The 72,089-nt window shown below is 34.2% G+C and overlaps 2 protein-coding genes across 2 annotated transcripts; both read right to left on the bottom strand.

The window, feature by feature from the left end:
* Positions 1-33,807: 33,807 nt before the first annotated feature.
* Positions 33,808-70,112, bottom strand: LOC136847652 (uncharacterized). Its single transcript, XM_067119441.1, has 3 exons — positions 69,975-70,112; positions 47,307-47,376; positions 33,808-44,849 (listed from the first exon to the last, which is right to left on the bottom strand). The coding sequence occupies exon 3, from the start codon at positions 44,018-44,020 to the stop codon at positions 43,271-43,273; it is 750 nt and encodes a 249-aa protein (XP_066975542.1). The 5' UTR covers positions 44,021-44,849; positions 47,307-47,376; positions 69,975-70,112; the 3' UTR covers positions 33,808-43,270.
* On the bottom strand, positions 65,383-70,110 carry Treh (Trehalase). The gene has a single exon (XM_067119425.1). It carries the CDS (start codon positions 70,108-70,110, stop codon positions 68,257-68,259), a length of 1,854 nt encoding a protein of 617 aa, XP_066975526.1. The 3' UTR covers positions 65,383-68,256.
* Positions 70,113-72,089: the final 1,977 nt, after the last annotated feature.

The raw sequence follows: 72,089 nt of genomic DNA, 5'->3' as shown, positions 1-72,089 counted from the left end.
GACCTAAAAATAAAGAAATACTGGTGGTAAAAGGCAATCAGCCCTATACAACCGGAATTTTTCACAGCCGCACACCAACGTTCTATCATATGAATATATTATTTGATAGAATAACCTTCATTTTGACACAAATGGCGTTTAAGATGACACGACTGTTGTTTTGCGATCAGCGAAGTTAAGTTTTCATTGGGTGTGGCAGTACCTTTCATCTGGTGACCGCCACTGAATCACTGTCTTATGCTCTCTCTCTTTTTTAAAAGGGTTCTTTGTTTTATTACGAGGATCTACGGGCATATATGCATGTAAATATACACCTAAATTATCTATAATGTAAAAAAGTTAAAGAAAAAAACTACTCTTTGGTGGGAATCGAAGCTCTCCCTGCGATCATATCGGCAAGTGGTGAAGGCGATTATGTCCTTATGGATGAATTCACCGTTTGTAATTAAGGCAGAAACAATGATGACTCTAGGATAGGAAAACACTGCTTAATATCTCGGTCATATGAAGGTTCTTCCAATACAAATGAAATGCTTGTGTTACAATTAACAATTTTTTCACATATTGTGTAATAAATAACAGGCCCAAAATCTGCAAAGTTCTGTAGCAAAGACACTTATGATTTCGTTCTCCCTCTCCAGCAAATTCTCTCAAAGATTAAGGAAAGATAATTTTTGTTGATGATAGCCTACCATTAAAAAAACACACAGTAATGCAAATTTATACTTTTAAAAGGTTGGTACTACAAAGGATGATCACTTTAAGGATCTATACGAGATTATTTGTTCTGTGATTATCAGAAAACGAAACATTAAAAGGCGAAATTAACTTTTTAATCTGAAAAGATTAAAGACTTGCAGCCAAACTTTTAACTACCATAACGTCTAGTTAGACCAATTTGGTAACATAATGATACGAATGAGAAGAAGACACCGTACTGAAATAAACACATATCATATTATGTATGTATATATATATATATATATATATATATATATATATATACACAGTAAACATATTTAAATATAAAGTAAAACACGACTCGAAGCAGCAGTTATCAAAAGAGGAAGGAAAGGCGCTTGAGATGGTAAATTAAGTACAGGGTAGACAAAACATCTGCTTTCCGATCAGCCAAGTTAGTTCTTGGAGTGTGGTCAGTAACTGGATGGGTGACCTTCCAATGAATCGCTGTTTTATGCTCTCTCCCGATTTTTAAAATGGGTTATTTTGTTTCATTATGAGAAGCTATTGCATATATGTATGTATATACACAAATAATTTCTAAAATAAAGAATTAAAGAAAAAACTGACGTGCGTGGTGAGAATCGACCTTCACCTGCACTGAAGTCGGCCTTCATGAGCAGGATTCGAGTCCATGACAGACGTCATTTTTTTTTATTCTTCATTTTATAAACTGTTTACGTGTATATTTACATACATATATATAATAGATTATGATAATGAAACAAAAGAACCCTTTTAAAAGCCGAGAGAGAAAGTTAGACAGCGATTCGGTGGCGGTCACCCATCCAGTTACTGACCACACCCAAAGCAGCTTAACTTCGCTGATCGCAAAACAGCAGTCGTGTCATCTTAAAACGCCATTTGTGTCGCAAAATGAAGGTTATTCTATCAAATAATATATACATATGATAGAACGTTGGTGTGCGGCTGTGAAAAAATTCCGGTTGTATAGGGCTACGCCTTATACCACCAGTATTTCTTTATTTTTGGGTCTCTCGGGGTAGAGTGATATGACCACTCGGCTATGCCACTCTACGAAGGAATCTGTCTTGGAACTCCTACTGTATTTAAAAATTAACCCTAATCCGGGTAACAAGGGCACCAACGCCAAATCTAATCGCCTTAAATTCAAATTATATTACTTCCAGCCAACATTTACTACTTCCAAAACACTTCTGCCACCAACACATCTCTTCTCTAAATAAAATCACGCATGAAATCCACCTTGTATTATATTAATTGCATAGAAAGCATTTCATCAACGATCACCATCTCAAGCACCTTGCCATCGCCTTGGCGATGCGCTTTTGTTTTGAATGACGACGTCCAATGGAAACAAAGATGACTGCACATCGCTGTTGCGAGTCCTCTTTGCTTTTTTATTTCAATCAATTTGCACGACATACTATATTATTTTCAATTTCAGTCTCGTAGTGACCTCAATAAAAATAGCATGAATTATGTAGTTTCATAAAAACGTCTCTACATGCTGTAGATTTCTAAATTGGAGAGTGTAGAGGTAGTCTGGTGGTCACCCTCGGTATCATGTTACACCACTGTCAAAATAAAACAATGACTCTTCCGAGTAATTAGCCCATTTCTTTTATTTCATTCTCATATATCATATTACCCTCTAAACAAACTTCTTTATTCCTCCAGTTATAAGTTTTGATGAGCCTTTTTAGGATGCAAACAATATAGAAAACCATCGGGTATGTCTCCAAGCACATGTAGTTTGAGAAGCAACAAATATTAAGCCAGTTTAAAAGACACTTAACTATCTCGTCTGCCATTTTTCCCACATAATAAGACTAGATTAGGCTAGAAATACTGTACAATTTCTAGAAAGAAAGTTCCTTTTCTAAATTGTAGAATATTTTGGCTTGTACATGCAAGTCTTTATAGTTGAGACTAGTTCATATTGTGGACTCAGTGAATAATTATTCAAAACCTTGGTTTGTTGGACTATTTGCTTTAATATTTTTGTTTAGTTTTGTTTTAATTCTAATGAATAGTTGATGATACAAGATTCATTTATACGATAATCATTCTTCAGCAATTACATAAAATCTTGCGCGTTAAAAATCTCATTTAATCTTTTAGCTCACTATTGGTCTTTCCAGTTTAAAATTTACGTTTTATTTCCTAACATAAATAACTACAATCAGTGTGCAGTTTATGTGCACTGACTAAAGATACTTCAGCTTTGCCCCTTTCTTTTGTGGTCACCGATTCATTTCGGCCTGCTCCTCCTGTCCAATGCATCCTGGCTTCTCGAACCAAAGCAATTTATTTCTCTCCCAACCATTAAAACCCCTAACAAAAATGAAAGACAACAACCTACAATGAACAATTTACATATTACTTTTCAATTTATTACTAATTTTGCCATTAGGTAGTGTTTCCTAATGACGTCCTGAATAATATGTCGTGTAGTAAAGGTTTGTAGACAATGAGGTCTAAAGCTAACAGTAACTTATACAGAGTAAAGTTGTTTATATGTAAGAGCGTCACTGTATGAATGAAATAATGGTTTGTGAAGACCTGGAAACACTCTTGTACTAATTAGTTCTGTTTTCGGCAAGTCCACCATTGCGAGGATACGTACTAATGTTAAGAAACAAAACATATAATTCAGTAGCAAGCAAAGAATCAATGCCGACCTCAAAATTCAATCAAGATTTTATGTAACTGCTGAAAGATCATTATCATATAAATGAATATGGTATCATCAACTATTCATTAGAATTAAAACACAACTAAACAAAAATATTAAAGCAAATAGTCCCACAAAATAAGGTTTCGAATCATTATTCACTGAATCACAATATGAACTAGTCTCAGCTTCTATAAAAGACTTGCATGTACAGGCCAATATCTTGTACAATTTAGAAAATCATCCTTCTTCCTAGAAATGGTACAGTATTTCTAGTCTAATCATGCCTATATATGGGAAAAATGGCAGCCGAGATAGTCTTTAAACTGTCTTAATGTTTGTTGCTTCTCAAACTATAGGCTATGTGCTTGGCTTATACCCGATGGTTTTCTATCTCTTTTGTACATCCTAAATGCAGCCTAAGAAGGCCACCAAACCTTATAATTGGGTGGAATAGAGGTTTGTTTAGGGGTAATATGATATACGAAAATAAAATATAAAAAAAATGAGCTATTCACTGAGTCGTTGTTTTATTTTGACAACTTGGGTGTAACATGATAGCGAGGGTTGGCAATTGACTCACTCACCCTCCCCAATTTAGAAATCTACAGCATGTAAAGAGACGTTTTTATGAAACTACATAATTCATGCTATTTTACTAAGGTCACTGCATAGACTGAAATTGAAAATAATATAGTATGTCGTGCAAATTGATTGAAATGAAAAGCAAAGAGACTCGCAACAGCGATCACAAGCAGCCATCTTTGTTTCCATTGGACGTCGTCATTCAAGATGAGGAAGGAAAACAAAAACGCATCTTCAAGGCGGTGGAAAGGTGCTTGAGATGGTGATCGTTGATGAAATGCTTTCAGCAATTAATATAATACGAAGTGGATTTCATGCGTGATTTATCAAGAGAAGAGATGGGTTTGTGGCAGAAGTGTTTTTTGGGAGTAAATGTTGGCGGGAAGTAATATAATTTGAATTTAAGGCGATTTGATTTGGCGTTGGTGCCGGAATAGGCTTAATCTTTAGATACAATAGAAGTTCCAAGACATTATCCTTCGTGAGTGGCATAGCTGAGTGGTCATAATTACCCCGAGACCTAAAATAAAAATACTGGTGGTATAAGGCGTAGCCCTATACAACCGGAATTTTTCATATACACCAACGTTCTATATATGAATATATTATTTTATAGAATATCCTTCCTTTGCGACACAAATGGCGTTTAAGAGACACGACTGTGTTTTGCGATCAGCTGTTAAGCTGCATTGGGTGGTATATATATATATGGGTGACCGCCATAATCACTTGTCTTATGCCTTCTCTCGCTTTTTAAATATTCTTTTGTTTTATTACAATGATCTACAGCATATATGCATGTAAATATACACCTAAATTATATATAATATAAAAGATAAAGAAATTAAACTACGTCTGTGGTGGAACCGAAGTTCTCCTATACTCATATCGGCAAGTGGTGATAAGGAAGGCGGTTATGTCCTACATGAATACTGTTTGTAATTATAGAAACAATGATGACTCTAGGATAGGAAAAACACTGTTTATAATATCGGTCATAAGGAATTTCTTCCAATACAAATGAAATGCCTATATCTTACTATTAATTTTAAATTTTTTTCACATATTGTGTAATAAATAGCCTTCTTTTGCCTAACTTTAAGTTCTGCAGCAAAGACACTTATATTTCGTTCTCCTCTCCAGAAAAATGTGAACAGATTTGATGGCAGATAATAATTGTTGATGATAGCTCCCATTCTCCCTGCACACAGTAATGCAAATTTATACTTTTTAAAAGGTTGGTACTACAAGAGGTGATCACTTTTTGGAACTAGCTATACGAGATTATTTGCGTGATTATCAGAAAAACGAAACATTAAAAGGCGAAATTAACCTAAGTAATTGATTAGACTAAAGATTGCAGCCAAACTGGTAACTATCATAACGTCTAGTTAGACTAATTTGTTAACATAATGATACGAATGAGAAGACACCGCACTGCTGCTCTAACCAAGTTGGCATCATATATCTCTATATCTATATATATATCTACTGTATATACCTACATATCTCTCTTCTCTCTATATATATATATATATATATATATATATATATATATATATATATATATATATATATACTATAAAAAAAGGAAAGTTGCCATGGTGGTGAAGTGGTATGATTCTCGGCTACCAGTCGGGAGGACTGAGGTTCAAATCCGTCACTCACTGATGGCTCGGTATTGGATGCCACTGCAAAAAATCCGGCAGCCCGTCAACCCAACAGTCCGAAAACCCCATTTTGTTTCATTAGGAGAATAGGTACCAGCCCTTGGGCTGGGTAGTTAAACAGTGGGCCCAAAGACACACTGGCCACGTGTCATAGGCATTGGGACCTGCCCCCACTGGCTGTCAGCCTAAGGAACAGGAGATCAGGCCCTCCCTGAGCAGGATAGAGTCCATGACTTTAGACAAATAATTATTTAAATATTGTATATACATATAAACTATATATATATATATATATATATATATATATATATATATATATATATATATAAACAAAATATATATATATTATTTAAAGTGTGAATGGTTTTAGGATAGTGAAATTCGGTGGCTGTCACTTTTCCAGTTACTGAGTTCAGAGCCAAAAAGCATGCACAAAGATTGATCGCAAACATAATTATAAATACATAAATTTTGATTTGTGTAAATGGGAATATGAAGGTATGATTATCTATCAATAAATATAGGTGATTCTGTTACAAATAAGTAAAACCACTTGTGGGCTCAGATACAATCTGTTTCTTGCAAGTTTGGGTACGCTAATACGTTCAATTTTTTTTTTTTCGTTGATTATTGAATCCTTTCTGTTTTAGTATTTTGTTGACATCATATCCAAATTGCAACGTAGAATTTTTCTTTACTTTTTATTAAATAAAAGTACATTTTCCCCTAAGATTGAAATCTATATTTCTGAAAGGTAAGTTTTTAACTGGATTATATTGCTTCAGTGTAACATTTACTTTTATTTCATTGAATACGCTTTCTAAAATCTGTCTCTGTAATGTTCTGTGATAAATTCCTCACCACTGCTTTAGTTTTTGTAACAAAAACTATCAATGATCACCATCTCAAGCTTTGTCTGTCCGTCCACCGCTTTTCTTGTCCGGCCTCAGATCTTTGAATGACTGAACTGAGGGCAGCAAATTGGTGTTGATCATCCACCCACACCAATCATTAAACATAAGATTTGCACGACATATTTTAGTTTTCAATTTTATTTAGTGGTTGGGTTAGCCATAATCGTGTTCTGGCAAAAACGTCTAGGCCGCCATGCTGGTAGATTTCAAATTGGGGCTCATAGAGTTAGACGAGGAGAAAGGTGCCCTATTTCGGTGGTCTTGTTACACCAAGCTGCTCAAAATAAAACAACGACGCGCCGAAGAAAATATCCCATTTTCTTCCATTTTATGCATTAGTGTCAGATAACTTTGCCAAATCTTCTATTACCTCCAGTTATAAGGTTTGAACAGCAGCACCAATATGTCTTAGGCCTGCATCCTCACACGGTTAGAAATACAGTACCTGAGGGTCTACAAAGAAACAGTTCGTTTTCTAATGAAGGAAATGCAATGCATTGCAACCTGAAAAGAATTCACCTTGTATTTTTATCTATTTATTTATTGATTTATTAATAATTATTTCGAAACCTTGATAACTGATCTCTATTTGCTTTAATTTTATTATTTTGTAACTCCCATCATGAACGCTGATGACAAGAAGCTAGAATTTCAAGTCATAATCACCTGTGGGCTTATTCCATAAAACTTGGTTTATCTTAAAAATTCTGATTTAATAATTTAGTCAGTAATGGTAATTTGCGCAGCACTAATAATTTACGTTTTATTCCCTAAAATAATATAGTGCTGACAATTAGAAGCATTTAATGTCGACTGATAATAATAATAATACCAATAATGCCCCTAATAATAATTTGTAATAATAATAATAATTTGAGAAAGAGAGGAAAAAATTGTTACATCCTCACCTGAAAATCAAAGCAATTTAGTTTTTCCCGCTATGCCAGTGGAAATTGTGCCCACAATCATGGGAACACGAGGCACGATCCCAAGATCCCTGAAAGGGAATGAAAACTGAGTTCAACAGTAGCTTCATGTCAAGTGAAAATAAGAAGCATTTAAATATTGATTGATGGACTCCTAAAAGGATTCCAAAAATTCCCACACTATAAAACCTGAAACAGTAACTTGTACTGTGATAGACAACAAAGACACTTTAATAAGAACAATAATAATAATAATACAAAATGGTAATAATAAGACCTAAAAGTAGTACAGTATTGTACATATCAGATGTATTTAAGAAATGTTGAATCCACATTTGAGGCCACTGTACAAAATTAACTGTGAAATAAAAAATGTGATATTAATGTAGTGAGAAACAACAAGCCACTGTACAAAATTAATAAAGATTATTTTAAATGTTGAAAGATCATTATCATAAGAGGAGAAAGAATCGTGAATGTGGTCAACTATTCGGAGGATTAGAATTAAAACAAAATGAAAATAAAAATATTAAAGGGATCATAATTTTAAAAACAAGGTTTCCAAGCAATTTTGTTTGAAATCCACAATGAACCTGGATATAACTGACTATCCAGACAATGAGCATTTAAGACACTAGATGGATATCTTCTGAATATCGTAGAAAATCACCTTTCTTCCTAGAAATGGTATTTTTCTAGCACGCGTCATAACCTATATATGAGAAAAAATGGCAGCAAGATAGTGTCATTAAACTGGATTAACTGCTTGAGTTGCTTCTCAAACTAGCCTATATGGGATATTTTTATACCCCATGGGTTTCAGTCACTAGCAAAAGTCTGAATGGTACCTAAATGCAGCTCTAAGGCCGCAACACAAACATTTGGATAACTGGATCGAAATCATCTAGGTTATTTATTAGTAATTTATAGATATGATGAAGATTAAATTATCACAGAAGAAATGGGCTAGAGATTTACCTTCAGCTTTTTTGTTTTATTTTGACAGTTGGGTATAACATGGTAGAAGATGGGATCACTTCAGACTCAGCATTGTCACTGGAGGAATTTATATTATAAAAAGCATGAAAGATATCGTTTTTATGAAACTTGAGCACGATTCATGCTATTTTTATTGAGGTCTGGAAGTCTTAACAGAGAAAACTAATCTAGTATGAACTCAGTGCAAATTGAATTCGAAATGAACAATGCAAAGAGGATGCCCCAGGATGCTAGATCTAAAACTGCAGCCACGTCTTTTATTGCACGGTTCGCCATTTAAGAAGAAAAGTCAAAAAAAAGTGTTACCCAATCGATGAAACAAGGTGCTTGAGATCGTTACTGTTGATGAAATGACTTTATTAATAACAAATCTAACCACATAATAACAATGGATTCTTCATATAAAGTGAATTTTATTAAGACAAGACAATGGGTTGGTTTTTTTTATTTCAATTTTTTTTCAGAGTCCAGTAAATATTGAGGAGAGACTGTTTTTAATTGCAATTTGAGATGACTTTGAAATTGCCACTGGTCCCCTTGTTACTCGGAATCAGGCTTAATCTTTAGATACAAGGGAAGACCAAGACATTATCCTTGAGCTAGAGTTGCAAAATTGGTAACTTTCAGTTTCATTTGCACTTTCCCCTCCACCACCTTTATTTTAAAAAATAAAACAACGTAAGAGAAGTGGTGAGCTATACAAACGGGAATTCATTTTACAGCCTTAGCACACCAACGTTCTAAATATGTTAACAGTATTATTTGATGGAATAAACTCTCCTGATTTGTTCGACACAATTGGCCATTTAAGATGACGCGACCTTTTGCGATCAGTCATACAAAGAACTGCATTGCCTTCATTCATTTGCACGGGTGAACACGAACCTGAAGCACGTGAAAAATAAATATCATAATTATGCCGTCTCTATTTAAAAAGGGTTCTTTGTTTTATTACAATGATTACTGTTTTAGATATTCATGTAACTTACACCTAAATTATCTGATAATATAAAAGTGAAAGAATAAAACTACAGCCCTTATCTGGGATATGTTTGCCCTCCTGAAACTTGGATATTCTGCAAATGTGGTGAAGGCGATTATGTCCTTTGATTTTTTTTAATTTATCACAGTTTGTAATATTCATTACTTTTCAGAAACAATTTGATGAAGTAGCCCTAGGAAAACATTTGATTGTTTAGCTTATGAATAATCAATTAGGTAACGTATTTTTTTCTGGGTAATGAATTTCAGTGAGACCTTCACAGCTAACTATAAAAACTGTTTTATCTCCAGGAGTCGGCAAGATCCTCCATTGGGAAACCCCTGGAAGTCGCAGCACAAGGCGGAGTTGAATGAAAGGAGAACTGACCTGACAGACGACTGTCGGTTGCAGGAAAAGCATTCAGTTTGTTTTTCACAGGAACGCCAAGAAGACGAGTGGTAAGACATGATTTTGTTATGCTGAGTAAGGACTCTCAAGTTCAGTAAGACTATATTAATATCATGATATCCATGATTATGAAGCCCTAAAGTTTCTAAAGAAACATTATATATATATATATATATATATATATATATATATATATATATATATATATATATATATATATATATATATATATATATATAAAACACATATGTTTGTTTTATATATATATTATATATATATATATATATATATGTGTATATATATATATAAAACAAAAGAAAATTTAAACATGTGGTTAAATAAATATTCAAAAATAATACCAAGAGCTAGTGTTTTAAATATGTGTTTAAAAATTTAGTATAATCTACATGTTAGTTTGAAATACATAAAATAAGTTACAAGAATAAATATTTTACAGCATATTAAAGGTAAAGATTAAAATTTATGCCTATACACACACACACACACACAAAAAAATATATAAAGCATAATATATATATTATTATATATATATATACAAGTATACATATATATATATATATATATATCCAAATATATATGAAAGATATATACATACATATATAATATATATATACTAATATATATATTGTTGATAATATATATATATATATATATATATATATATATAGATAAAATAAACATATATATATGCATGCAGGTTAAAAAAGATGGTCAAAGATACAAAAAAAAACATGCAGCCAAATGCAGACTCAAAGTGCTATAACGTCTAGCTTAGACCAGCACTGTTAAAAGCAACTAATGATCAGGAATTGAAGAGACAACAACAGAACTAGCTCGATAGGTCATAAAAGCCTCTTTCTATCTCTGATTTACCCTAAAATAAATCATTCCTCCTTTTCTATGAAAGTGATCCTTTATTCTATTTTTAGCATCGTATAGTCGATAAAGCTTGATCGTCATTTTGCCTCTAGTAATATAATCTATTTAACAGTTTTCACTGCCTTGTTTAAAATAGATTATACAAGGCAATGACGCCCATCCTAGTGCTGTTAAACGCTACCTTGCTACACAACGTTAAAAGTAAAACGGTTCTCTATATGTTCATAGATACTATTCTTTGTTTTGTGAAAGGAATAAAGATATAGAGAAAGAGAGAGAGAGAAGAGAGAGAGAGAGAGAGAGAGAGAGAGAGAGAATGCCTTATTTTAACTCCTTTATTCCGTCTCCACTTGTGGCATTTCTTTAAATGTCAAGCCCACTAATCAGTCCATCAATCATTTCTTGCTCTTGTCTAGACAAAACTTGCACCTGTGGCAGGAGAGAGTAGATGGGGGACAAGGCCTGACAGATGACCCACTGTGACCGTTGTCCTGCCATCGAGCTTCACCCAATTAACGTCACGGAAAACCAGGTAATGATAGCTACGATGACTGGTTTGTATTTTTAGCGCTAGTTACAGACGATCACCTCGCAGTTAGTCTATGTAACTAGCGGTTCCAGAAAAATTTCATGGGGGGGCCACCACCTTTTATATACAACAAACACACACAACATAAACTGGTCCTTTGTTTCATATATGATATATATTATATATATATATATATATATATATATATATATATATTTTATTTGAGTTATATGTAACTTTTTCTGAATATATACTTTATTAGATTTTCATCCAGTTTGTATGAGGTCCCTGTTAGTAATTTACTAATGCACAGAACCATTGTGTATGTGATAAAGTTTTTATACATACATACATACACACACATATATATATATAAATAACATATATATATATATATATATATATATATATATATATATATATACAGTATATATTTTTTCATTTTTATACTGCATTTCATTTATGTTGCTACTTCTACGTTTAGTACCGCAACTGGTTTTGTTAGATTTTTTCAACATCATCGAAGAAGTGTGTTAGAGATCTTTGAAATGCATATCAATCTTTGATTGTTAGAAAGCATACATTACATAGTTTTCGAACAACTTTATTGATCACATGGTTACATTTATCACTAGAAAAATTATCTGAAATCAATTATGAATTAGTCATTACTTTAAATTCTAATTTTCCGCCTTTATGGTCTTAAACTACGACCTTACTTTTGATTGCAGATTTTATTATTGATGTCCTTATTTAGACGTGTGATTCAAGCTCGTTCTATTGTATGAAAATCAAACAGTATAAGAACTAACCAATACACTGCACTTAACTTAATTTTACCTGCAGTTCAGGGGTTTGAAACATCAGGAAGGAGAAACTGTTTCATTACTTAAAAAGAAGCATTGTCTGAAAAATTTTTTTCTGAAAAAATTTTTTGAGTCTCGCTGATTTTTTTTTTTCCAGTCTATACCACTTTCAGGGGCGGCGTCTAATTCAGCTGGTTTGTTTCTGGATTCTTCTCTCTCAGAAGCCCTGATGATGGCTACATCGTTGAGTCCGAACATAAATGAATTCCATTGGAGACGATTTACGTCGTCAAACACTTCTGCATTTGCCGAGAGAGAGAGAGAGAGAGAAAGAATAGAGAGAGGTAGAGAGAGAGAGAGAGAGAGAGAGAGAGAGAGAGAGAGAGGGGTGGGGTATATATATATATATAATATATAGCTATATATATATATATACTTAGTATATATATATTATATGCTATATGGAAATAATCACACCTGCGTTTCGGCAAAATGCCTCTTTACTATCTGGAAACCCAGGTCTCTCAAATGAAAGACCAAGGCTTGTCACTTGAGGACATGAGTTAAAACGAGTCAGAAAAAATATGTGTATATATAATATATATAAATATATAGATATTATATGTATATATATATATATATATATAGGTGCATATTTAAATGTGTATGCATGTATGTATACATATATGTACATGTACAGTACACACTCTAACACATATATATATATATATATATATATATATATATATAGATAATATATATATATATATATATATATAATATAATTGATATATATATATATAGGTATATATATATATAGAGAGATACTGAGTGTATACACACACAGAGAGAGACAGAGAGAGATAGATAGAGAGCATATAAATATATATATATATATATAAATTCAGAAGAACTTTCTTGAATGGCAGTTAACAAACCAAACCCCTTTATTTACTCCCTTCCTGCGACCTACCACATCTGGCTAACCACCGGATACCTAATTCACTCCTTAGGTCACCAGAGGTACAAAAGATTTTTCGAGCAACGGCCCCAAATATCTCCGGCTGAAGAAGCCAGTTCTTGAATCCCTGAGCTGAGGACAGATACTGAATAAATTATACTGATTTATCATACAGTGGAAAGAGACCACTTCATCACTTACCACAGGTTATTGGACGTTTTGCTCTCTGTTTGTTTTTAGAAACGTGATTCTAAATACTGAGTGGTCTTGCGGGATGTGTGACGTATACAGATTTTGTTTGATTGAATTAAGAATCATTAAAATTATTTTACTTTTTTTAAAGAAGTTAGTCAGCACAGTTACCATCAAACCTGTTTTACCTGCAGCCTTCTGGCAAAATAAATTTCATAGTAATTTTTCTCCAATGTTAAGAATCGTTTTACTAAACGCGAACATGGAATTTAAAAACTATGATATACTGTATATTGAAAGCAGGCTTAGAAACCTTGCTTGAGAGGGCTGAGTGTTCCCATCGAGAGAATGCTGATTCTTTCAAACTTCATATTTGCTCACCTCTCATGATATTTTTCTCCTGCCCTCTTATCTTTCACAAAATGACAGAAACTCGTTCTTTTTCATTTAGTTGAGAATTTGGTGCTCATCACGTTCTCCTGGTACATATCATATTTTCAGGACGGCGTATGTAGCTTATCGCTGAGTTGAGGTAAGATAAATTATCAGTACGGGAAATTGGTAGCCTAAGTGATTCTGGGAGTTTTCCTTTCTGGTAAAAGCAGACATTGACCTTCATATTTTCTTCAATCGTAGAGATTTACCAGCATTCTGATGTGTTGATCAACACTGACTCCCGTACACTGTTACTCTGATTTCTCTCTTGCAATTGATAACCCAGATTTCTCTCTCTGCCCCAAGTCACTGGCACCAATCCGGTACTGATAACTTATCTTGCTTCAACCGTGTGATGAGAAGTGTGTGCCATCTTTGAAAGCAATGTGTACTAGGAAAATGTGATGAATATTTAACTTTTAACTAAGCGAAGCATCAAGTCTCTTGTCGGCTCGTGTTAGATAAGAAGACAGAAGAAAAGTATCATAAGCGATGAGCAGATGAGAAATTTGAATAATCTGTGGTAAGCAATAAAGTGATCTCTGTATTGTATGATAAATCCGTATAATTTAGTCACTTTTGACCTAAGGGGTAAATTAGGTAACTGGTGATTAATTGCTTATGATTGGTTGGTTACACTAAACAAGTGCTTTGGGCTAATAAATTCATTCAAGGAAGATTTGTTTGAATATATATAAATGCATACATAGCCTATATATATATATATATATATATATATATATATATATATATATATATATATATATATATATATATATATATATATATATATTATATATATATATATATTCTACACACTGGAAATATGGAAATTATTTGGTAAGCAGGACATACACAACCTCTGGAACACATACTGCAATGCCGCATATACGCTCATCTGGACAATGACCCCTGACAACAAAACCATAATAAGTGCAGCGTTTGAGAAAGAGAATCCAACATCTTATGGAAGATAGCTGGCAAACACAATCTGGATCTTTCTCCCCTGCCCCCCACCATTGTCTAGTTATTTTACTGCATTGGTTCCTGAAGGAAAATCTTATATTGCAGCCATGATCGAAAAGAATACGTGCCTGGGATAGAAGGCATGCAAGAACTGGTATCCAAACTCACTGCTGAGGCTGAGAAAATCAACAATCCAGGCCTCAATCGAAAGCGAGAAGGGGCGGGTTTGGAGCATCATCACCAAGGGCGAGGTCATCAGCCCTCGAAAGCACGAGGAAGCAAAAAGGCTCACAAACAAGGTTAGGAAATTGTTTGCTCATTCCTGAAGGGTAAATGAAGTATATTTTAAATCTGTCTTTTCATTTGATTTTTACTTTGACTATACCAGAGGCTCCTCACAACCCATTCCAGTGGTTTTCCTCTATTACTTTTCTCAGTCCCAAGTTTTTCTCTATTCATTTTTATACCTGCAGTAGGCTCCTGTGTAATAGAAAACTGAGTGAGCAAGTCACACTTGTTAGCTCAAGTTTTCATTTGGTAATAGCTATGCTCCACCGCCTCTTTAGTTTTTGTAAAGAAAACTGCCAGCTGGCTTTGTCTGTCCATCCGCACTTTATTCTGCCAGCACTTTTTCTGTTCGCCCGGATCTTAAGGGCGCTGACTGCATAAGGCCCCATTGTGCTTATAATCACCTTATGAATGAAGAGATTCTCGTCAAATTTTTACCACTATTCTTCAATTAATAATGAAAATTGTCATCGGGAAATTTAGAAAATCGAATTTTGCATTTGATAAAAGATTTTAAACTTTTTAAAAATAATATGCAAAAAACAGTTTCACTCAAAAATTATATAATATCCCACTTACAAAATCAAGATATAAAGTTACATTACACTCTGTAAAACTTTCATCGAATTTGGTTTGAGAAAAAATGGCGAAGAAAAAATTGTTATTTTGCAAATAACTATGAACTATGACAGTTAGAAGGATGATTTCTGCACATAAACTATTTTTACATGTAAGAACATGCCCTAAAAATTTACATTATACCAAAATGAATAGAAATGTGCTCCTCTCTTTGATTTATGTGCTACCTAAAAATTTGCTTATATACAGTATATATATATATATATATATATATATATATATATATATATATATATATATATATATATATATATATATATATATATATATATATATATATATATATATATATATACTTACACACACATATATGTATATATATAATATATATATATATATATAATACACACACACACACACACACACACACATATATATATATATATATATATATATATATATATATATATATATATATATATATATATATATATATATATATATATATATATATATATATATATATATATATATATATATATATATATATAAATATATATGAAGATGACCTCTTTTCAGGACTAAATGTAGTTCAATTTTTGAATTGTTGCAACCATATATTTTGACCACTCGTATCTTGTAAATCCATGTTCTCTGACAGTGCAAAATGTGGACATATATAGTGGCAGTACAGGTATATACAGATTCTGTAACACATGTCTCCCCATATTTTACCAGTGAACAATCTGGCAACCAGAAGGGGAAGTGCTTGAAAACGCCATGGCCCACGTTCAAATAGCCTAGTTTTATGGGTCTGTTTTAATCTTCCCGCCAGACTTATACTGTTGTATTATGAGTAAAGATAATATTAGGTCAAGCAACTTATATATATATATATATATATATATATATATATACATATATATATATATATATATATATATATATATACATATTTATATTTTTTAGCATAGTATTTTTATCGTATATTTTTTATAACATAAAATTCATTAATAAATTATATGCTATCAATATGATGTTTTCATTTTTAATTATAAAAAATATTATGAGTGACCTATAAAAAATATTAATTATATACCATCAGTATGAAATTTTTTTTCATATTATAATTTACAAAAATAAATGCCCTAATGAGGTTAGGGACAGTATTTGGTATTCTAGAAAAGGTTTGTTCCCGCTCGTTTTGCACTCACCCTCGAATAACCTATAAAAATATTTGCTATCAATATAAAAATTCTTTATAGCCTCATAGCACCGCTACACATGTTTTCCGTTCAGATAGAGGAGAGGCTCAGATACTGGAGAGGCAATAAAACAAACAACTGCGAAAATAAAGTAAACAAACGCTGAACAACCACCTCACAAGTCACGAGTCAGACAACTCACTACAGTAAAATCAACCTTTGGGTCTTATACAATTATTATAATATTATGAAAAAATAATAACTGCACTAATTAGAATATCACTAATACAGGAAAACAACATTTACTTAGATATGGGCGTTCTGGTGTTGCTCTAATCCCATGGAGGCTTGACAGTTTGCTTCGTCCCTCTTGTAACAAAAATTACGAGACGCAATACGTTCAAATTTCTCCCTCATAAGGGCGGTGCTTTTGCTTATGGCAATGGAATTTGCTTGTGTTTGCACTAGACGGTAAGATAATCCGAAAAGGAATGCATCACAAAGCACTAACTAGGTGACCGTTCCTTTTTCAGGAACCAGAGCAGTTACCACACACAAGTCGGCAATAGGATTGGTAAAAAGACTCTGTTTGAAACCACGTACTTATATAATGTAGATTCCGACAATTCGCAGTAAATTGGTATGTCAAGAAATATAAAATTTTATGTATACTAGTTGTCATGGTACATCTATGATATGACTCTAGACGAATTCAAAATATCGATATACAAGATATATATTTACTTGATTATTTGATATTTTTTCTGAGAACGAACAAGCCTTATCGTAGAAAATGGATAGTTTTAGTAGGTAACTGAAGTAAATTATCTCGCTTTACAGTAGGCTACTACCAGAATTGGCAAATCATACGGACATTGTGGAACAATTTGTCGCTCAGTGTCGCTCATACAGATAAATATTTACTCTGATATTAATTTTTTTTGAGAGAGCCAGGCTAAATCATAGATAATGGATTTTAGTTGGAAAAGTAAAGTATATTTCACTTCCACCTATAAAGTCATAATAAATGTTTGGACAAATGTTTTGACATAGGAATGCCGGTAAATGCAGCTGAACAAAAATGTAAAAAAACACATTAAAAATTTTGTAGTGGAAAAACCCAACATGTAAATTTAGATGATGGCAAGTCCAAAACTGGAAAAACTAAAAGTCGATAATTCCAAGAAATGAGAATGAACAAACAGAGGCCAGAGGGCTGCAAACTGGTATTTTGATAGGACCCTCCAATCATCAAACAAACCTTTCAGCCATGGGCATTGTTTGTTTCTATTTTATTTAAGGATACAATTGTACTAAACACATATGGCAAAATATAGCAAAGACTGACCAGTTGGAATTAAAAGTTTCAAATGAGTAAAAGCTCATGCAGATTATATTGACTCACCGAAAGATAGATCTTTTTTCGGTCTTGATTATACGCTGAGAGGTTTGCTCGGACTAAATACCCATGAAACTTATCATATTCTTGTTTTCGTTTCATTTAGACATCAGAATATTTGGTGCGGTGATGTCTGCTAAGTTGTAGTCATCATGATGATAGCCCTGGATGACCTAAAAACAAGGAAATATAGTTCTATACAGAAGACTTTGCACCAGAAGGAAATTTTTAGCTCTTGTTCAATCCAACTGTACATCAGTATACAGCCTCCGAGGCACTTCCTAACAATTGATGAAACTTGTATTTAGAACACAAATAGGTTTCCGTCAGTACATCATTTGAAGGCAAGATTTTAATTCCTTTTGTATAAGTCTATCAACTTGCTGCCATATGTCCCTTCACTTTCAGCACTGTTGTATATTTTTCAAGATTCCCATCCAAGGACACTCCGGGCCATTTATCTTAAAGGAAAAGTATAACAGGCCCTTATAAACCAACTGAAAGTAGTATAGACCTGACAAAAAAACAAAAACACGTAACAATGACTATATACCAGCATAGAACTTGTTGTCAGTGGCTCCTGTTGTTTACTAATGCCTTACTGCACAACCGGATTTGTGTTTAGAAACGCAAGAATGACCTTTAGAGAGTAATGCATTATTTCTACATTTCAATTTCAAGATAAACTTTAAGTTTACTCCAAAAAGAGCGAGGATAAAATGAATATAACTCCTTCAGATTAAAACCAAGATAAAGCTTTTTCCCATTGTATAATTATTTTTGTTTCATTTCACGAAATCACAAAATGTTGATTTTTCTTACACGATAGCCAAAAAGAAGCCTGCAATACAGTACAAACTCTACAGTTTACTAAAGGATGTACAGCATAATTGACCAAAGGAAATGTTACACTGATACATAACAGCAAAATTCCAATATGGACAGTAAACCTTCTCTTTTGTCCTCTATACAGCTAGAGTAAATGAGGCAGACAGTGTTCTATAATAAAAGACAAACCCTCGATTACCTGTTCTTTTACATTTTGAAGGTGGGAACGATACAAATCTCTTTGAATCCTCAAAGAAAGAAATAGGAATGCTCAGTCAGAATTTAAAACAGTGATTTTGGTCAAAATCCGTACAAATTATTTAATCAAATTGAAACCAGTTTCATGTGCTTTAGAAAACCAAACTTCATTCATACAAGTCAGAAATTATATTGCCTTTAAACGATGCGCACCATGCCTGACATGTCCGTATGCCTTGGTGAGTTTTCGGTGTCAGTTAATAAACTCTCCAAGATCCATCAGTGCCAGCTGTTCCCAGAGCTGCAACCTGCCCAGTGGTATTGTTCATGTCTGATGCACTTAAAATTGCATATGTCATAATGATACAACACAGCCTAATATTTTCTTTGGGGAATATACTGATATGGTAAGTTTTATTTTTTAAAAATTCTTCAAACCAAGAGTAAAGGTAATTCAGTTGTTCTTGAAGGTAACTGGTAGGTACAAAATCAAATAATAATCAATTCTTTGAGGGTCGTACTGTGCATTTAACAAACTAAGGTCTCAATGTTTTTTTAATATTGGCAACTGAAAGTGAAAAAATCGTTAGGCAATGAAAATATTTCACTGTCAAACCTACAATTTTATTATTATTTTTGTCGTCATCTTAGGGGAACACTAAATGTCTGCCAAATTTAAAGGTCGATAATCTTCATAATAACACTACAGATGCAGCAGAACATCATTAACTGCCTGAAGAGGATGGAGGTAATATGCCCTAATAGGAGACGATTATATTATTATTATTATTATTATTATTATTATTATTATTATTAATTATTATTATTACAGATTTATTGACAGAAATTTTATTTTGAAATAAGGAGTCTCATCTTTTTCGCCCTTGATATTTACTAACAAATAACAATATAATCTATTCAATATACAAAAACTATATTTTTTTCGGTCAATAATACAAATTATTTGTTTCAGTAAAAGTTTGGAGTCAAATTTTTGAACAATACTAAGATGCACGCCATTATAAAAAAAAAACATACCTGATAGGTTACATTATTGATCCGTGCATCCTGATTTCTAAAAAATCCTGCAATTGTCCTGAATATAATGCGAATGACAACACTGTACTCAAATAGTACATCCGTTTTTGTTATAAGCAAGTGGCGCTGGGGTACCTTAAAATGCTCCCCAAAATCTGATTTAGATATTTAATTCAAAAAAAGATCATGAAACGTGAGATGTCAAAAAAAATAGACTACTAGACAAAATGTTTGGCTCCATTTTCTCCAAGAAGCACAGGAATGTCCTCTTGACCAGTTCTGAATAAATCGCCCTCGCCGCTCCTTTGCAGATTGAACTAAAACAGACAGACCAGCATCTTGCCGGAACCGCAACACAAGATTGGGAAAACCATTGATCCGCCTGTCTTCTCATATCATTCAGCTGAATACACAAAAGATAATTTAATATATACTAAGAGCAGTTTAAACTTATCCTATCAGTGATGAAGACTTTGTAATGTGTATTTCGTTGTATGTGTTCACGAGTTTGTTATCCATTCGCCTAAAATATTTACAGTAAGATTAAGTAAAAATTTATTCAAAAATTAGTTTTGGCACGGCGCTCCTCAGGAAATCATGCTTTAGATTTTTCCATGGAGATCCTCATCCAGGTCAGGGAAGGAACTGATTAAAAGGGGTGCTATGTGTGTTATCCCTAATGTTTCCACTTATGAAGTATAGCTAGATATTAAAAGCAAGAGTTCTTTTATTTCCAAATTTATATTGAAACACGAACCTTCACTCGATAATAGAAAATAATGAAAATATAAAAAAATAATACGTATTTAAAAGTTTAGATCAATTTTAAAGAATAACAGTAACCCTTGTCTCACTGTTGGTCGCTAGAAAGCATCTTTGCCCCTAGGGACGTTAATGCACCGTATTTTAATTTTCTCCAGGCCAAGGAGAAAGCAACATTCGAGAAACATGAAATTCATTATCAATGGCCTATCGTTGTTACAAAGGAAAAACCACTATTTTCATACATCTGGTTTATTATATATGTACAATTTTCATTCAGAATACTTTGCAACATTTACAAAACTTTTATTGGACAACAGCTTATAATAGCGACATCTGGCGCAATTTGGCAGTAGTGTTTGGCCAAGTAAACAACCGAACACTGAGTGGTGGGTCCGAAATCTTACTGGTTTCCCGTAAACAGGGCGTTTCTGATACATTTACTGTTTTAATATTTTCATCTCCAACTGCCATCACTATCGTTGTTTTATATTCATATGTATGAACTTTGTAGCATAGGCCATACTGTTACAAGTATGAACTATTAGTCTATATATAACTATAATAAATATGACTTTTTGTAAAGATTTATATACATTATTATTAATTAAATTTTTGAATGACTAATCCTAACCTAGGTTCTTTTTTAAACTAAGTGAAACTCTAACATAAAAATATTCTGACAATAGACTAACAGTTTTTGTCTATTTTTGTAATACATAGAAAATGTTCCTAAAGAAGGACAGTAAAACAAATATCATACATACATACATACATGCATATATATTCTATATATATATATATTGTTTATATATATTTATCAAATATATTATTCTTATGTTGATGTAATATATATCTACATGGAGCAAAGTTTGAATATATATATATATTTTTGTATCTGAATAGTATATACATATCGTCTACCTGTAGCGTGGTATATCATATAGGAAATATATAATAATATATATATATATATTTGCGTTTATATATATATATATACAACTGTCATATCATATTTCTTATATGTATATATATATATACAAATGTGTTTGTTTATAAAAAGTGTGTGTGTGTTGTTGTGTTTATAAACACTCAAATGTTCCTGGCTTCTATACTTACATAGAATAAACATCGCAGTGTGACATCCGATCACCTTGATGAGGCAGAATCATCCAAAGATTTCTGAAACATGGCACAAAATGAACGTCACTAATTGCATATTAATTTAAAGAGCATTTTAACCACTGAAGCTGACCACCGGCTGTTCAGTCTGAAAAGTGAGCTTGAAAGTAGAAAGTGGTAACTGTTACGTAGTCGGCGTCTTCTCTTCCCAGCCCTCTCAACGTACCTGCCGAGAAAGAACGATCGTCGAACCAAGCAATGACGTGACACATGATGATTCCTCCTGGCGTCATCCCAGGTTCAAGAGGTTAGGTGGGTTAACTCTCGGTCAATCGGAATGAACCGAAATGGAAGTCTGCATGCTTTACTGAAAATCGTAATTTGCGTTGTGGATTCATTTCATGAATTTCCTTGCTAACGCGTTTACTTATATTACTCTTTAAATCAGACTTCGTGAATCAGGTTGCCTGTTATTTATACATTAATCAATTTATGCATTCTAATGATTCAGTTATACATACATGCATACATACAATACATACATACTTTATTATATATATATTCTATATATATATATCATATATATACCATATGGTTTATATACATACACATATATATATATATATATATATATATATATATTATATATTAATTATATATATACGCACTGGGTTATATATATATATATATATATAATTGACATATTAGAAGTGTCTTTTGATGCCTAACTAACTCACGAAAGCGCTTGGTACTTTTATTTTCTCTGTAGTCCTAGCAGTAAAATGAATTGTCAAATATATTAAGTGACAAAAGCATGTATGTCTATGTATGTATGTATGTATATATATATATATATATATATATATATATATATATATATATATATATATATATATATATATAATGTCACGATGCGTATCAAGTACCTGGTTATTACACAACTAATCTCAAGATTCAAAAATATACCTCACTTCAGCCAGATACCTGAACTCTCATAACATTAATTGTTACGACTGAGTACTCTAAAGGTAACAGTGATCCCTTAAGAAAAACTTATTTATCAATCACTTGAAAAATCAAACTAAGTTCTATCAGAATATGTGTGAGGTATCAAAAATTAAACTAGAAATCTTCTAGAGTAAAAGGGCATCACTCCATCAAAAACTCTAACTGTTTCCCTGGTCTTAATTCACTTTAGCAAAACTAAAAAGAACAAAACATGTTTATCACTTTGCCTTATGCACACACAATCAATCCTATTCACTGGTGATCAATAAATGAAACACTGTTTTTCTAAAAATGTTAAATACAAAAATTTATTTTCAGATTCAAAGTTTATAACTAGAATTCACAATTAATTAGAATTCACAATCTGAAAAATTTACTATTAGTTGAAAATAACACAAAACTCAATGAATTCTTGAATTAAATTATGAAACAAAACTAATTCACAAAAACTTTATCAGAATTTAAATTAATCAAAGTAAAATTTAAACTATCAAGAATCACTCAAGATTTAAAAAGAAAATCTCAATAAATGAAATCAAGTATGCAATGTTAAATTAAGTATGCAATGTTAAATTAAATATGCAATGTTAAATTACCAAGAAATATTTACAATGCTATGTAAATAAATGTTACATCACAAACATAAAAATGTGAAAATATAAAGAAATTGTAAATAGAAAACACACAAAAATACACGTAAGATTTATCAATAATGATTTCACTTGTTCAAAATTTCTAACTTATCACACCATAACCTCCTAACTTATCATACCATGGTATCAATAAGTAAAATTTCACGTTACCTTACACAACTTGTAAAACCTCTGTAAATCACTTGCTGCAGCTGCGTTAAACAATACACACTTTTTTACCAGGCGCCGTTACGAACTAAATAACTTTACTAAATTCAGATCTCAAAAGTTAATGTTAAAATGTGACCACAAAAATTCGTTAAAAGTAATCTCTTCCTAATTAGAATGAGAGAGAGAGAGAGAGACATGGAACCAAATCGACTGGTCTCAGAAATCAGAATGAAACAAATTTTAGGATTCAGTAATACGTGAAACAATTACATGATGTCATTAAAGCATTTTGGGTACGAGATACAAAAGTTCTAGAAGCAGGGAGGTGACGTCACTAAAGCGTTTTGGGTTCGAGATACAATGGAGAAGCTTCTAGAAGGAAAGTTACATCATCCCAGCAAAACGTTTTGAACGCATCTTACAAAACATGACGTAATTGATCAGGACACGTATTCTTTCTCTCAAAGTGGCGGATTGACTCAAACAACGCATGCAACAACATGAAATCACTCGTCTTGAGCCCGTATGGGACGAATTGGCGTTTGTTTTGCAAATCTGTCATCGCTAACCCAAAACAAAGCGTTCCCTCTTATCTCAACTGATGACAACTGAAATGAAACAAGCCTTGGTGGACACACACACGTGTTCACATACTACGCTTTTACCAAGAAAGATATTCGTTCTAAATTATGTTACTATTAAAATTATAACAACAATTCTAAATTACGCTATCAAGTAATCATTAGTACTTTTGAGATCTGATGTCAAACTAAATATGACACTTCAACAACCATTATCATTAAACATAACACATGAAAAAGTAAATATGTCAAAATTATAGGAGGATATACGTATTACAAGGCAACATCATGAAATTCTCCCCGAGAAGATTACTTATCCGGGTTTGAATCAACGATTCACAACGGGATAAATAATCTGCTATGACATTATCTTTTCCTGAAAATGTGTTTAACACTTACATTATATGGTTGCAGGCATAAAGACCACCTGGTCAGTCTCATATTATTATTTTTCATCTTATTGATGAATGAGATTGGGTTGTGATCCGACAATACTAAATTTCTTCATTCCTAGGTCAGTTCACATACACTTCAAACTTTTTCAATGCTGTGATTAATGCTAATGTTTTTTTTTCAATTGTTGAGTATGTTTTCTGGTGCTTTTCAACTTTGAAGACATAAAACATACTGGATGTAAGATTCTGTTGTCATCTTTTTGAAGTAGAACAGCTCCAATTCCATAGTCGGATGCATCAACTTGTATCACAAACTTTTTATTGAAGTCTGGAGCTTGAAGCACTGGTCTTGAAGTTAATATGGCTTTAACCTTCTCAAATGATTCTTGACATTCTGGAGTCCAATCAAACTTTCTTTTAGGACTGGTTAAGTCAGTTAAGGGAGGTACTACGGCTGAGAAATTTGGACAAAATCGGAGATAAAACCGAGCCATGCTCAAAAATCTTTGTAGATGTTTCCATGTAGTAGGGGGGGTAGCCTTATGGATACCTTCTACATTAGCGTCAACAGGAGCGAGAAAGCCTTTTCCAATTTCAAATCCTAGATACTGAACAGTTGCCTTTCCAAACTCACTTTTTGTAAGTTGATTGTTAGTCCTGCTTCCCGAAGTTTCTTGAACACTTTCAAATATCTTCAGATGTTCTTCCCATGTATTAGAATAAATCACAATGTCATCAAGGTATACACCTACTCCTTCTATTGATCCTAGTAGTTGATCCATCACTCGCTGGAATGTTGCAGGTGCATTCATCAGACCAAACAGCAAAACAGTGTATTGATACAGTCCAAATGGAGTAATGAAAGCTGACAGCAACTTAGCATTCTCATCTAACGGAATTTGATAATATCCTTTCAACAAGTCTATCTTGAAACAAATTTGGCTTGCCCAATGTTATCAAGTAATTGATCAATAAGAGGCAAGGAATAACTGTCAGCCACACTGATGGAATTCAGTTTCCTATAATCAGTGCACATCCTAAATGAGCCATCTGGTTTCTTCACTAATACACAAGGAGAACCATAATGACTTGAACTGGCTTCTGCTAATCCATGCTGCAACAAATATTCAACTTCTTTCTTCAAAACATCTCGATGAAAAAAGTGATAAGCGATAAGCTCTCATTTTAAAAAGGTTTTCCATCTTCTCTGATCTTTATCTCATGCTTTGTCAGATTGGTACACCTAGGTACATCTGCAAAAATTTCAGGGAAACTTTGAATAACTTCACTTAATTCACTACTTTGCTCAATACTCCGATGTTTTAGTTTATCTTCCAAATTTTCTAATATTGAAGAATTGTTCATCTTGTTTTCAGCTCCCAATTCATAGCCAATCATCGTCCTCTGTAGATGAAGTTGTTTGTGTTATTGACACTGTTTCAGTTTTAGTCTCTGAGAAGTAAGGTTTCAAAAGATTCACATGTATCTTCCTCTGTCGTTTTCTTCTTCCTGGTGTTTCAATCACATAAGTTCGATCATTAACTTCTCTATTATCCTATAAGGACCTTGAAACTTATTGGTAAGGGGGAAATCTTTTCACTGGTAAGAACACTAGAACTTGCTGTCCAATACTAAAAATTTCTTAGCTTAGTTTTAGCATCATATTTCCTTTTCATTTTCTCTTGACTTATTTTCAAATTTTCTAAAGAGAATTTTCTAATTTCTCTAATCTTTTCCTCAAGTTCTTCACATATTCTCCTTTGATTTTCTCTTGATTTTCTTCCCAATTCTCTGCAAGAATCTTCAATGGACCTCTAATGTCTCGACCAAAAATCATTTCATTTGGTGAACATCCCATGCTTTCTTGATAAGCATTCTAACTTCAAATAACATTAAAGGTAAACCAGCATCCCATTCTCTTCCTGATTCATTACAATGTAGTTAACATACTTTTCAATGTCTGGTGGAACCTTTCCAAGGCTCCTTGAGTCTCTGGATGATAAGCAGTTGATAACTGTTGTTTTACTCCTAACAAGTTCATCACATCCTGGAATAATTTTGAAGTAAAGTTCGTTCCTCTATCACTTTGCACAATTTCTGGTATTCCAAACTTGAGAAAAACTCCACCAACTTCTCAGCAATTACCTTTGCACTTATACTTCTTACAGGAATCGCCTCCAGGATACCTGAGTCACTGGACACATTAATGTTAATAGATATTCATTTCCTTTCTTTGTTTTCGGAAGTGGCCCAACCACATCTATAATTACCTTGCTAAAGGGTTCTCCTCTAACTTCTATGGGATGTAGGGGTGCTTTCTGAATGGTTTCATTCGGTTTTCCAGCTATCTGGCATGTGTGACACACACTGCAAAATTTGCTAACGTCCTTGTGAAGTCCAGGCCAGAAAAAATACTTCATAACCTTCTCAACAGTCTTCCTGATTCCCATATGTCCAGACTCATGCGCTACTGCTACAACTTGTTTCCTCAATGGATATGGAATCAAAATTTGATGATATTCACCATTCAGCATTTCCTGGTATATCTGCAGGTCGATGCTTCCTCATTAGCAATCCTTCCTTTAGATAATAACAGGTAGAGGTTTGTTGCATCTTCTGATCAACAACTCTGAAGAACAAATCAGCCAACGTTGTATCCCTCTTCTGCAGTTTCATTAGCTTCTCTCTTGTCACTTGACCAACTTCAAGGGCTGAACTCTCCATATCTGCTAACTCTGCTTCTGTAGTTTCACTACTATCTTCAGGAACTCTTTGACTACTCAGGTCTCTTCAATAACAACAGGATCCTCTTCTTCTTGGGAAATCTCTTCACTACTAACACTAGGGAAACTTCACTTTCCTGGAACAGTTCTTCTAATCTTAAAGATCCTTCACTTGATTCTTCTGGTGCAGGTAAATCCTCAGTATTTTCACTTGCAGACATAGTTCTCTTCATACTCCTGGTAGTTACACAACTTGGAAATAGGTGGGGTTTTTCTTCTCTAAATCTACAGTAGGACTAACCACTTAATGGTTTGTCTGTCACTATAGGACAAGGAACAAATGGTACACCACCAACTTCATTGCCCAGTAAAACATGTACACCTTCAACAGCTAGTGAGTCCTTTTTACAGCAAAATCAACATTTCCTGTCACCAATTCACAGGACAAATGCAAGCGGCATATAGGGAGTTACCTCTTCTCCTCCTATACCCTTCAAAATAACTGAATCTCCGGTGAGATTCTTCTCCAACTGTGGGTGAGCACCACGAACTACCACACTATGGTTACTCCCAGTATCACGTAATACCTTGACTGGTACCTGCACACTTCCTCCTTGAGTTGTCAGCGTACCTTCATAGATATATGGCTTAAAAGCCTCCAAGCTGCTCAGCCACTCACTGCTTGACGTTACATTTCCACTGGTTGCTAAACACTCTGCTTGTTTAGTCTCAGTTGTCCCCACACTGCTCTTCGTAGTTTGCTTCACCTGGTTACCTTTAACCACTTGACCAACTGGTTTGGTCTGCTGTTGTGTCTGATAACAATCTCGACTGTAGTGTCCTACTCTTCCACACTTGTAGCAGACAACATTAGTCTTCTGTATCTGTCTTGAAAACTGACTGGATGATGAGGATTTAACATTTAATTGCTGAGGGTGTTACCTGACTTTGTATTGGCATAGCCACTGAAGGATTTCCAGTTGTAATGTTCCTGAAATTTGGATAAGATCTGAAACCTGTGCGTTGTTGGTTCTGGTATTTGACATTATAATTTCTTTTGCTAGAAATTATATTAAAATCTTCGCTCAATGTAGCAGCTTTGTCAAGTTTTAACCTCTCTCTCTCTTAAATAGGCTCTTATGTGTTCAGGAATTCCTCTAAGATATTGTTCTAGGACTACTAACTCTCAAGTTCGTCCATAGATTTAACTTTTAGCAGCCTCCAACCATCGTTTAAACATCTTCTTACTTTGTAAGCATAATCCAAGAAAGTTATCTTGTCATCCTTTCTCAAAGATCTGAATCTTTCATTATAATATTCAGGGTCATCTGGTAAACTTGTAGCACATTATGTTTGAGTACTTTGTACTCTTTTTACACTGATCAGCTGATAAGGCTAAATAGGCACTTTTCCTTTACCAATGAGAACACTCTGTAACAAGACCAACCATTTATCTTCTGGCCATCCCATACCTGAAGCTACTTTTTCAAAGTGATCAAAAAACTCATCTGGGGCTTCTTCTGTAAATTTCAGAATTAACTTCTGCCTCTTTACTACATCAAATACAGGGTCTGAATTACCTTGAGTAGGGTTAGACAGTATTACAGGTAATGTGGATCGAGCTTTATTAACTCCATCTCCTTTCATGTCTTGCTCTTCTCTCTCTTTTGCTCTTTCTCTTTCTTCTTTTGCTCTTTCTCTTTCTTCTTCTGGCTTTTTTCTTCTTTCTCTTTCTTTCTCTTTTCTCTCTATCTTCTCTTTCTCTTTCTGCTTGCATTTTCTCTCTGTCAGCCTGTATCCTCAGCTTAATCAAATTTTCTTCTGCTTCCTATACGTCTAAGTTCTGTTTCTGCATCACTTTTCTCTTTCTTTTGCTCATGTTTATCTGTAATTCTGCCTCAGCTGCATTCAACAATTCTTGTGCCTCTCTAACTCTTCATCTACTTTACCAGAGTCCATCAATGCTTGGATTGGTACAATATATTTGATTTGTGCCTTAATCATACCACTAGACACATTACCCCACATGCTACTGCTAAGCAATCCACTGTACCTTAGTCAGGTTTGGATTCAGATAACTCTTGGATGGAAGGAGCTGCTAAAACCTCTGAACATTGAACAGAGCCATTTTCTCTAAGTTACTCAACTAAATAATTCTGTATACAAAGCAAAAATAACTATGTGGTCACTCTCCTATCAAATATATCCCTAACACCACCAGTATAAACTATAAACCAGGAGTGATATTTTGTTTTGTTCCACAGGTCTCTGGGCACTTAAACAATATAATGTCACGATGCGTATCAAGTACCTGGTTATTACACAACTAATCTCAAATTCAAAAATATACCTCACTTCAGCCAGATACCTGAACTCTCATAACATTAATTGTTACGACTGAGTACTCTAAAGGTAACAGTGATCCATAAGAAAAAACTTATTTATCAATCACTTGAAAATCAAACTAAGTTCAATCCCAGAATATGTGAGGTATCAAAAATTAAACTAGAAATCTTCTAGAGTAAAAAGGCATCACTCCATCAAAAAACTCTAACTGTTTCCCTGGTCTTAATTCACTTTAGCAAAACTAAAAAGAACAAAACATGTTTTATCACTTTGCCTTATGCACACACAATCAATCCTATTCACTGGTGATCAATAAATGAAACACTGTTTTCTAAAAATGTTAAATACAAAAATTTATTTTCAGATTCAAAGTTTATAACTAAATTCACAATTAATTAGAATTCACAATCTGAAAAAATTTACTATTAGTTGAAAATAACACAAAACTCAATGAATTCTGAATTAAATTATGAAACAAAACTAATTCACAAAAACTTTATCAGAATTTAAATTAATCAAGTAAAATTTAAACTATCAAGAATCACTCAAGATTTAAAAAGAAAATCTCAATAAATGAAATCAAGTATGCAATGTTAAATTAGAATTATGCAATGTTAAATTAAGTATGCAATGTTAAATTACCAAGAAATATTTACAATGCTATGTAAATAAATGTTACATCATAAACATAAAAAATGTGAAAATATAAAGAAATTGTAAATAGAAAATCACACAAAATACATAAGATTTATCAATAATGATTTCAATTGTTCAAAATTTCCTAACTAACTATAACCTCCAAACTTATCATACCATGGTATCAATAAAAAAATTTCACGTTACCTACACAACTTGTGAAAAACCTCTGTAAATCGCTTGCTGCAACTGCATTACACAATACACACTTTTTTACAGGCGCCGTTGCAGAACTAAATAACTTTTACTAAATTCAGATCTCAAAAGTTAATGTTAAAAGTGACCACAAAAAAATTTACGTTAAAAGTAATCTCTTTCTAATTAGAAGAGAGAGAGAGAGACATGGAACCAAATCAACTGGTCTCAGAAATCAGAATGAAACAAATTTTAGGATTCCAGTAATACGTGAAACAATTACATGATGTCATTAAAGCATTTTTGGGTACGAGATACAAAAGTTCTAGAAGCAGGAGATGACGTCACTAAAGCGTTTTGGGTGCGAGATACAATGGAGAAGCTTCTAGAAGGGAAAGTTACGTCATCCCAGCAAAACGTTTTGAACGCATCTTACAAAACATGACGTAATTGATCAGGACACGTATTCTTTCTCTCAAAGTGGCGTACGTGACTCAAACAACGCATGCAACAACATGAAATCACTCGTCTTGAGCCATATGGGACGAATTGGCGTTTGTTTTTGCAAATCTGTCATCATTAACCCAAAACAAAGCGTTCCCTCTTATCTCAACTGATGACAACTGAAATGAAACAAGCTTTGTGTGGACACACACACGTGTTCAAATACTACGCTTTTACCAAGAAAGATATTCGTCTAAATTACGTTACTATTAAAATTATAACAACAATTCTAAATTACGCTATCAAGTAATCATTAGTACTTTTTGAGATCGATGTCAAATAAATATGACACTTCAACAACAATTATCATTAAACATAACACATGAAAAAAAGTAAATATGTCAAAATTATAGGAGGATATACGTGTTACAAGGCAACATCTTGAAAATATATATATACATATACTGTACATATATTAATGATTTTTGCCAGGTATTACTTAATTTTATTCAAGTGCTAATGCAAATGTGGTTACTATAATTTACTAAAAATTCTTCAATTGTTTCCAGTGCCTTTAGTCTTCAAGGAGTGATAATGAAATGCTAAAATACTGCTATATTTATTCATTCCTACACTGACAACTGTTCCAACCTTCCATGGTCTTCTTTAAAGCTAACCCAGATTCACAATGGAACTACTTTCTTATATAGAATAAAGTAAAAAACATTTATCAAAAAGCAAACATAAAAAAGTTCACAGGTTTGAAAAATGTTTAGAATTCTGAGGACAGGATGCTTCTCCAAGAATCCTACAGCTCCAGAGAGACCTCCAGAAGTTCTAAGTCACCCTTTGTCCATTACAGTTCACACTGAAAGGTTTCCAAACTTCACCTGTATTTACATTCGCAAATCAAGTAGGTCCTAGATTCCCTAGATATCTACCTCCCTGGGTCGATAATGTTCTTCAGCAACAGGACGTCAGCTTTCCATCCTCTCCCGAAATCAAACTTGCATGCAACCCCCCTCCCAACTTCCTTGGATCTACCAGAAGCAATTACGTTTCCCACAAGGGTGAATGTCAGGTTTGGTTGGGCAATGACCTTCTAGCGGTGCTCCCCTGTAGTCTCGGCCTCCTTAATTTCTTGATGAAGCACTCTCACCACATCCATCTGGGCTGTCAACGCCTTTCCACATTTTAATTATGATTTCTGACACAGCCTTTTCTTTCTTCATTTTACTCAAGTGCTAATGCACCTGTGGCTTCTACAGTTTACTGGAAAAGCTTCAATTGTTTTTAGCGCTGGAAGGATAAACAAAACTGCTAGTGCTGCTATATTTATATATTCCTAAACCTACATTTGTTTCCACATATATAAAGTATACAGCATATTTTTCAGGGCTACTCCAGATTCACAACGGAACTAATTTCTAACAAATACCAGAATACACCCAAAACTTATAAAAACACAATCAGAATTGAAAATTTTAAAATTTAATGGTTTAAGGTTTTGAAAAATTAACATTTCTCAAACCAGGATGCCTCTCCATAAATCCCTGTGCTCCTGAGAGAGCTCCAAGAGTTCTATGCTACCCTATGTCTAGGGAGTCGAGGACTAGCTTACTTTGTAGACGTAAATTCATAGGCAGTGCAGGGGCGTCCCATGAGCTGTATTAAACTCGTTGTATCACCTCACCAACACTGCAATGTCAATGGTATCAGATTATGCCCACCAAAAATAAACCACCATCTCACATAATTCAAAAGTTACTGTCCTACATGACTTTTGACTCACCCTGAACAGTTCAAGTTACATTTCTACATCTCCCAAAATTTACCATGTTTTTGTTGGTCATGAGGCCCTCCTCTCATAAAATAAAAAAAAAAAAAAATTCTCTCAATTCTTGAAAAATAGGACAAACAAAAAAATACACAAACAAACAAACCAGGACAAAACAAAAACAGCCACCTTGTCAGAAGTAATGAATTTATTTGTAGGAAAAAGTTTACAGTATCAGATTCTCATAATGTAAGATGTACTTTTATGAAATTTTTTTCTAATTTTTTTTTACTGCACAGTACTTGAAATTTTCTGCAGTTCATACATTGCTGAACTTGTTTTTATTTCCTTTATTTTGGAAATGTGCAGCTTTTGCTCAGGGTTTTACAGGAATTCCAGTACTGCACTTGCAAAACAATATTATTAGATTAAAAACATTCCTGAAATTTCCTTCGTGAAATATGAATTTTTTAACTACGACATTGATCAAGTAGGCCTGATAAGCTCTGTAACTGTATCTGTACATTCAATTTTGATTCATTACTTGATTTAGCTGTTATTTAAATTCTGTTGCTTACAGGCTTTTTGCTTTTCAAGCACAACAGCTAAAATCTAATTATGAAGCTTAATTTTCCCTTCTATTTAAAATAAAATTCAAGTTTTCCACCGGCAATGATGATAACTTGAAAGAAAACTACTTTTAATATTTGTTTTTTAAGTGAGCTTTTCCTCTACGGTTGAATATTTTTATGCAAACACATAGTATTATATTCAGCACAGTAAAAGGAATTATAATAAAAATCGACAATTTAATAAACAATGTATTACAATGTGGTACATAAAGCATCATACAAAAATTGTGGCAATATATAATAAAACTCTTCAAACATTTAAACATGTAAAACTATATGAAAACAAACTTTAATGACAGAAGTATAGCCAAAGATACTAATATCTTCATTCTATTTGAACATGAGCTAATAAGGAACAACACAGCCCTTACAGGCAGATTCAGATATACAGTACAGTATACCTTTAATCAGCCATTGTAAAACAGACTGTATTTCATTACCTGTTTATCATTACCTTATGCACACAGACACCACTTTGCAATTGTAATGTAAGCAATGTATTATTATGCATCTACAGCTACTAGCAATATATTGTACACTGAGATATTTAAGTGTCACTGAGAAAAAATCTTTGTTTCTAAACCCTGAGCCACAACAGAAATGACAAAAATAGGAATGCTCCACCTGCTTACAATACAAAGCTGTTCTGCACCAATTGCTACCACAATATTATTAATAGTAGAGCATCCTTTACAGTTTATATAGGCTGATCTGTCTGAAATATGTAAAGCAGAATCCAATTATATTTCACTGGACTTATTTTACAGGCAGTAGAAGACAATGTGAATTGTTTACATTACCTTGGTTATCACACCAAAGCTGAAGGTGAAAATAATTAAAATCATATTAACACAGTGCGCACCGCATTTCAAGCCCATGAATCACAGTCACAAAGAGCAAGAAAACATGTCACTGACAATTAAACGCTTAATTCATCTGCTATGCAGCATTAGAATGAAACTTTCTTTACATAAGCAGGGCACAGAAGTACCTTGATTTGTAGTAATTAGTTTTCATTTTCAGTTCTGATCCTGGTCATCTTTGACCTCACCAGTACAATCCATATTTAATGGTGACAACTATGTGACTCAGTAGTCTAAAGCTATTTTTAAAAATTAATGGTGCCAAAAAGCCACGAGAGGAAGGATATTATTTCAAGTTGCAGTTGCATGAAATGTTACAAGGGAAAAAGGATTTTCTTCAACATTGATTTTTAAAAAAGAAGAGGGTATCGATTCCTGAAATATCAGTTTTTGAGCATTCACCTTAAGAGAAGAGGCTTTAAAAATTGCACTCCATTATAAACTGAACCCTTCAAACTTGGTACTCAACAACAGTAACCAACAGGCCAAAAGCTATTACACTCAAAACTTCCTTACCTTAAAATCTACTGGCATATTTATCATGTAAACATTCTAAACATATCTGAAACAATATGTCTTCAAAGCAAAAACTAAAAATACAAAAATGTTGTATTAAGTAGCAGTTCACAACCTATCAGATTTATCAGGAATGCCTGACAAACATAATGCATAAAAGAGCTTTGCAATGACGCACTCTAAAAACAAAATTTTCCTATTCTAGTAACCCTTGGAACTACACTAACTACAATCCTGATATCCAACAACAGGAGGAAAATACAGAAAGAAGCTAACAAACAACAACAAGATGTTAGTCTTTGGCCCATGCATTCCGAGTTACTGTATTAGTAATCCCTCCACCCGACACAAACCTAGTTTCCTTATTCTGTGAACAGCCTATTTCATGAATTGTACAAGCTGTATTATATATCATTACTGTACTTGGGAATAGATTAACTTCAAAAACTAAACAATATGAGACATGGTTAGCAAGATTAGAAATTTGCAGAAACATTACAAGACCTCGACATATTGATCTGCAAGGCAAAAAAAAAAAAAACTTTACAAACACAAAAATATCTGTTTCTAAAGTACATCAGGGACTAAATAATACATACTAGTTATAGTATTATTTAGTCAAAGTAGAAAAGGTATGCTATTATCGATTTTGTTCCTCTTTGCAAATAAGTCTCCCATTCTGTTAGTTAATTATAAATATATGTAAAAAAAAGGAGTTTAGCAAGACCACCACATTAAAATGTCTCCCCACTGTCAAAGGGTCTGTGAAATAGGTAATATGGGGTGAATATGGTTTCAGAAGTGGAGTCCATAATACTGTAGTGTAATATGTGAAATAAACTTGCTGTAATACCAAAAAAAAAAAAGTTTGTTCACACAAATGCAGTATATTAATTATGTGACCATATCACCATCTGCAATATTTTAAGGAACACTAGCCCTGTCTGTCACGCAGGAGTATTAGGGAGTCTCGGGCATGGACTCTCTGGACCCTCAGACAAGTAATTAACCAGAAATCCCTATTTTCTGTGAAAACTATATGCCAAGCAACCACATTCGTAGAGTTATGAGGGGGCCAATCGATGTAGGCTTAATGGGTTTGCATGATAAACCGTATTTTGCTATAAAAGCATAAGTTTGTTTTATCACATACCAATTACCCACATATGCCTAAAACACTATTTGGGTAGGAGACCAAGATGCAGAAGCTAGCAAACAACTTGGTGGGTCTTTCAAGATCACAAAGCAAATGGTTACCTTCAAGATAAGATGTAGTTGGTAGAAACTCAAAAGGTAATGTTACCTGACAGTATCTTGGATGAATGGTAAAGACGGAAATGATGAGCTTCTTTGTAGTTATTATAGACTATCATGACTACCCATTTCAGAAAGTACAAGCAATCCCTGGTTTACGACGGGGGTTCCATTTTTATGCCGCGTCGTAAACCGAAAACCGTCGTAAACCAAAAATCGTTGTAAACCGAAAAATCGTCGAAAATTGTCAAAAATCGTAAGAAAACCTTACTTTTAATGCTTTGGGTGTATTGAAAATGATATAAACTGCATTTTTTTAGTTTTTGTCAAAAAAACCCTCCAAATTTTTATTATTCTGCCATTTTGGAGCCATATTTCTTCCCGTTCGGATCGTCTGACGTCGTAACCGGAACATGCTTCGTAAACCGGGAAATAATTTCTGATGAATATATTTGAAATGCGCCGTAACCTCGGAACGTCGAAAGCTGGACCCTTCGTAAACCGGGGACTGCCTGTACAAGTCTGATAAACAGCCCCAAAATTAAAACTATTGTAATAGATGATGCATAAAACTAGAGACTTACATTTGAAATTGTTTTGCTCCATCAACTGTTACATCAAATAAAATACAAAAAACTTGCCTTAGCCATGACAAGTTCAAAATCAAAGCATATCGCCTTCCTGTACAGCATGGGTATGTGCTATAAGTAACTGATCATCTTTAACTTAGCATGATAGCTCTCCTTGAGCAGAGCAAAATATCTGTCCTTCATATGAGACAGAAGTCAAGGAAGGGATGGTGAACTTACTTCTTGGGTTTCTAGAGTTTGAAGATCTCTTTCTCCCAAACAAGGACCTCTGAGAAGGGGACATCTTCATTTAGAGTCAAGTTACTTCAGGTTCCTCTTCATCTGTCCTCTGTGCATACTACATGGTCCTTGGTAGAGTTGTGGCAGTCCTTTTGGCTGGTGTCAAGAATGACTTAAGAAGGGTTGGCATCTTCAATGAAGCAGGCATCTTCAATGGGAAGTCACCAGTTTGCAAAATACCTTCTGCTAACTGAACCTAACACTCACTCTGCTGACATATGCAGCATGAACATACGGGATTTCACTCGAAATCTTTCTCATTGCAACATAGGTGTATCAGTGCTGGGGTCTAAAGGAAAGTTAGGATGGTCAAGGGCAAGAGCATACTAAACCACACTGCTGACCTTATGCACTGTCCTTACCCAACAGAAATAACTAAGAGTAAAAGTCATATTTCCTTATGAAGGAAGATGTCCACAGCAATGTCAGCAGTAATACAAGGGTTGCTGGATATAGAGCTGCAGTCCATTTCTACTATACCATCAATGGAATTGACAGAACCTTAAGCTGTGTACAGGTGCAGCCATGGGTGGGCTAACAACTGGAGAAGCAATCCTGATTAGTATATCCATCAACAATGAGGCAGGAGCTAATGAAGGGTTAGGTTGACTGAGGACAAGCAGGCACTACAAGAGAAGGCACTGCTGGAAGCATTCCATCCATTAAATGGCCTTGAATGATTATGTATGGCACTGAGTCTGTAGAAAACTAAGTCTCCTTTCAGTGTACCAAAAAAAGTCCACATCAATCAGTACTGTACATCTGTTTGACAAGAGGGAGACAAACAGATAATTCATTTAATGGGCAAGGAAGGACCAAGGAAGGAAAAATGCACAATAAGAGCATCAGACGGAACTTAGTGGGCAGGTAAACCCAGGGAAGAAGTCAGCATGTAGGAATGGGGTGGATGTGTCTGCACAAACTGAGGATAGTAGGCAAAGCAGCCATCAAATGCGTAGGTAGAGCAACAGATAGAGCTAAGCAGACAGGTCAAACCATGAGCAATGAAGGCATGAGGTAGGTGCAATCACACACAGGCACACTAGTAAGTAGCTGAGCGGGGCAAGTCATTCCATGAGCAGCAATACATAAGAAGGTAGCCACAACCACAAACACACACACACAAACACAGTAGCTGGCATATGAATGGGCATTTTAATTCAAAAGCACGCAAGGATGATGTGGGTATGGCAGGAATATGACCAGACACCATGTGAAGAAGCATGATTCTTGGGCAAGGTGCAGCAGTCACCATGCACAGTTGGCCATTGGCAAAAACATGCCTACAACTGCAGAGAAGTACACCTCACATGAAGACCAAGTCTGCCAAGCTCTCAACTCTGGCAAGATGCCTTCCAGGACTGTAGCCACAGCCACCTATTCTATTGTTTGCCATTGTACCACTGAATGTCAGAGAATTAAGACAGAAGAAAGAGAAGACCTTGGCAAGCTATCATCTGAGGATCCAAAATTTATACTAAACTCTATTAATGAGGACATAACCACTGCTGCTGCTCTGGAGATCAAGTTTCTGAAGCAGCAGGAAGACCCTCCAGTAGTGGAATCCACTGACCAAGTTGCCTTTAATGTCCTTTATATGCAGCTTAGCAACAAGTAGGTAAAAATGGGCCAAGACTATGGAACTGATTTCAAGAAGCTTGACCCTGATCCTGAGGGACAAAGAAAATCTGCAAGAAGTGGTCAGTACTGTATCTGTAACTCTAGCCACCCTCCAAGGGGGAGGATTCTCTGTTGAAGATGAATGTATAAGAATAATAGTACAGTACAGTACAAGCTTTGCCTAGAAAGCAGTAGGTAAACTGGAGACCAGTGGATACATAAGTAATACTGTACTGTACTGTATAGCAAAAATCACAAAACCACATAAAATTATCAATTCTAACAAGACACAGAAGTTAAGTATGGAACTCTGCTATTATGCAACACATTAAAAACTCATAACAAATTGCTATTAATTTGGAAAAGTCATTACAAAAGAACACTTACATATTAATTCATAATGAAAACCTAAAAATTAAAATGAAGCATTACTGTGTTATTCTTAGTAAGAAAGGTAACTGTAAAATGAACTGAGAAATTACAGTTGTACATAGTGATTGCTGTAAAATTACACAGAACAGCATGTGTACAGAAAGTCAATACAGTACTAGGGAAGCATAAAAACAAAATATCCAGGAGAAAACCAAGGTAAATACATTAAAATTTGCAAACAAGGCACAGATGTAAAAACAAGCACGATTAGTGATGAACCCCTGGTCTCGACCGTGCCGAAACTCGACAAAATCGGATTCCGACCGCGATAAATGCCGAGTAAACTTGCACCGTTCCCAACAACAACCGAATCGACCACACGGCGATCCGATTCGCCGACGAACATATGATGTTTGTAAACAAAAAGTGTTTTGATAACGCCGCCGCTAGTTGGCGTTGTTGGCGTTCTTCCCACTATTTTAAAAGCACTTGGCTGGTAGACTCTGAATGGAATTTACCATAACCAATACAATCCCTGAACGTACACAATGTTTATGTAATTACAGTAGTACCCGCGATCATGCCACCAGGGCGGCGCTCTGGTTTGTTTACATTCACGCTTGCCAAGCATGCGATGCTGACGTAACTTAATCTGACGTTTTTCTTTAATTTTTATAACAGACTTACAGTATTTGGCTTATTTTAATATTGTTTTATTAATTAATGTAATGACTAGGCTTGTTTTTCATTGTATTTATCATTAAACAGTTTTTGTGCTACCACGTTACAGTACATTCTGGAGTGCATATAGGGCTGCCTAGCTAGTATGCGGCCTTTCAGTCTACCACTGGTAGGCCAATTTTTTTGATACAGTATGCATTTAAAACTGTAAGAAGACTTCTAATAAAAAAGTTATTTAACTCTGAACATTTAATTGTAATGTGTGGTGTTTTTGTATGAAAGACAGGTTGGAGTAGTGACTGTGGTCAGGAACGGTTAATCCATTTTCAGTTATTCTTATGGTCGAAATGATTCAATTCGACAAAATCGAATCTCGACATTCCTTCTAGAACGGATTAGCGTCGGAAACCGAGGTACCACTGTATATCCTTCTTCACTAAGTCCAAATGACACGAAAAAGATAAATTTAAGCAAATACCTAAAAACTTCTATATTTATCAAAAAATGAAAAAGCAAAACTCAATACTTATATTCTTTGTTATATCTTGCAAACACACACTAAAGGTAAAAATAAGTGAACAAACTGCTATTACCAAACACAAATTAAAAAGTGAGGAGGTAAAACACAGCATACTTAATATTTACACTAAAAAAAAAATGGAGAAATGTGATTAAAGAGAACAGAAACACTCGTGAGTACTAACTAGTTACCTACTTGTAAGAACACTAACAACAACCCAGAATGAGGCAACACTGAAAAGCTACCTTTTCTGAGAGCCAAAAAAGATAGTCAATGATAGTTACCAACTACCTGTATGGCATCAGTTAACAAAAATGGCAGTCTGAAGATTAATGTAAAATTAATCTTTTTATCACTTGCACAAGCAATTAGATAAAAATGAGTCAAAATACATTACTTTAAATGAAAAATAAACTAGCAACAAGCACTAAGAAGTGATCCTGAAGAAAACACCAGGTGAACTCTGGCAGAGCTGTTTACAAGATAGCAAGACCACATAAAGTGAGGATTGTTGGCAAATAAATACCTGAGGGTTCTGAGGGTGCCTGTTTACTGACAATACTACCTTGTTCTTCCGTGGGACAGACAAAAGCAATACGGTCACTTATGATCAATGGGGTTCTGACAAAACAAATATTTCTCTATGGGAGTACTGAGATGTCCCACAACACAATACTGTTCTGTAGAGTGAGGTCATACCATACACTGGCTCCCCTACTTGAGACTGGCAATTCCTTAATGACAAACTTTCAGTCACTAACCATGTAGAATAACAATTAGTTTTGGTGAAATTCCAGTGAAGCTGGCAGTCCACTTGAAGAAGGCTTCAATGATTTTATCATTGGCTCACTAAAATATTGAATCAAACTGGGAATAGAGTACAACTCTATAACAGACACGGCTGAAGGATGACTGAAGAATGCATTGCAGGTAGAGATTGTCTTTGGGAGGAGAGGAGAACTTAATATGACTTCTTTAATAAAGTATCATGAAAATTACACAATTATAATTACTAAATATCCTAAGTTTTAAACTAAAAATGCAGTATAGAAAGAGACTACAGCAATAACTTTCTGTGCAAAATAAAAAGTACTACGGGGAGGGCTTTTCTGCCTAGTACACTTTGATCTGGCTATAAAATATAGATATTAACCAAATATGAAGCTGACAGTTATTATTCATTATAAGTAGCCATTATAATACTTTTCATTTTAACCTATCCGGTTTATTTTGGACTCCAGTCACAAAAGCTTTCGACTAAAAGTTAAAATCTAAAATCTAGTCCAGTTACAATTATTTCAATACTCTTCCTTAACAAGGGCATGGAAAGGACCAAATGTAACCTAGAGGCACTCTCTCATGGCCAGGTATCAATCACCAAATACTCTGAAAAACCATTCCTCTTAATAGATCCCATTTGTTTTCACTAAATTAAGACTGGGAATGATTATTAATATTGTATTCACTACATTTTATATAACACATTTTTATTAAAACCTTGCCGAACTGGCAATGCTAAGGTGTTGAGTCCTTTAGGAGATGCTAATACATTTTGGTTTTATCTATTCTGTATTTCACTCTGACTTAACTGCTAGAACTTTGGAAGCAAAGGGAGTTTTTAGTTTGGTTACACAAATAGTTTCTTTTCATTTGATACATATGGTTTCCATTTCAGAACTTCCATGAAAACAGGCAACTTGCATAATCCTACACAGACTCTTCTCAGTAATATATTAAAATACAGTTACCAAAATTCCAAGTTTTGGAAGGATCTTTTTTTGACAACTTTCCAAGAATTTAATGAATTACAATATATGTATAGTATAAAAATGTTAAGGAGCACAGTTAATTTTTATTACTGCCTAAACTATGTAACTGGGTACTGCTTATCAGCATAAATGGCCAAAAAATGAAACTGAACGAAATAGTGTTTTTCAAGATGTTCCTCAGAAACTTCTGATCTTTATGGGGACCAAGATGTTAGGAGTTCAAGCTGACAGTCAATGATGGGTTGTAAAATATGTCCTCTGACAAAGAAAACTACAGTCAGGGGATTACTACCTGTTTGAGCACCATTCCTTAGTACCATTATAAAATCTCACGGAGAGGAACTCTAACAGTCTACATGTTTCACAGTATGTCACAGCATTACCTTTATGTACTTTTAATCATCCTTAACAAAGAGAATAAGTTTTCTTAAATGAATAAATTGAAATTTTACATTGAAGATTAGTTTATACTTCTGTATTACATTTTAATTTTATTATGGAAGGAATTATTAGGTACAAATATTTGACTTGGCAATTTCCAGTTGACAATGCAAGTCTGAAAATGAGCCATTGCCTGATGCTGTACTTGACAGATACTGATTTTAGGTACAAACAAACATAATTATTTTTCAATTTCTTAATTCTTCAGTGTCACTGAACATAATCTTGTCTCTTCATAAAAGAACACACTAACTCTGCACCTATGGTATAGCTTGAGGTTTAGGAGTAATATATCAGTACTGCACTACCATTACCTTTAAAAACACTACATTATTAAAAAACTCATAAGATATTATTTGGAAGATACAGATATATAAGTTCATTATCATGGAGGGCTTTACTTGTATACATAATTTTTGCTAATCAATTATCCTTTGAATAAAGATAAAAAATGACTATATTTAGTAACTTTATGAATGGGAACTGTTTATGTTTAGTAATATGAATGGGATCTGTTTATGAAAATACAAAAATGAGTTGTTAATCATCAAAACAGTTAATAATGTCCTCACCATTCAATACTAAGATTTAGATTTTTTAATATCACACAATTATAAACAGTTCCTATCAAAACTGGTAAAAAAAGAAAAACAAATTTTTTGCGCACTTGAACACAGATGTGCAAATAACAGCTAACTACTCTCCAGAAATTAAACTTATCTTAAGCCAGATTTCAGCATTGTGGCTGAAGTGGCCGCCACCAAGTCTCAGGATAGTGAAACTTGAGCAAATCCATATCTTCACGGGGAGCTGGAAGAGACAGAGGACCAAATGGCCTCAGAGGAAGAGGTGCAGCAACCAGTTTTGGTGGGAAACACTGTAATGAAGGATGGGCATCACAATCTGGTGGGAGGACACGACGGCGCCATCCAACCCTTCTAAGCATGTGGACACGATCATCTTCCTCAAAAAGAACAATTCGTACTGTTGGAAGCTCCCACTTTTCTGTTACAGCTGAGGAATTTCTAATTATATACTCACCCTCAGCGGAACTATATTCTAAAGCAAGACCTTGCCTTCTAAATGCCCTTAACAAATCAGCTTCATCATGAGCTGAAACTTTTTCATTCAGGGCACATAAGTGCCCATGTGCATCCCAAGGCAAAGGTCCAGATTCTTGAACTGCCCCCCATAGTGAATCATAGCATAAAAAATGAGTTATTGACATCTGAGTAAGAAGATTAGATACGGTTGAGAGTAAAGGGTAAAGATATCGTCTTTGTTCTTTGGAAATAATACAAGGATTTTGCTCTTGCACTTCTGGTCCTTCACTGTCTGTTAAAAATTTCAAAGTAACCACCATTCCTAATAACAATACAAAGAAAAAAAATCCTCGTTGATGGCATAGCACGCGACATTTTCGTCGCAGAGACACTACAGATAACTTCATGGTATCAAAATAATGCACCTCAGTTGAGGACATAGCAAGCAACACAATATTAGCAAATAAAAAACAATTCTTTTTAATATATATCACTCTATCAGTGATACAATTAAATTATAGGCAGCCACCAAAATATTTTCTTACTTCAATCTTTTCAGCTTTGATTGACTTCAAAGAACTTAGAATGCCCGTGTCAACTAAACATTCCTGAGTATTTCTTGCTCAAATAAGGTGCAATATCTTGAGAAATAATAAATTCAATATGCAACTTACATTAACTATAAATTATTACAGATTTTTTTTGCATTTTTACTCTTACAAATTTTTAGAAAACAAATTCATGGAGTGTATCTAGTTTGAAGTTCTAATCTCCCTCCCTATCATGGTTTGAAAGTTTAGTTTAAAAATCCACAGTTAAACGGCACAGACATGTGGGAGAAAAACAAGGATAAATAGAACCTTAATTTGCAAAAGAAAATCATAAACTTATAATGGAACTCCAGTTTATCAAACATGCACAGAAACTGTGATAAACTCAGGTTATCTAAAATTCTACCTTGACAGGAATTATGAAGAAAAGCCTGGAAAATTATTTTCAAGCAGTGGAGACTTAATCCAATATTGTACAGTCTTTACAAAAAACAAAATAGATTGCAGTCTTGTAAAAATGCTAGTGAAGTACTTAGTAACAAGCTTAGTGCTCTTTGCTGCTACATTCTGTTAACCACAAGAGGGCTTGTATCTGCACAGTTACAAATTAACATTACTTACTAAGCTGAATCAATTAATAGTGACTACACACTTGAGTCTTGAACAATAACCTTGTATAAAATTCAGGTGGTCAGTAGAATCTTGCAAGGGTATCAAGCTGGTGAAGAATGAATTATAACAAGCAAATTAGTGATAATTCTTCAAGAAATAAAGTTATCAAAAATACTAAAAGATAAAAGAGACAGGCTACAACAGAGTACATTAACTGTGATACACAATACAAACTGATCTGTATGATTTCAAAAATTATTAAATTCCTGAAACATCAGTTTTCAAGAACTGTAGTTCTGCTTTATTAACAAAGCTAAAATGAAATACGAGAGGAAATGTTGGAGAACTACTAACCTAATAAAAATAAACACTAAACTAATGTTTTCAATTTCTTAATTCTGTACAAAACTTGAATAACATATATTTTTTCATTAAAAGTTACAAGCTTTCAAAGACTATCTGTTCTCATCGTACAGTAGCTGTAAAATTTTACAGCTATTGGGCAATGAGGACATAATAGTCTTTGAAAACTTGTAAATTTTTATAATAAAAATCTCCATTGCATACCATCCAGTTGAAATGAGGTCCTGTTATTAATTGTATAAATGAAGAGAACAATTGTGCAGAAATGACATTATGTATGTGTGCATATATATATAATATACAGGTAAACCCAGGTTCACTGACGGGGTTCCGTTCTTGCGCTCGTCAGAACCGAAAATCGTCGTGTTAAGCCGGAAAATCGTCGAAAATCGTCAAAAATCTAAGAAAACCTTACTAATGCGTTCTGGGTGCATTGAAAACGATGTAAACTGCATTATTGAGTTTTACATCAAAAACCTTCAAATTATGATTATTCTGCCGTTTTGGGGCCATATTTCTTCCGTGGCTGATCAAGCGGATGCGTCATGAATATATTTGAACATGCGTCGGAGTCGGAAATAACCGTCTGATGAATACCGCCTGTACATGCTGGCAGTCCTGAGTTATCAGTTGGGTTCCATTCTGACGCCAGAAACGATAACTGAAAATCGTTGATAACCGGAAATTGACAAATATCGGCGCCGATAAGCAGATATTGGTGCTGATAAGTGGGGATTGGCGCTTCTGTTAGGTGGGTATTATCGCTGATCTTTGATTATTGGTGCTGATAAGTGAATATCGGCACCGAAAATCCAGTTATCGTTGTTGCTACACAAGCACTGTAAAACTGGATCACCGATAACCAGGGACTGCCTGTATATATATAATATATATATACATATATACTGTATATACAAGTGATAGAATGGGCACGTAGTTGCTACCAACCAATGGGTTACAATTGTGCATGCATGAACAATTAGTTATTCGGCTTTTCCATATTCAAGATGTCAGGAGGCACAAGTCTGGGTCATTCGGATGGCATATTAGGGCTCTCATATCACTGACGGGTTTGACTGTAACAACTGAATACAGTATGGTACAGTATATATACAGTATATACTTAAAATTAGGAAGAAGAGTTATGGATAGTAAGATAAAACTGGTACATCAATTCAAAATAAAAAATGGCAAGATAATGACTCAAGAAAATTTGGCTATAAAGCCAATTATGGGCACTTTCAACCATCCATCACTTAAACGCAGTGAAAAGTAGTTGGAGTGGCTGGACAACATGACAATGAGATCTAAAATAAATGATATGAATACAAAGTTCTAAAGGTGAAACTGGCAGAAAATCCAACTGTTGTACTAAGAAGTAATGGTTAGAGATTGGACAGAGATTGGACAGAAAGATGGAAGAAGGAAGTGAGAATGTATGTCAAGTTCAAGGTTAAAAAGTTGGTGCAGCTAAGGGCTGCAAGGATGCTGCAGACACCCTTTAGTATTGCCTATAATGAACCAAGTGAGGTTAAAAAAAAAGACAAGAAGAATGCAATTAGTGCAAAAATACATAAAAAAGCCCACCAAGAGATCATAAAACAGCCTCTCAACACTATGAAGGCAGGCACTGAAGAACACATGGTACAATTACCAAAACTAAAGCAAAGATGCAAAACAGAATACTCTTCACTGTATGACAAAAGCAAAAAGTGATTAGTGGAAATGAGCATTCAAACTCAAGAGTGGACTGGGAAGTAACTTGTTGGCTAGTTAGCATAACATAAAAGAGGGAACTTTCCTAAAAACAACTGTATTTATTTATGGTATAAGTGTGAAACTACACAAAATTCTGGAATCATAAATTGGAATAAGCAAACATTCCAAGAGAGCTAAATTTTAAGAATGATCAACAAGACAATTCTGGTGCTTAGAAATACAAGTAACTGGCCCTTTTGACTGACAATCCAAACAACAATACTGGTGAGTGACTAGAGGCTGTTAAACGAAAAATTTTACTCCTTTTCCACTTACTAAAATTACTATAGACAAAAATGGATGAAATAAATGGTTAACCTCAGAAAAACCAGAAAATGCATTGGTAACAAGAGCTGGAATAGCAATCTTCTGCAAGAAAACACCTGAGGATCATGAATGGGTTAAAGGTTTGAAATACATGAACAATTTGGTTGGGACATACCTGAGAATCAAGAGGGTGCATGTATGGTGCAACTACCTCCTCCTGTTTAGCAGACAAAAGACTGGTGAACCTGGGAACATTTGGGACATGAATATAAGCATATAAATGATTAATGGAGTTGTTATCAAATAAATTCATACTAACCTATAGCCTCAGTCATTGTGTGGAATATAACGTATAAATTAAAACCTATGAAAACATTCTTGAAACAAGAACCTGCTGAATGTGTGAAAATATTTATACTTAGCCAATTTTACATTAAGAAATGTTTCTTTACACAGTAGCTTTCCCGAAATCCAGCCAGCAATTTATCTGAGAAGTGCAATTCCCACTTCTGCATTTCAGGATAGAAATCAAGACATTCCCTACTCAATTTCATGGTGGTCAGATCTAAGGAATTCTCTGAAGCTTTTTAATTCAAGACATGGAATCTTGTTTCCACAGAAGAGGCATAGGAAGAAAAATTAATATACCTAAGGTAATCAAAATAGTGACCATCAATAAAATCATGGACTGCTGTACAAGAAAAAACACTTCCTTTACGGACATACTAGTTTTTCTGGTTCCCACAGAACTAAATGCAGCTTGCTTCCTATTGTGATGGAGGGGTATTGCAATACTAAAAGAAATTCATGCTGATGAACGCTGCTGTCTTTGTGAAAAACTTGGCTTACTAAGCATAGGAAATAGTTTCATATTTTCAAAATTTAAAAACTGCAGTTTTGATGAATTTTCTAGTTAAACAATCATCTGGCAAAATTCAGCTTTAGAACAAAGCAAAGACTAAATAACAAGCTATACACAATTTACACTGCCACAGAAGTCAGAAGTTCTCGAGATCCTTCCTTGATATGACCTTCAAAACACAATCATAAGAGTTAGATTGTTTTCAAGTCCTGTACTTTTTCACATGGTAAAGTCTCTAAAATCCTCTCAAGATAACTGGGTCAGTGACATGAACACAACAGTAATACTCCAAAAAGTCTAGCCTTTTAGAAACTTATTGCCTAAGGTCAGGATGATTCTTACAAAGACTGCTAATTACAGTACAGGTATTGAGATTCTGATTTACAATTCACTGAGTTAGTTAGTAAGTGAAGATAAAGCAAAGAGGGCTCTTCACTTTTTTCTAACTTGATGTGCATTTGAAGCATTAGTTGCAATTTTTCTTTTTTAAAGTTTTCTGCACATATCTCAGCAGACTTAATATAGCGAACACTCAACTGCAAACTCTGTAAGCTGCATATTTACTATAACTAGAATTAACCGTCCTAAAATACTAAATCAAATTTGGAAGAATAAAAGAAAAATGAAATCCATAGGGAAAGTTCCTTATAGGAGGTAAATTTGCTAAATAAAAGAGATTTACCATCTACAATGAAAATGCCAAAATCAACAAATTTACTCAGCTATAAAAAGAAATGAAAAAACTTAAGAACCTGACACCAGAAAAGCTAACAGCCCTCAGTAATAATTGAATATAACTTAAATGGAAAAAATTTAATAAAATCATCATTATCTGTTTGAATTTATAACATTTCCCTTTACAGGACTTTGATAGCCATACCTTGGTTAACAGACAATCTGCTCCAGGAGTGAATTTTCCTATAAGAAATAATGGGAATTGGATTAACCTGTTCCATACACCCCAAAAATACAGCAAACCAGAGAATTTTAACTTGAATTTAAATGCATAGTACTATGCAGAAATAAAAAAAAATAGATGAAATAAGTGCAAATTTGTTCTCACTTTAACTGTAACTGGGAGAGTTGATGGTATATGTGGAAGGTGCAGAGAGATGTTATTGTTTGGAATTGTTGTCACCTTCCTTAAAAACAGCAGGCAACTGTACTTCTTTGGTTGTTTCTCTTTTCTATCTCTTTCTACTGCTTCCTCATTGAGACTCCCTGTATTTCTGTCTCAATAAAGATCTGTCCAGTGAGCTCTGCTTTATGCTCCTCCGCATCATCACTCACATCCTTGCCCATGGACTTGCCCAGAGATAAAATATCCTCCATAAGAAACTCAGCCTCAAAACCTTCAAAGTCCCTCTCTGCTATGGCATCTAGCCACAATTTCCTCCAGGCAGAGTTCATGGTCAAGTAAGAGACATCCCCCCAGAATTTGTCTATGAGATTTATGTAATGAAGTAAGTTGAATTGGTTCAGTAGTTCTCCTAGAATTATCTTGGGATCAAAAATCACTTAAAGTACCTCTAGAACAGTATTTTGTTATAAAGTTTCCCAAAATTAGAGATGACCTACTAGTCCATGGACTGGATGAGAGGAGTTATGTTAGAGAGAAAGAACCTCACCCTTATAAACTCTGGCAACAACCCAGCCTCCAAGCCTGAAGGATGAGCAGGAGCATTGTTTCAGCACAAGGACGACCTTCATAGGTAACTGTTTCCTTTTGAGGTACTGCTTGATGGTAGGGCCAGTCACTCCACTCCACTCTCAAAAAATTGCCTGGTTATTCACTCCTTAGTGTTAGCCCTCCGCATCAGATTTAGTTTATTTTTCATTAAATTACTTATTAGGAACAAAAACAAAACCTTCAGCCTTTGCACAGTGACTGAACTCTCTTGACAGAATTCTTGGCAGCATCTTTGTCAGAATTAGTAGCCTCCCCCATGCCTCACCATGAAGTATACCACTAATCTTTAATTTCTTAAACCACCCATGATTGGTTTGAGCTCTTCAGTATCATTTGTATCAGCACTAGTTTCAGTGGTGGTTTTCACGATATCTGCATGTACCCGTCTTGTCTTGTCACATAAGATGGTATCATAAACACTATCACTGGCTAACTTTTTCTTTTATCCAGATTAACAACAATTTCTCAACACTATCAATTGTATGAGAGCTTTGCTTTGTAAAAATTTCACTCCCTTAGCAACATCAGCTGCCTTGATGGCCTCTTACTGTTTCATCGTAGTAGATATCGTTTGGCATTCCAATACTCCTTTGCCAGATCAACCACTGGGACACCACCACCACAATACTGTAGTTTCTAAAGATTTCTCTCTCTCGCATCTCTAGCCTTCTTGGGGACCTTGATGACTTATGTACAGTATAATTACTTTGCACTATTTTAATATACAACACACACACACACAGACATGCTTTAGCAGAGACATACACTAGTAAGGACCACATGTATACTGAACCTTCTCTTTGTTTCAGCTGGGAACCACACACTTGATGCACAACCCCAAATGTTTTAGCCAGCAGTCGTCTTTCTCCATCCTTAAACTGAGCAAAATTCTGTCAACAGATAAAATTTTTCAATGGACAAAACATCCTTTAGCCAAATGTCTGAGCAAAGTATGGTCACAATGCAACATGTGCAACAGATAAAAATTTTGAGACCCTTGAAACAATAAGTTCTTCCCTTTGACAAAACATCCTTGAAAATTTATCTAAGCCTGAAAGTTTGGAACAATAAAAGGATTTTGACAAAGGAAAAATCTATTTCACTGAGACCATTCAGCACTATTAGGTAATTCCGTATGGAAAGCTAAATGAAATTCTACTTGAAGTCGCAAAAAGGGTGAATACAAAAACACGTAACCCAATGTCAAAGTCCTAACGAGCACTGCACTACTCACGGACTGTATACAAGGCAACACTAGTATTCCAAATGAATGAAGTTTATCAAGGGGGAGAGAGAATGAAAAACCCTCGGGTGAAATAGATTTTCCTTTGTCAAAATCCTTTTTCTGACTTCTTGTCACCTTGAAATAGTAATAGAGAAATAAACATTTGCTAACAAATAGAAACAAGAAACTGAGAATATTAACAAACATAAGTAAGGTCCTTTGTAAAAAAAAATATTATCATGAGCTTAGAATAGCACCTGAAAGGTTTGTATTAAGAAAATACAATAGCAGAAAAGGAGAGACTAAAATAATGTCTAAAAGCCTGGTAAGGAGAAACTGACTTGGAATTATACCAGAATTATATACTAAACGTGCTCAAAAACATGAAAACAAAATAAATTACATGTCAATTTATTCTATTCTTGAACTGGATGGTAGAATTAGTAGTACTGTGTTCACAACCTAAATTGATCTTGTTCCGAAATTATGCTACCTTATACATAAGGAAGTTCTCACAGTGGCTGATTTTGAACCTTTAAATGTCCAGTTTCCATCCACTGGATATAATGAGTTACTGTTTTAGATAAATAGTTTGTTACTATTATGTATCTTTTAATACAGGTATTTTGAATATTTTGATTAACTGACCTCTTAATTGATGTTTTTCAACAAATTGAGCACTCTGACTTACTTTGATTTCAAAGGAGTCTAACCGTTGTTTTTAATTTGGTTGCTCCGGCTTGTACTACTTTTAGTCTCTTAATGTTCTTCCTCAGAGAGAAAAAGAGAGAGCAACCTTGAAGCACCATTTTTTATTCATTTCTTGAATATTTTATTACCTTGAGTGAGGCTTTTAAGTGTCTCTTAGAGTAAAACCTTTTAAGAAAGTTGTGATTTCAGTGAGGTAACCTTTAGTACCCTTGCACCCAAACTGCCATTCCAGTGCACTTAATTTGTATACACAAGGGATACGTTCCTAGTCTAAGCATATGAAGCTCTAAGCCTGTATGCTGAGAAAATCATTTTTATATAGTAACCATACATGAACTATGCAACTGTGTAGTACTGTATACATTACAGTCTCAGAGCATGAAAAGAGAAAAGTGCTGGTGAGATATGCACATTCAAATCTGTAAATGAGTCAAGACTTTCAAAAGTTTGGGTAGATTAAACAGGAAGATGATAACCTAATCAGAATGATGTGGAAAGCACTAATAAATGGAAAAATGCATAGTTGAACACAATTTCCAGAGCACAACCTGGGGACTAGTGAACTCTTGGACAGACCAGAGTAGAATGATGACCAAAATAGGCTGCTGTCACATCTGTGTGTGTGAGACGTAGAGAGCCCAGGTAGTCAGTGTAGGAGGAGACCAAGCCCTCCTGTCCTCAGTCCTTTATATTCTATCACTGTGCCAATAAGCACTATTCTCGCTCTGACCAACTACAAGAGAATTCTTTTTATTGGTTGGTGTCTCTTATGGAGGCCTGGGGGGACCATGAGAGAGTACATTAACTCCTTTGAGGACGAACAGCGGCTATGTTATTAAAAATGGAAGATGATACTGTACAGTTAAGGAGAGAGAGAGAGAGAGAGAGAGAGAGAGAGAGAGAGAGAGAGAGAGAGAGAGAGAGAGAGAGAGAGAGAGAGAGAGAGAGAGAATCAGAATAAAGATGAACAAAACCATACATACTGTTCTATGGAACAAGACATTGAAAAAAACTTTTGTTTATCGAGTAAAACTTTCAACTTTTTTGTTTAAAATTCAAGCATGTGAATCATTTAAAAATGTTAAACTTCAAACACACAATTCAACTTGAATTTGATTAAAGCTTTCATTACAATTTCATTGGGTTTGTACTCATGTTGTACTTTATCTCTTGGGGACTGCATTTTCAATGGAGGAAGTTTATGAAGGCTTTGAGCAAAAAAAAAAAATAAATAAATAAATACAAAGTGATAAAGTTTTCATGCCTGGGATGATAATCAAATGGACTTCACAGTGCCTGTGTGAAAATAAAGCCTAACAAGAATCAGCAATGATGAAGTGGGAGATAAAACAGTTTAGGAGCTTTTATATTAAGGGCCTTAATATATGACAGTTAGAAGAGAACTTTTAACTGGAAAAAAGTATTTGAATTTTCATAAAATTTGGGTTCTTTACAAAAGACAGCTGGTTAAATAGTTTTCAAATAGTTTAGTCAGAAAATGTAAAGGTAATAATGGCCAAGACTGTTTGCTACTGCACCAGAATCCACTCAAAATCAAATAAAATCAAGGGGTCAACAACTGACCTGAAATGGCTTTCAAAACAAGGATTAGGATAACTGAACAGTTGGCATAGAGCTTTGGTCAAGTGTTGTGCTCAAGATACCTCAGCTTTTACCATCGTTTGGTTTATTTTTATTGAGGATTTTAAGGATTTTAGTCTCCACAAATCATTTATGAATGGAAATGCTTAACCACAGATCTTATTCTAAGGTAGAAAAAACAAGATTACAGACCCCCGTGGAATACATGCTAATCATAATTGTTTGCATTATTAGAAAAGCTGAATACCACTTTAAACCATCTTGCCAAAAAAATTATCTTAAGATACTAACTGTATTCTAAATGTTCAAGAAAAACATTTGAGAGCAACTTTGAAACTTGCTGCATCTTGAGATACAACAGTTATCGAGACTCCCTTTGATATTCATACAGCTTTCAGCCTGACTGACTGATTTTGTGAAATTTAGGCTATCAAGCCAAACACTGGGGCACTTTCAGCTATTCAGTGCTGCTTCTGGATTAAGACCGACTTTGATGACAGTTATTAGCAACCAACATATGTACTTTTATATATTGTATAATAAATATGAACACTTGAACCATTGGTGATACTGTTTCTCAACTACATCTCTTACAATTCTTCTGACACAGAATATACATCAGATTTTTCAACTCTGAAAGTTGTGACATGGTTATGATCACCGTAAAATTACTTTTTCAAATATAAATTTAGGTTTCATACAACACAACTGTCTTGAATAGTCCTATGCCAACTGATGTGTAATAGCTAACATACAAAGTTTGTCTGATAAGATTGTATGGTTTTAACATTTGCAGAAAACCCTCTAGTTGCAATACTCACTTCTTCAACCAAACTCAATTATCTAACAAATAAAGTGCATATTTCCTACTTCTAACTAAAAGGTGGGAAAAGTAAAAAAAAATTATAAATTTTAAAAATATATTTCACAAAATTCTCTAAGTACATAAATATATATTTCAGAAAAAAATCAAAGCTAATGTAAGTTGTAGTTCAAATCAAAATCATAACACAGGCTATAAAATTCATGTAAATTTATGACACATTTAATTCTCATGGTCAACATTCTAGAAAAAAGTGTGTTCACAAGCAACAGGAACAGGAAAATAAAAATAAACAAAAAAACATGCAGTACTGGCATGGTTTACTTTCCTCAACATTTTACATACACAAAGCAGATGAAGTTGTTTGGAATCGGGAGGTTTTAAGAGTACTGATTTCACACCACGTAGTAATGAACTATCATTAATCTAAGATTCTAGCTAAAAGCCTTTTTATTTTCTGATTACTACTCATATCTCTACGAAATCCATTTTTAGCAATGATAAACACTGCAATACTGTATAAAACTAGTAATTTTTTCAGCAATGATAATCTTACTTTATAATACTGTACCAAATGACAAGACCTTCTGTAACAAATTCCAAACCATTTCAAGACTGCAAAACAAAAAGGCAAATGTGGAAAGAATTAAGGAGAAATTTCAGGCTAAAATTCTACTAACCTGAAATGAACCATGCAAAAATGTTTAAATCTTAACAAAAGCATGAACACACATCTCCTAGTGAAACAGTACTCTATTGAAAAAGAAAACATTTACAGTTGACCCCCGGTATTCGTGGGGCGATGCGTACCACTAACCCACGTGAATAGCTCAAATCCGCGAATATTTAAAACCCCTCTAAAAACACTTATAACTGCCTATTTTGATAATTCAAAACACCAAAAAACCCTCTAAAAATGCTTATACCTAAATCTTTTAATAGTTTTATCACAAAAAGTGCATTTAGTCAAAAATATGAAAATACAGTAATCTGTGAATACAGTATTTCTCTATGAAAAATACCACAAACAGGCAAATTTTCCATGAATAATGTGTATATACTTTATGTTCCACAGAGACATCCATGAATAAGTGAAGCCACGAATCTGGAACTGCGAATAGGCGGGGGTCCACTGCATATTAAATTCATGCTATTACTGTCATACAGATACCATGACTAATAAGGTAACCAGTTCTGAAAATTATCACAGCATACTGGACGAACGCTGAAGTACACAACTAGTGCACCCATACAATCTGGATTGTTATTTATACCCAATGGATGGGAAAAACCATGGTAGTACAACCTAAGAAAAAAGTCACAACCTCCAAAATACCTGTACAGCATATGGTCTCATATATTATGAGAGAAAGATTTTAAAAATATAAATCTGAGCCTGACTTTATTATAATTACTTTGCAAGGAAGAACTTCTGGATATGGTATATTGTAAAATCCAACTTCCCAGGTTTTCTTAAACACTTGAAGCAGCTACTACAAGAGGAGAGTGTGTGCACGAAAATAAGATTCATTATTTGTGAATATAAAAACTTGGAAATTAAAGATCATTTAAGCACACAAAGCCTTTACCAGGTGTTTGGGTGTGCCAACTTGAGTGAATAAAATACAGCACTGATGGCAAAATCTGTAAGCTATACATTTACCATAAATAAGAACTAAATCAGAACCTCAAGAATACAAATAAAATTCAAACCGAAGGTTAAGTTCCTTACAGCAAGTATATTTGCAAATTGCTTATATGAAAAACATACCAAGATGTTAATTTTCTCACTAATACAAAAAATTCCTTTTCTCCTACTTTTTTCTATCACATAAAATTATTCTTAAATCCTCTTTCTGTGATTCTCACTAACAACATGCCTAAAACAACAGACCCATCAAGCCTAGCTTAATCTTTTATAAACATGAGAGATCTATACATAATTCTAAAGCAGTGACTGCAACATCAGCTATCACATGACAAAAGGCAGCCATAATACCTATCACTTCTCTGCTAGGGCTTACCCAAGATAAAATACAGCAATATGCATGTGAATGATTTCTTGCCAATAATTAACTATGCACAACAAAGATGGCACAACCACCATACATATTTGCTGAACTTCTAAATTTTTAATTTTACCCCAAAACAATGCTGAACATATACAGCACAGTATTTGCATCACTCAAAACATTAAATATGACAACGCAACTAAACAGTCAAGACTCCACAGCTCATCCTAAACAAAAACTTCACCATTATCAAGTAAGTGCCCGTGTTTACAAACCTTACTGCAGTGTACTATGATGCACATAAAGCCTAAACTCCACCAGTATCCCATACCATACCAGAGATAAAATCATATTGCTTAATGATTACAAATATACCAGCAAAACAACAAAAGCAATACTTAAGATACGTGGAGAAAGTGATTCACTAGCACAGTAAGTCCTACTGCTAGAACACTGTAGAACAGTAAGTTTCTTTACTGCAATGACTACAGTCACAATATAAACGTTAAAAATATGGAATCTATACACATTAATTTTCCTGAAAACTATTTATACTGAGTGAGGCACAAAAATATTGTTACAAAGTGAAAACATTACATAACAGGTAAAGTTTACCTTATACAACTTTCTAAACCTATTTTTAGTTTTGCTCAAATTTCCTAAGGATTTTCCCCAGGTATTGTTTCTAAGAAAGAATTTTTTACTGATAGTAAAAACCTTTCAAAACAATGTTATTTATCCACTAACATCAGACAGCACTGCAGAGAATAATTTAATCACAGTTCCAAAAAGTTCCATTAAATCTACGAAAATCAGTTATTTCAAGACTAAAATCAGTACAAGAACCACATCATCCCACTTGAACAAGCATATGGAAAGGAAGACATGAATATTAAGGAAATATCAGCAAAAATTCTGGCACCGTAAAACACCAAGTAACATTTCACTGTACTGTACATCAAAACTTTACGTGCGCTATTCATGTCAACTCAATTTGGAAATGAGGTTAGTATCAAAGAACAGCAAGTATAAAAATGTTAAATTATGTGTGTGTGGGGGGGAGGGGGGAGCAATGACAAAATACAAAAGTCTGCAGGCCCACAGGTCAGGAATCACTAATGGTCACCTTCACTAGAGAGGCATAAGGCTTTAAATGTATTCCACTTAAGAGGAGTAACCTACTGGAGTAAGGAAATAAATGAGCCACAAACTATATGAAGTCATTTGAAATGAATTACAGTCATTGCTACATTATAAGCACTGCTGACAATTCATAAATCATATTACATATTCTGGAATGATAAAAGGTAATGTCTTTGGTCGCACAAAACTATTGCCAACACTGAATTTTCTATCAGTTTACCCACACTTCTGATGTCACTCACAGCTCTGATTACAACAGACCACTAATAACATGCAAAAAAATCTCAACCTAAATTTTTTGATAACATATCAAAACTGAACAACTGCAGAAAGTACTATCAAAACTGCACGTATGTGGCAAGTCTAGATTCCCAAGCTTCATAACCTGTCTCTTAATATTTAAAAGGGGTGACAATGTCTACAGCCAATTCCTTACCCCAAGATGAGATCCTTACTTTGGTAAAACATCCAACCCCAAGAAATGTCCCAAAAAGTTTCAATTCCAACTGACATCTATTGTCTAATGCCCTAAATGAATTGTCCGCTAGTAGTGTTACCCACTGACCAACTAGTGCTTGGCAATGGTGTCATTATGCAAACTCATCAACATATGTTGAGTCTTAACAAAAATCCCATGTCCTTCACTGTCATATCACTAACTACTGGTTTGGAAAGTGACTATCAACTGTCCATTAACAATGTTGTCATTCATCAGGTATTGTTGATCACCATAAATTTCCTATGTTCAATGAGAGCAAATTGTTACTAATGAACTGATGTCGAAAGTCAGCTGCACAATGCTTTCCTAATCATCCATGGCCATCTAACATGTTTGAAGAAGTCTGTTGAAAATTATCATCATGACATAACTGACACCTGCTGTCTCAAAAACCTTCCCTTGACTATCCATGCAGAGAGTTAAAAATCAATACTGCAGTTGCTGTAAGTTTTCCACTGAATATTCTCATCTGGAATCTTGTTTAAACATCAATGGCTTTTGATGTCCATTGGTTGCATACATATCCTCCAGCACTAAAATTTCAGGCAACTGCTCATTCCATGGTAATTCCACCATGTCTAGTCTGCTATTGTCTACTCTTATTTGCAGATCACTCTCCTTGCAGCTTTAAAACAACTATTAACTTGTATTTAGGGGCTTAGTTATTTCAACAACAAATACTGCCAGGTTGTTCACTATCAGTTTCTGAATTACCTCCCATCATCCTGACTTACCAATGCTCATGCATTTTTCATTCTGAATAGAGTAAACTCTACACATCTTCCATTTGAATCACTGTCTCAGGCACAAATGTGCCCCAAATTTAAATAGCCATCTAATGAACAGTCAACATTATGTAAAATCAAAAAGCCTATGTAAAACCAGCTAACACCTGTAACCAACTAACTGGTTGTGCAAGACAAATAATTGTGCAAGAGAAGTTTAAATCAACGATGAAAGACCAAATTCAGTACTGTACAACGAATTTCGAAACAAATGAACTATTTTAAGTCAAATATATTTCAGAATGAATAAGGTAGGAGGAAAAACACAATACCTAGTCCAATATACTGTACAGTGAATTACAGTACAGGCCAAATTCCTTGCAAAGAAAACAGCAGCACTAGCTTGGAACTTTTAACACAAAAACACACTTCCTGACAAAGCTATAAAAAGATTAATTAAATCTTTAATATAGTTTCTTTGCAATGAGTAGTCTAAAAATTTTTTTGGTGCCTTTTACTCATCACCTAGTTGTAAGAACATACAAAACAATCCAGTCAGCAATGCAATGAATTAAGCAATGAACTTCGTCATTAAAAAAACCAGTAATGAAAAAAATATGAGCAACAAGTAAATGAATTCCAATAAAGTACAACACAATCTTAATGGTCAAAAAGGTGACAATCTCAAAAGGGAAACCAGCACCTAGTATATTTTCCTACAGCTAAGAATCACTTAAAATTAATGGTAGACACAATAGTTCTAATATCCAAAATACAGTACTTGTATAAGTGAAAAGTATTTCATATTTCATGGGTTGATTCCTGAAGCAATGTCATTAACTTAAAACACCTAATACGCTCTTTATAAGGCAACCCTGTCAGTTTAGAATGTGACTGTGATTTCATAATTTCTTAGTTATTATTGCAAGTACAGTACCTACTAATTCTGTCTTTACAACAAACTTCAAAATTAAAGCACTAAAATAAAACTTATGAGGGTTTACTCAAATTCTTCTCACTCTTAAGGAATACGGTGCAATTTTGGATAATTCAAGACATTTAAGATGATAAATGCTTTTAAAAAAGAAGCTATATATTTTTACATAGACAAAAATTATTCATGAAAATACAAAATCTATATCAACACTATATGACACTAACCTACTTGTGAGAAACCTAACAGGTAAGCACAATACTAATAAAGAAACTAAGGTAATTCCACTGAATATGTTATTTACAAATTCAAATTGGAACTAAACATGCAAAACAAGGGCTTGAGTGTCATCTACAACAAAACTAGATGGGATTCATCTGGATCAACAACATCCCATGGAGAGTAATTAGCATGGAAAGTACTAATTACACAGAAGCAGCATAACAGCTATTGCTTTCTTGCCAAATTTGCTAAAATGCAACATGAAAAGTGTTTCAGATGTCTGAAAACTTGTTTCACTACAGTATAGCCTTTCTCCTACTTACCTTCATAGAGATCACAAAATATACAATTGTGAAAATACTTATAGGACAGACAAATACATGCAGCATATGGTAATCCAATTTTCATAGCCCACAAAACTAGGGGTTATTATTGTCAGGTTGTTGAGTACAGAACAATTAGACTGAAATCTTTATACATGATTCTGCTTACTTCTAGGCAAACACATGCATCAATAATGAAGCCACTGTTGTCACTTACAACTGAATAATAGGGCGTTAAGACAACATGAAAGTTTACATTAAAAAGGCTGTGAATAAAAGAAAGGAATCCCTGTACTGTACATCATACTCCAGTTAACGGACTTGACCCATCTCTAACCATCTTAGGCCCTATGATGACTTCCCTGTATTAGCACTAGAATCACTAAAAATAAGGAAATATGAAAGTGTAGTGGAGTTTTGCACTGAACAGCTCTGGGTAAACTGAGCACTTCCTCTTGTTTCTCCTGGGAACTGCATACACTAGTACACCTAATCCTAAACATGCTTTAGCTTTTTGTCCTTCTCTGTCATTAAACAATACAAACGCCATTAATGGAGCTGATTTTTCCTTGGACAAAACGTCCGTTAATCAAACTGTCCGTTAATCGAAATGTCTGATAAGTGAGGTATGACATGTAAGAAATCCTTATACAGTTCAGACAAAAAAATGTTCATAAAGAATAGCTAAAATCCACGAATACTTAAAACCCCTCTAAAAACACTTAGAACTGCCTATTTTGATAGTTCAAATACAAAAAACCCTCTAAAAATGCTTGTACCTGAGTATTTTAATAGTTTTATCACAAAAAGTGCATTTAGTCATGAAAGTTATATGAAAGTACAGTAATTAGTGAATATTTCTCAGTGAACAATACCGCGAATGGGCGAATTTTCTGCGAACAATGTGTATATAGTATGTTCCATAAAGAAATCCGCGAACAGGCGAGTCCGCAAATCGTGAGACCGCGAATACAGGGGGTTTACTGTATAACTAAGTTAGTCTAGGGACTACTATTAAAGACTATCTTAAACCTCAAATAATGCTGATTTTTGTTTAGGCTTACAACTTGGTCCCTACAAATTAACCATGATAATAGTTGAAGAGTGGATTCAGACTGTTTCACACATCAAATCAACTTTGTAACATGCCAGATTACTTGTTTATTTTTCAGAATCATCATCTCATGCTCAAAGATGGCACTAGCATGTGTTTTGTAACAGATGACAAACAGCCAAGTGCAAAAATCCAAATAAAAGAAAAGAAAATGTTTAGACAATGCAAATTACCCCAGGTCTACTAAGCTTGTCCTTTAAATATCTACACTACTACACTTCATAAGTACTTTACCTATCAGTACACTATAAAGTACTTCACCTCTGAAAACAATTCTATAAGTACACTTAACTAACATTTATTTTCTCGGTTTAGGAACAAATCAATACAGTGTCCACTGATATACCATTACAATACTGTTTACCGGTTTTGACTTAACCATTCTTCAAGTTCTATACAAAAAATCTAGTCACAACCTACAATAACAGCCGTAAAATCATATTTTCATTACTCATGCTACAAAATTCTGCACACAAAACAGGTTGCATGCTAAATTTGCATACAAACATCAATGACATGCCCACAAACAAATGCTGCAATGTATTTCCAGGCTTTTCATAAAAAGTTTTAGGCAAGATTCTTAAAAAATGCTTAACTTTTTGATCATGACAGCCAACACCACATATTTAACAGAGTATGCACAATACTACATTCTTGTAAAAAGCTCACAGGATATATAACTTATTCAAATTGACTGCAATAGATCAGCATCATTAAAAATTTTCTTTTCTACTACAATAGATCAGGCTCATTAACAGGGTAGCAAAAATGATAAAAGGTAATACAGCATAGTACTTAGCATTTTATACCTTCCTCTTACCCTACCTCTTTTTCCAGGAAGGGAAGGGGGTTTGAAAGGGACACCTTCAATTGCTTCTGTGGTCCCAAAGGGACCGAAGAACTTAACTGACATCTCTCGAACCTATTGCAAAACTTGGTTGCATGCATGGCCAGTGGCTAAGACCGATCCCAGTACATATCATACTGGGGGTGACTTGAAAGAGAAGAGGATCGGTCCTGGCTCTGGCATTTCTACCTGGCATACTCTTTTTACCTTGTAAACCATCTTCATTTTTGTCATACTACCGTATTTGTTATTTTCAACAGTCTGCCCATAGAATAGGGTCTTAAATGATAACCCGTAAAATGTAAAAATGTAAAATGCCTAGTAACAACTTTAGGGTATAAGCTTTGGAAGTACATGGCATGGGAATAAATTTGTCAGTCAACCAATAATCTCTAACATGATGTTTAGATACATGGGAAAAGAGTACAGTAATGTTATTACAAGGAATCTTATTTCCTCCAGGCCTACAGCTTTCCATGCCTTCATCTTACCCAAGCCTGGCAGTTAACCAGCAACACACTGTCTACATAACTGTTCATTCTATCATCCATGACTTGCCCTATTTCATCACCTGGCAGTTATCCAGCAATTCTTCACTATCATTACTAAATCCAATATATGTCACTCCTGACATCCCAGTAAAAAAAAATAATTTTGTATATAACTACTTCTATCAGTCCAACTTCAGCTATGTGTCTAAGCCTTATCAGGGGCACCATTTGATGAGCAACAGCTCGAGTGCCTACCAAAGTGAGAAGGTCTTCTTCCCAGCAGTTTCCCTGTTTTATCACCAATCATCTCTGCTTCAAAATGAGCAGTTACATCACTTTAAATATTACAATGTTACTTATGCTGATATGCTGGATCATCAACATCCAATATGTCTTGATCACTCACTTTTACCAAGTCTGCAAACTCATCATCTTCAGTTTCATAAATCTCCAACTAGTGACATACTCCCATATCCATGGTGAGGAAGGTTCAGTGCATTCAGGCAATCAGCAAAACTGTCGAGGGGCCAAGCCACAGGCAAAGGAGAGAGCAAGGGTGGAAGCAGAATACAAAGACTAGGCCACATCATCATCTTATGACTGCCACTCCTTCACACTCAGTGACAATAATTCAGTGGTATACATGGAGACCAAAGGTGCCCAAAGCAAGAGAAACACCAATAGAGGCACTCTTGGATCATCTAAGTCCTCTGTGAATAGGAGTACGTGTACTACTAGTTGGGCAACCAGTTGCAAAATATCTCAAGTAATAGGTTCTGTGCATACAACTGTATGACAGCTGCTACAGAGAAGGTCCCTGTTAAGAGACAAATACAAGGCAATGCCAAGAAGGTATGGTATTCACAGGGACACTGGAGCATGATTAACATAGCAAGAATAAATACATACATATACAACTCACATTACGAGCTAGTAACAACCGTGAAGACGCGAAAAATCTTCTAGTATGCACGTACTAACCCTAATGCAATAAATTACTACTGCACTAAAAAAGTGACTGTTAATCAAGACTTTTAATTCCACTGTATTAAGAAATACTTAATTGACACTACAGGCAGCAATAGACTTTGCTTGAATTAAACAAAAATTATGATAAGTATAAAAAACAATAAACCGGCAATGAAAAAAGACTGTTCACACTAATACGGAAAACCCAGAAATACAGTGCATACAGTAGATAAAGCATTTACAGGCACAGCACCAAAAATAAAGTACCAACATGTATTGAACATAACAAAAAATAGTCTACCTATTCATTGTTACTTTACAAAAAGTAAAATAAAAAAATTATCTGGTTTGCCTGAATAAGAACATACTTCCACTCGCCAACTGACTGATAAAAGAACACTTCCAAAAGCTTCCCTCTCTTTGACAGAAAGTTACAATTGTAGGTCCTCTTGCAGTTGGTGACCTGAGACAAATAATGCAACCAGAAAGTACAATAGTTACCCAATTATCTACCACTCTGAGATACACTGAATTATTCTTCCATATTTTCCCAAAACCCACCCCACCCCAAGGTAAGGAACATTCCATAGGTGATGTGAAGTTTTCATCCATCTGAGAAAAGACAGACTATAACATGACAAAAACTGTCAAGCCACACTATTAATTCAACATAATGCTAATATCACTTTGCTTTCCACACCCATGCTGGCCTACTTCCCAACTCCAATATTTTTTGTTGTACTGTAAATCAAATTCCACTATAGTATGTTTTCTCATTGTCCTTTTGTCTTCAAAAGGGTAAAAATAGTAATTTTTACTGTTCCTTTTCAATGCTCTACAATCTCACTGGGATAAGGATAAACATTAGAATCACTTTCTAACTGCAGATTGTTTTATCACCTACTAAGAACATGATGCACTCCATGATGAAAATGAATAACATGACAAAAATGAGTAAGGTTGATGACTGAGAAAATGGAAAATTAATACTGATAAGAACTTGAATGATTTCTACAAGGGCTGTTTACAGCAATCCAGGTTCACAAAAAATGAGGGATCTGGCTGTTCCATTCACCATGATCCATGGGAAGCATACATACTAGGGTTCCTCCTATATGAAAAGACAAGACTGGTGAACCTGGGAATACATGGAACCAGGAAAAAGGCACATACATGATTAAGCTGTCATGATTACAGAAATTTGCACTATACAATTAGGAAAAATTCTATCCACACAAAAATACAAGCTACTCTCTTCTAAAATCAGCTACTGTAACCTGTTCTATGCCTTACATAATGAAAAATCAAATCCTTCTACATCAGTCAAGCTTGGAACTTTATGGAGGGAAGTAGAGGTGGGTTACTATCAAGGTTTATTAGTGTTAAAATTATGTATATGCCTGTTATAAAAAAAACTGACCCTTGAGTTCTTGAGGGTCAGTTTTTTATAACAGGCATAAACATAATTTTAACACTAATAAACCTTGACAGTAACCCACCTCTACTTCCCTCCATAAAGTTCCAGGCTTGAGTGATATAGAAGGATTTGATTTTTCACTATATGTAAGGCATAGAACAGGTTACAGTAGCTGATTTTAAAAAGAGTAGCTTGTATTTTTGTGTGAACAGAATTTTTCCTAATTGTACAGTGCAAATTTCTATAATCATGATATCTTAATCATGTGTGTGCCTTTTTCCTGGTTCCATGTATTCCCAGGTTCACCAGTCTTGTTCTCAAGAGCAGCAGCTATGGCTGCAAGTAGTAGTCAGGAAACATCCTGCAGGTACTCAATCTCTTTAATGGATTAGTTAAAAGTTTTGTAAGTTCAAGATGGCTTAGGGTTGAAAGATATTGAGAATCTTTTTAGGTGAGGATGTTGGTATTATGTTTGGCCTCCTCCCTAATATCATATTTTGTCTGCTTCCAGGAAAGAGAAAAAACTGAAGCAAAACATGAAAAACAGTCTAGTTCTATGGAACTATAAGTAATCTGGAGTGGCTTCACCCATGCAAAGATGGGACTACAGTACATTTTTTGAAGATAATATAAATGGTCCAGTTTAAAGGGCATTCATATGGCAAACCTAGGCAGTGTTATAGTGTATTTACATTATAACATATTTTACACACACACTTGGCCTCTCTTTACTCTATGTAATGAGGAAACTTCAATTTGCAGGTGCTGGTTAAAAGCATTCAGGTATACCTATATGGATTTATATCATCCATAAACGAGTCAGTTAGGTTAGCAATTTATGGGAATTTAATACATTGTGTTCTTGTAATCACTGTAAAATCCTTAAATTCACTACTCTCAACAGGCACAATTTTCTTACTTCATCAAGTATCATATGATATAATGGTGAAACAAGAGCAGCAGTCTTCAAAACACTCTTGAAAAAAACGGAGCCTCATTGCCAAAAAAAAACAATGTAAATCATTAAGTACAGTAATTTATCTAGTAAGGATTTTAAAAGGCCATGGCCATGGTTGCCAATACTCCTGCCCATAAACCCAGTCTTGCCTTACTTGCCTTCTTTTTTGTGTGAAAGTTCAATGTGTCAATGTCATGCACATGAACCAGAGAAACTTAAAGGACTAACAAGAGCTTGTGACTATGCCATGTGATAATCTTTTTGTGACTATACATTGTGATAATCTTGTGGGGGGGACGACAATCAAAGGGGTGAAAGGGAATATTAATTAAGCTTGAAATTGGTAGCATTACAAGAAAATACCTCTGAAGCTAACATATATTTGTGGGTTTAAAACTGCATCAAAATTAAATCTTATTTTGCTAATGCCTATCAAAACTGTATGTAGAAATCAACGATGCTATAAATTTTACAAGCTATAAAGTAATGTTCACAATACAGTAATTAACCTTCAGTAATGTTAGCCCACAGACAGGTTCAATGCTAACTAAAGTAATTGAATGAGGGAAAAATCTTTTTTTATAAGGATGTAGAAGAAATAGAAAAAAGGAACTTCCAAAGACAAAAGTTGAGGGATGGTCACTGTTGAAGGTACTTAGTGGTGTATAAAGATCCGTTCAAAAACCCACAAAACTTTGGAAAATATACAGCACAAACCCTTAGGCTGAAAAGAGGGTTAGCCAGCCTTCAAACACACACAATAAAACATTATGTGTCTAGTGGAGTGTAATGTGTAGTAACATCATGCATGCTATCCTTAAAGACATAGGATACTAGCATGGAATTATAATGGTCTTATGCTGAAGTGGGCATTCCAGGAAACTATGATTAAAGTAACACTGTACTCAAACCAAGTGAAAATACTGGTAAAAATCAGCCTAAAAAATATTTAAGTGTTTTAAAGGTGGACAGAACACACAGTGAAAGCTGTTAAGTTGGTATGCAAGGAGACCTTAAATATGAAATCATTGGGCAAGTACAGGGTCCCAATATGCAGCCCCACATCATCACTTAATTTATCTGAATAATTTTTTACCTATAACAACGGTGTGTACGATTTACCCTCCAGAAACTGCAGTATGGATAAGCTTTCCCCAGACAACTGTGCCTAAAACATGAATGATCTAACTCTAACCCCCTTATTTGCAAATAGCAGAAGAGCTCTGATTCAAACATTTTTCAAGTAGAAGTGAAAACCTTACAAACTTACAAACAAGCTAGCTTTACCTGACAAGAATAATGTTTAATCATTCATATTAATCTTGCAGTTAATGCATACTTTCATACCTACATTATAAATACCTAGAACAAGTCAAAAGAACTACAAATTGTATTTCTTTGTAAAATCCTTTTACAAATCCTGCCAAGTCATGTTCATAGGACTGACATGAGCAGCTATTTACCCTGATCTTAAGAGCAGTAATATATTACAATGAAATTGAAAAATATTTAATCTTTACCTACTTAAAATATCCTACTGATATGACCTTTATTTACTCATCCAAGTACTCCTGTAACAGCATATCAAAGGTTCTCCATGGTTTATATTTCTAACCACTCTTGATGTAATTGGAAAAACTGTGCCCTGGCAGGGAGTTTCATTAAGCTGTTTTCTTGTACACTTTCCTTCACTAAAAGCAATCTTAATAACATTATTAATTCAAGAAAATAATTGGTTTCTATAGTATTAAAAATAATAAATTACCTAGTATTGCTTCCTCAAAGAATCTTTATTACAATATCTCTACTAAAGTACAGGCAGTCTCTGGTTATCGGCGGGCTCGGTTACTGGCAATTCAGTTTTCGGTGCTTGTCTAGCAACAAAAATTGGCAATTTTCGGGGCTGAAAATCACCTATTTCTGCTTATTGGCGCCGATAATTGGGTATTGGTGTTGATACATACCTAACAGAGGCACCAATAACCAAAAACTGGCAATTTTCGTTGCTTTTTGGCACTGATAAGCGCCGATTTTTGGTTATTGTCACACCGTCAGAACGGAACCCCAGCCGATAACTGGGGACCGCCTGTATTAAAGTTAATACTTCTTGAACAAGTTTACGTTTTAAGAATTCGCTAAATCTTTTTTACCTAATAAGTACATAAATAAATTTCTGTACTGCATATATATACTATCTGCAAACAGTGAACAAACCAAACAATTATATAACTTACAAGGTTATGTAGCACCAGTACAAAATTACGTTGTACAGGAAATCTGCAATTCAATCAACTTTATAAATTATATTCTATATCACTATGACCAAATGATTGAGAAACATGAAAGGATACACAATAAAGCTTCAATTACATTTTAGAATGTCAGACATACAATAAAAAATATATTCAGCCTATAATCACACTATAAATACAGTACTATACTACCATTAATTATTCAGGTACATGTTGGGAGGTAAGCTTATATAATTATTGTATACCATAAACAGATACGTAATGCTGAATAACAGTATATTTTACTGCACTCATCTACGGCTGAATTTAAACTGAATTCCATGTGAGCCTTTTACAACAACGTAACCTGTACATATAATTCAGAACAGAAATGACTGACACTAACATCAGGAGGGTTCCCACTACCAAGGGAGCAGGATCGTAGGTGTCCTGAGTCCTGATTTTGTGGCCATAAATACTTAGGAACTTCATCACGACTCCATTTGTCCAGCCAAAACCTTCTTGTATCTTGTATTCGCCGCCTCCTCCACTTTTTCCAGGTTCCAAAACATTGTATTTTTCAAACATGGTATGAGGCTGAGAATTTTCATAAGTTTGATATACATTCAGAACCCAATCTCGAGCTAGGTTAAATGCCATATCTTTTGCCAGGCTATTGTACTGCCCAGCTTTATGCAAACCCATTACAATAAAATACTGTAATGGAGCCCATCCATTAGGGAGGTCCCACTGCTGACCAGATTCAACAAGAGAAGTAGGAATGCCACCACGATAAGATTGTATTTTATTTCTTTCAAGATAAGCCATAACTTGGTTTACAACAAAACTGCGATCTCTCTCCTGTCCAAAACTTTCTGTCCACAAAGGCATTAAATTTGATGGATAAAAGCCAGGTATAAGCTCTTTTGTCTCAAGATTATAATCTAACCAAACACCATCACGCTCACTCCAAAAAATTCTACTCACTGTACTGTTGGTTTCCATAGCAAACTCTCTGTATTCATTTTGCTTTACCTGATCTCCCAATGCACCAAAGAAATTGGACAAAAGATTTGCATTGAAAGCCATCAAGCTGTTAAGGCATACAGGAGCTACAGAGAGAACATTTATATCTGACATATAAGTTGTATGTTCTCCTTTTGATATAAACCAACGTGAGGAGAAATCCCAGCCACTCTCTGCTCCTGATTTTATCTCTGAAAATAATTTTGACTTCTCTGTTTCATTTCTAAGACTCTGAGCAAGATTTTCATCTTCATAGTATGATTCTGGTCTTGGAGTAGATGATGTTACTTTATACTGGAATACCTTATATACAGTACCATCAACAGTCACCACAGTTGACCTATTATTATTCCAAAACTGGAATTCTTTTTCTAAGACATCAATGGTTTCCCTCAAAAAACTGAGATCTCTAGTATGCTTCCAAAAAATATTGACCATTGGAATTAGAAATGGAGGCTGAGATCTCCCTAAATAGTACTTACGACTTCCATTGGGAACATAACCATACTCATTCACCAAATAGATAAAATTTTCAATCATTCCTCTAGCAGTGCTTTCCATTTCAGAAAGAAGGAGACCTTCAATAATCCAATAGGAATCCCAATAATAAATTTCCGTGAACCTACCTCCAGGTACCATGAAAGGGTTGGGCACATAAATCTGTGAATAAAGATCTTCGTTTACTAGGACATCTGAAGATATCTTGCGGCCTAAAACCTTCCACTTTTTATTCACTTCTTTAATCCAATTTCTTAGCTTAAAATCATACACCTCATAAGTGAATTTGGGCAAGGGCTTCCAGTCTTCTGGATTCCATACCTCAAATTCTGTGCCAGGCTCAGAAAAGTTTTCTTCAACAAAGGACTGCAGATCACTTTTACTTGGAGCATCTTCTGTTTTTGAAAGTAATTCATTGAATCTATTCTCAGTTTCCTGGGGAGTGTTTTTCAGCTTCATGTCAACAAAATACTTACTATCATTAAAAACCCTTGTCATCTGAACATAGTGAAGGATCTTACCCATGCAAAATATCCTGCAAGCTTCAGGCCTCATCTTATCATAGGATGCAATATCTGAGGCAGCAGATCTTGAACCATGAATGATGCTGACAAAAACTACAGCTGGGTACAATACATTCCATTCAAAGACCATCATAAATGATAAGGTGAGCGTGCCATCAAAAAAATACCTGCGAAGAGAAAAATTAAGAATGGAATTATCACAGATATACATGAGACTACTGACTTTTTAAAAAATCTATAAATTAGAAAAAAAGCAATCAATGCCTTCACCATAGCCATCATCCTGTTGCCACTGGTTTTCATGCTCATTCTGATAAAGATCACTATTTTTTATTGTAGATTTAGCTTAAACCTGGAAATTCCAAGTGTTGATGAGATAATGATGAAGAGGAGATGGGGATGGCTTGAACAAGTCCTTTGTATCACATAGGAAAAATAATATATGAAATAATATATGACAATGTATGCTGGGCTTCTGTGGACACCAGAACAGTTGGGAGTACCAGACCTACTTGGATGAGAACTATGACATGAGAGGCAAGAGATGAGTATAGCTTTGTGATGATAAAGAACCAGACAGGAGTGGCAGAATTTCAGAGGTCATGTGTGTCCCTGACCACTAGAGGTTATGATAATATAAATTTAAATCCTTAAATATGAAATTTATTTTTTGACACATATATATATGCAGAGGCAATTCTGGTTATACAATTACATACATACTGTATATATATATATGTATATATATATATATATATATATATATATATATATATATATATATATATATATATTTATATATATATATATATATATATATATATATATATATATTTATATATATATATATATATATATATATATATATATATATATATATATATATATATATATATATATATATATATATATATATATATATATACATACAAAGCCTATATATATTATATATATGTATACAATATATATATATATTATATATGTACTGCATATATATACAGTCAGTCCCCGGTTTATGACGGTCTGGCTTACACCGTTCGAGTTACGACGCTTTTCAAATATATTCATCAGAAATTATTTCCCAGTTTACAACGCATGTTCCAGGGTTACGACGCGTCGTATGTCGATCCAACGGAAGAAATATGGCTCCAAAATGGCAGAATAATCAAAAGTTGGAGTTTTTTTTGATGAAAAACTCAATAAAAATGCAGTTTACATTGTTTTCAGTACACCCAAAGCATTAAAAGTAAGGTTTTCTTAGGATTTTTGACGATTTTTGGGTTTACGACGATTTTCGGATTACGACGCAGTTTAAAAACGGAACCCCTTGTTGTAAACCGGGGACTGCCTATATATATTTTCATTAAAAGCAATTGCTTTACAGTAGTGGCATCAATAAGTTTCTTGCAGGTATCTTTGTACAGACGGAGTTTTTTCCAATTTTCGTTCGGCAATTTCCAGTGAAAAATACAGACTTCCTTCTTCCATTTATTGATTTTTGTCACGACAGCTGTTTTACCTTAACCCTTAAACGCCAAGCCTCTATTTACAAAAACGTCTCCCAGATGCCGGCGGCGTTGAGTTAGCCTGAAGCGGAAAAGAAGTTTTTTCAAAAATCATCAGCACGCTTTAGTTTTCAAGAATAAGAGTTCATTTTGGCTCCTTTTTTTGTCATTGCTGAAGTTTAGTATGCAACCATCAGAAATGAAAAAATATCATCATATAAATATTGAAATATATGACAGTGCAAAAATTTATATAATTTTATACAAATCGTGCTGTGAGCAAAACATGTTAAAGCTAACGGGTTATTTGTTTTTTCTTTGTATTGTACACTAAATTGCGATGATTTTGGTATATAACAAATTGTAAAACGCTCAAAGCAACACAGAAAAATATTATCACAAAATGATGCATGAATTAACGCTGACGTAAAATTTTTTTTCAAAATTCACCATAAATCGAAATATTGTGCTAGAGACTTTATGTTTGTTGAAAAATTAGCTAATTGATTGAATATTACTAGACTGTAAGTGTTTTAGCTTATAATTGCAGTTTTCGATCCATCTCGGTCAGTTAAAGTTGACTGAAAGTAGAATTTTTCTATTTATC

Source organism: Macrobrachium rosenbergii, chromosome 2, assembly GCF_040412425.1.
Source record: "Macrobrachium rosenbergii isolate ZJJX-2024 chromosome 2, ASM4041242v1, whole genome shotgun sequence".
NCBI lineage: Eukaryota > Metazoa > Arthropoda > Malacostraca > Decapoda > Palaemonidae > Macrobrachium > Macrobrachium rosenbergii.
Note: the sequence above shows the minus strand (reverse complement) of the source record. Positions and strands in the feature narration are given on the sequence as shown.

Excerpts from the sequence above, each read along its gene's own strand:
- LOC136847652 (XM_067119441.1), bottom strand. The coding sequence starts at position 44,020 with ATGTCCTCAACTGAGGTGCATTATTTTGATACCATGAAGTTATCTGTA.
- Treh (XM_067119425.1), bottom strand. The coding sequence starts at position 70,110 with ATGATGGTCTTTGAATGGAATGTATTGTACCCAGCTGTAGTTTTTGTC.